Below are 71,800 nucleotides of genomic sequence, written 5' to 3'. Positions count from 1 at the left end.
TCACCAGGCTGGCGCGCGAGGGGCGAAGAGATCAAGGCAAGGGGCATCTCGCGAGGTTCCTGTGACGCAAGCCATGACGACGAAGGCCAGGCGGGCACCTGGCGGGCGCCAGCGCACACGGTGTCCTTGTTTCCTCTTTGGTGCTAAAGAGGCAAGCGCAGGCGCGGAGTCCTGAGGCATCAAGCAAAGGTTTCCATATCGGTGCAACGAGACCAAGACCAGTAGGACGACAGGACGGAGGTCACCATGGAGCCTAGGACAGCATCACCACCAGAGCCTTTGGCAGGAGAAGACCATCTTTTGTCAGGATAGCTTGTACTAGCTGTGCCCCTTCAAATTGGCCATTGTGGGATCCCTTCCCGCATAATATTTGGGAAGAGGACCAGGGCCTCTATAAATAGGAGTAGCCACCACCTTAGAAGGGGGGGCGGTCCTCTACCGCATCAACTCACCAAGTAGAAAAGCACCTCTCCTCACGAGGTTGTTCTTCCCTTGTAACTGTTCATCCTTATCCCAAGAGGCAATCCACCACACCACACTGGAGTAGGGTATTACACCACATCAGTGGACTGAACCAGTATAAATCTTGTGTCCCTTTGTGCTCTGAGTTTGACGCACTAAGCCTAGAGATTGCGGTGAGGGCGTGGGCTAGAGGGAGGAGAGATCTCTGTGCGCACCCCAGTGTTCGAACCTCAAGGGTTTTGCCGGAACCCGAAATCCGACATTTGGTGCGCCAGGTAGGGGTACGCTGAAGTTTTCCTTCTGTTGATCTGCATTCCACCGCTCCACCACATCCATGTCGGACGCGCGCTGAGCCTGCGCCGAGCGCCGGGCCGCCCTCGCCACCCGTGTCGCTCAGACAGCCGCTGTCGGTGGGCCTCCCCGTCGTTCTCCGACTCCTGTTGCCAACACCGCTACCGGCCCGGCAGAAAACAAGCGGCAGGCGTCGTCACTGCACCCCTCCGTGCGGCGGGACGGCCACACCGCCACACCGTCGCTGACTCTGGTCGGCTCATCGTCTCACGCTCGCCGCCCACCCACGGACACGCAGGCTGCGCTACTCATGGCATGCGAGCTCCTGCGTTACCGCCCGGTCGACGACCTCTACAAGGACTGGTTGGACCACATCGCCGAGCTCGTCAGCGCCGCTGGGGGCTCTCCTGCACCATCCCTCTCGCTGCCTCGCCCACCTCCATCCGCGGGCGATGTAGCTCACGGAGCGCCTCCGCCGCCTCTGCATCAAGACGGCGCCCTCGTGCCAAGGCGCGCAGCTCATGGAGCACCGCCGCCTCCTCCGTGTCAAAATGGTGTCCTCGCCCCAAGACGCATGGTCCCGCAGCGTGATCCACCGCGCCGTGTGCCCGCGCACGCAGAAGGAAGTTGTCAGGAGGTTCCTCGGCCACAAGAAAATGCCCCAGTGCTCCCGGCGCCTGATAACCCACAAGTATAGGGGATCAATTGTAGCCTCTTTTGATAAGTAAGAGTGTCAAACCCAATGAGGAGCTAAAGGTAGAACAAATATTCCCTCAAGTTCTATCGACCACCAATACAACTCTACGCACACTTGACATTTGCTTTACCGGAAACAAGTATGAAACTAGAAGTACTTTGTAGGTGTTTTCTCGGATAGGTATCCAAGATAATAAAGAGCAAGTAAATATAAAGTAGGGGCTGTTTAGATGAAGATACAACTAAATTAGTTTTAGTAAAGAGATTTTGTTAACAAGAAGGTTATTTGTCCCTAGGCAATCGATAACTAGACCGGTAATCATTATTGCAATTTTATTTGAGGGAGAGGCATAAGCTAACATACTTTCTCTACTTGGATCATATGCACTTATGATTGGAACTCTAGCAAGCATCCGCAACTACTAAAGATTCATTAAGGTAAAACCCAACCATAGCATTAAAGCATCAAGTCCCCTTTATCCCATACGCAAACAACCTACTTACTCGGGTTTGTGCTTCTGTCACTCACGCCACCCACCATAAGCAAATCATAAACATATTGCAAACCCTACAACGGGAATCCCTCACACTTGCGCGACACGGAGAGCACCATAGGACAGCACCAATAATAAAACATACAACTCAAACCAATCACGATCATCAAATAGCCATTAGGACAAAACAGATCTACTCAAACATCATAGGATAGCCATACATCAGTGGGAAATAATATATAGCATTGAGCACCATGTTTAAGTAGAGATTACAGCGGGTAAGAGAGAGATTACACCGCTGCATAGAGGGGGGAAGAGTTGCTGATGATGGCGGTGAAGTTGTTGGTGAAGATCGCGGTGATGATGATGGCCCCCGGTGGCACTCCGGTGCCACCGGAAGCGAGGGGGAGAGAGCCCCCCTCCTTCTTCTTCTTCCTTGACCTCCTCCCTAGATGGGAGAAGGGTTTCCCCTCTGGTCCATGGCCTCCATGGTGTGGGAGGGGAGAGAGCCCCTCCGAGATTGGATCTATCTCTCTGTCTCTCTCTGGTTCTGCGTTTCGTTCTGGCTCTGTTTCACCGTTTCGTATATATATGGAGATCCGTAACTCCGATTGGCCTGAAACCTTCGTCGTGATTTTTTGAAGAAAGAGGGGATGCCTCCCCAGCATACCCAAGCTTAGATGCTTGAGTCTCCTTGAATATTTACTTGGGGTGCCTCGGGCATCCCCAAGCTTGAGCTCTTGCCTCTCTTCCTATGCATCGGCATGTCATAAAAGAATAGTTCATGCACACATAGTAAAGGCCAATGCATAGTATAAACAGTTTCTTGCAATTTTATCGTATTGTAAACATAGAGAGGTGGAGATATAGTTCCTCTCTCATAATAATTGCAAGTTGGAGCAGCAAGCACATGCATATTATATTCATCAAAATCATCATGTGTAACGGTAAAAGGCAACCCATCAATGTCATCCTTAATAAGTGCAAACTTCTCTGATATAGTGTAATCAGGAGAATTCAAAAAGATAATAGGACTATCATGCGTGGGTGCAATAGCAACAATTTCATGTTTAACATAAGGAACTATAGCAAGTTCAAATCCATTAGCATCATTCATATTGGCATCTTGGCCACAAGAATAGCAAGCATCATCAAAAAGGGATATTTCAAGAGAATCAATGGGATCATAACAGTCATCACAGCAATCATCCTTCGGTAAGCACGAAGGGGAATTAAACAATGTATGAGTTGAAGAGTTACTCTCATTAGAAGGTGGGAACGGGTGATCAATCCGCTCTTCCTCCTTTTGTTCTTCGCTCTCCTCCTCATCTTTTTCATCCAATGAGCTCACAATTTCATCAATTTCTTCTTCCATAGACTCCTGCAAAATATTAGTCTCTTCATGGACAGCGGCGTATTCCTCAATATATTGTTTAACATAGGTATTAGAAGCATAATTCTCATAACAATATTCAAGTATAGCAAAATTTTCAGATTTGTAAAGAGTAGCATCATACTTTTCAATCAAAGAAGCAATTTCAAAAGCACCCTTAAAAGCAACAAATTCTTCAATTTTTTGAACATCATAGTAACTATAAGCACCTTTAGCATACGAAGATACGATTCCATTATCACTAAACTCACATTGGTAGGGAAGGTGTTTCTTAGGGTTTTCAGAACAACAAGTAAATCATATATTTCACATAAATTCCAAGCATAGCATTGCAAACGTTGAATTTGGCCCCATAATAGTTTCCCTTTTTCAGATATACGGTATCGCACATAACAAGCATGCTCATCTAAGGATTTGCCCTCAACTAAACTAGTTGGGGTTTCAGCACGAGCACATAGGGATCGAAGATGATCCAAGTAATAAGCTTCAGCAATGTGATAGATTTTGATTGGTTCTTCAACCATTGGTTCGGTAGGTACAACTAATTTTTTTGGTATTTTGCGTTTCCTACCCATAACTAAAGATAGGAAACAACTAGTAACAGCAAATAAAAATTACTTAGTGATAAAGCAAACAAGCACACATGAGAATATTCACCCCACGCTATTGCTCCCCGGCAACGGCGCCAGAAAAAAGTCTTGATAACCCACAAGTATAGGGGATCAATTGTAGCCTCTTTCGATAAGTAAGAGTGTCGAACCCAACGAGGAGCTAAAGGTAGAACAAATGTTCCCTCAAGTTCTATCGACCACCGATACAACTCTACGCACACTTGACGTTCGCTTTACCGGAAACAAGTATGAAACTAGAAGTACTTTGTAGGTGTTGTTGGATAGGTATGCAAGATAATAAAGAGCAAGTAAATATAAAGTAGGGTCTGTTTAGATGAAGACACAACTAAATTAGTTTTAGTAAAGAGCTTTTGTCAACAACAAGGTTATTTGTCCCTAGGCAATCGATAACTAGACCAGTAATCATTATTGCAATTTTATTTGAGGGAGAGGCATAAGCTAACATACTTTCTCTACTTGGATCATATGCACTTATGATTGGAACTCTAGCAAGCATCCGCAACTACTAAAGATTCATTAAGGTAAAACCCAACCATAGCATTAAAGCATCAAGTCCCCTTTATCCCATACGCAAACAACCTACTTACTCGGGTCTGTGCTTCTGTCACTCACGCCACCCACCATAAGAAAATCATAAACATATTGCAAACCCTACAGCGGGAATCCCTCACGCTTGCGCGACACGGAGAGCACCATAGGACAGCACCAATAATAAAACATACAACTCAAACCAATCACGATCATCAAATAGCCATTAGGACAAAACAGATCTACTCAAACATCATAGGATAGCCACACATCATTGGGAAATAATATATAGCGTTGAGCACCATGTTTAAGTAGAGATTACAGCGGGTAAGAGAGAGGTTACACCGCTGCATAGAGGGGGGAAGAGTTGGTGATGATGGAGGTGAAGTTGTTGGTGAAGATCGCGGTGATGATGATGGCCCCCGATGGCACTCCGATGCCACCGGAAGCGAGGGGGAGAGAGCCCCCCTCCTTCTTCTTCTTCTTCCTTGACCTCCTCCCTGGATGGGAGAAGGGTTTCCCCTCTGGTCCATGGCCTCCATGGCGTGGGAGGGGCGAGAACCCCTCCGAGATTGGATCTATCTCTTTGTCTCTCTCTGGTTCTACGTTCCGTTCTGGCTCTATTTCACCGTTTCGTATATATATGGAGATCCGTAACTCTGATTGGCCTAAAACCTTCGCCGTGATTTTTTTTCTGAATATTAGCTTTCTTGCGGCAAAATAAGAGCGTCAACCGCCTTACGGTGGCTTCACGAGGGTAGGGGCGCGCCCTAGGGGGGCGCCCCCTGCCTCGTGACCACCTCGGGCACTGGTTCGCATTGATTTTCCTTCCTAATTTTCCATATTTTCCAAAAATAAGCTCCGTCCGTTTTTATCCCGTTTGGACTCCGTTTGGTATGGGTTTTCTGCGAAACAAAAAACATGCAACAAACAGGAACTGACACTGGGCACTGGATCAATATGTTAGTCCCAAAAATAATATAAAAAGTTGCCAAAAAGTATATGAAAGTTGAATAATATTGGCATGGAACAATCAAAAATTATAGATACGACGGAGACGTATCAGCATCCCCAAGCTTAATTCCTGCTCGTCCTCGAGTAGGTAAATGATAAAAAAGATAATTTTTGATGTGAAATGCTACCTAGCATAATCTTGATCATACGTCTAATCATGGGATGAATATTAAGACACGAGTGATTCAAAACAATAATCTATCCTTTGACATAAAGACAATAATATTTCAAGCATACCAACCAAGCAATTATGTCTTATTGAAATAACATAGCCAAAGAAAGCTCATCCCTGCAAAATCATATAGTCTGGCTATGCTCCATCTTCACCACACAAAGCATTCACATCATGCACAACCCCGATGACAAGCCAAGCAATTGTTTCGTACTTTTGACATTCTCAAACCTTTTCAACTTTCACGCAATACATGAGCGTGAGCCATGGACATAGCACTAGAGTTATAAGTGCATTAATAGATATGGAGAAGACAAAAAAGGAGAAACTCTCACATCAACTAGGCGTATCAACGGGATATGGAGAAGCCCATTAATAGATATCAATGTGAGGAGTAGGGATTGCCACGCAACGGATGCACTAGAGTTATAAGTATATGAAAGCTCAAACTGAAACTAAGTGGGCGTGCATCCAACTTGCTTGCTCATGAAGACCTAGGGCATTTGAGGAAGCCCATCGTTGGAATATACAAGCCAAGTTCTATAATGAAAATTCCCACTAGTGTATGAAAGTGATAACTCAAGAGACTCTCTATATGAAGAACATGGTGCTACTTTGAAGCACAAGTGTGGGTAAAGGATAGTAACCCCCTTTTTTTGCGGGCTTCTTTGGCCCCCCTTTTTTTATTTAGGCTTCTTTAGCCTCTCCTTTTCTTGGGCAATGCTCTAATAATGATGATCATCACACTTTTATTTACTTACAACTCAATATTACAACTCGATACTAGAATAAAGATATGACTCTATATGAGTGCCTCCGGTGGTGTACCGGGATGTGCAATGATCTAGCATAGCAATGACATCAAAAACGGACAAGCCATGAAAACATCATGCTAGCTATCTTACGATCATGCAAAGCAATATGAAGATAAATGCTCAAGTCATGTATATGATGATGATGGAAGTTGCATGGCAATATATCTCGGAATGGCTATGGAAATGCCATGATAGGTAGGTATGGTGGCTGTTTTGAGGAAGGTATATGGTGGGTTTATGGTACCGGCGAAAGTTGCGCAGTACTAGAGAGGCTAGCAATGATGGAAGGGTGAGAGTGCGTATAATCCAGGACTCAACATTAGTCATAAAGAACTCACATACTTATTGCAAAAATCTATTAGTCATCGAAACAAAGTACTATGTGCATGCTCCTAGGGGGATAGATTGGTAGGGAAAGAACATCGCTCGTCCCCGACCGCCACTCATAAGGAAGACAATCAATAAACACCTCATGCTCCAACTTCGTTACATAATGGTTCACCATACGTGCATGCTACGGGACTTGCAAACCTCAACACAAGTATTTCTCAATTTCACAATTACACAACTAGCATGACTCTAATATCACCATCTTTATATCGCAAAACTATTGCAAGGAATCAAACATATCATATTCAGTGATCTACAAGTTTTATGTAGGATTTTATGACTAACCATGTGAATGACCAATTCCTGTCATCTCTCTAAATAGGTATAAGTGAATCAAGAGAGTTTAATTCTTTCTACAAAAGATATGCTCACTCTCTAACAAATATAAGTGAAGCAAAAGAGCATTCTACAAATGGCGGTTTTCTATGTAAAGAGAAACAGGCAATCCAAACTTCAAATAATATAAGTGAAGCACATGAAGCATTCTATAAAGCCATACTCAAAAGATATAGGTGAAGTGCAAAGAGCATTCTATAAATCAACCAAGGAATATCTCATACCAGCATGGTGCATAAAAGAGAAATGAAAACTAAATGCAAAAGACGCTCCAAGATTGCACATATCGCATGAACGAAACGAATCTGAAAACATACCGATACTTGTTGAAGAAAGAGGGGATGCCTCCCCAGCATCCCCAAGCTTAGACGCTTGAGTCTCCTTGAATATTTACTTGGGGTTCCACGGGAATCCCCAAGCTTGAGCTCTTGCCTCTCTTCCTTCTTCTCACATCGAGACCTTCTCAATCATCGAACACTTCATCCACACAAAACTTCAACAGAAAACTCGGTAAGATCTGTTAGTATAATAAAGCAAACAAGCACACACGAGAATATTCACCCCACGCTATTGCTCCCCTGCAACGGCGCCAGAAAAAGGTCTTGATAACCCACAATTATAGGGGATCAATTGTAGCCTCTTTAGATAAGTAAGAGTGTCAAACCCAACGAGGAGCTAAAGGTAGAACAAATATTCCCTCAAGTTCTATCGACCACCGATACAACTCTACGCACACTTGACGTTCGCTTTACCGGAAACAAGTATGAAACTAGAAGTACTTTGTAGGTGTTGTTGGATAGGTATGCAAGATAATAAAGAGCAAGTAAATATAAAGTAGGGGCTGTTTAGCTGAAGGCACAACTAAATTAGTTTTAGTAAAGAGCTTTTGTCAACAACAAGGTTATTTGTCCCTAGGCAATCGATAATTGACCAGTAATCATTATTGCAATTTTATTTGAGGGAGAGGCATAAGCTAATATACTTTCTCTACTTGGATCATATGCACTTATGATTGGAACTCTAGCAAGCATCCGCAACTACTAAAGATTCATTAAGGTAAAACCCAACCATAGCATTAAAGCATCAAGTCCCCTTTATCCCATACGCAAACAACCTACTTACTCGGGTCTGTGCTTCTGTCACTCACGTCACCCACCATAAGAAAATCATAAACATATTGCAAACCCTACAGCGGGAATCCCTCACGCTTGCGCGACACGGAGAGCACCATAGGACAGCACCAATAATAAAACATACTCCCTCCGTAAACTAATATAAGAGTGTTTAGATTACTATTTTAGTGATCTAAACGCTCTTATATTAGTTTACAGAGGGAGTACAACTCAAACCAATCACGATCATCAAATAGCCATTAGGACAAAACAGATCTACTCAAACATCATAGAATAGCCATACATCATTGGGAAATAATATATAGCGCTGAGCACCATGTTTAAGTAGAGATTACAGTGGGTAAGAGAGAGCTTACACCGCTGCATAGAGGGGGGAAGAGTTGGTGATGATGGCGGTGAAGTTGTTGGTGAAGATCGCGGTGATGATGATGGCCCCCGGTGGCACTCCGATGCCACCGGAAGCGAGGGGGAGAGAGCCCCCCTCCTTCTTCTTCTTCTTCCTTGACCTCCTCCCTGGATGGGAGAAGGGTTTCCCCTCTGGTCCATGGCCTCCATGGCGTGGGAGGGGCGAGAACCCCTCCGAGATTGGATCTATCTCTCTGTCTCTCTCTGGTTCTGCATTCCGTTATGGCTCTGTTTCACCGTTTCGTATATATATGGAGATCCGTAACTCCGATTGGCCTGAAACCTTCGCCGTGATTTTTTTCCGAATATTAGCTTTCTTGCGGCAAAAGAAGAGCGTCAACCGCCTTACGGTGGGATCACGAGGGTAGGGGCGCGCCCTAGGGGGGCGCGCCCTAGGGGGGCGCCCCCTGCCTCATGACCACCTCGGGCACTAGTTCGCGTTGATTTTCCTTCCGAATTTTCCATATTTTCCAAAAATAAGCTGCGTCCATTTTTATCCCGTTTGAACTCCGTTTGGTATGGGTTTTCTGCAAAACAAAAAACATGCAACAAACAGAAACTAGCACTAGGCACTGGATCAATATGTTAGTCCCAAAAATAATATAAAAAGTTGCCAAAAAGTATATGAAAGTTGAATAATATTGGCATGGAACAATCAAAAAGTATAGATATGACGGAGACGTATCAGCGCCACGACTAGACCGTGTGCCGCCTGTGGCGGCGGTGTGCGGGCATCAAGGGCAGGCTCCGCCCGTACAGAGGGCCCCGGTGGCCACCGCAGGCTGCCGCGCCCTCGTTCCCGAGCTGCGTAGCGTCGTCTGGCCAGGCAAGTTCAAGCCGGACCTGCCTCCTCGCTACGACGGCACCCATGACCCCGCGGAGTTCCTGCAGCTTTAGGAGCTAAGCATCAAGGCGGCCAATGGCGACGAGAAGGTCATGGCGAACTGTTTTCCCTTGGCTCTCAAGGATGGCGCTTGCTCGTGGCTCCTGAACCTGCCTCCAGGCTCGATCTCCTCCTGGGGTGAGATGCGCGACCGCTTCGTCGCCAACTTCCAGGGCACTCGTGACCGCCCTCCGGCCGCGGGTGACCTGCACCGCATCAAGCAACAGCCGGGAGAGACCCTGCAGAAGTACATCTAGCGCTTCAACAGCATGCGTCTCAAGATCCCCAAGGTGACGGACGAGGCCATCATCTCAGTATTTTCTGATGGCGTCTGCAACATCAAGATGAAGGAGGAGCTCACCATCCACGAGGAGCTATGCACGACTCTGGAGCTGTTCAACATAGCAAACAAGTGTGCAAGAGCTGAGGAGGGGCGTCTCTCCCTCCATGAGCTCCCTGCTACAGATCCAGAGGAGAAGAAGGCCAAGGTCAAGGACGTGAAGCACAAGGGAGTAGCCATACTCGCGGAAGAGCCAGACACAGAGCACGGCCGGGACCTCCCCGAGTCGTCCAAGGGCAGTCGTACGTTCTGCGCCTTCCACAACGTGCGCAGCCACAACACCAATGATTGTCAAGAGCTCAGAGCCATTCGAGATGGATGCTTCGGTCGACGCCCCGAACGCAACGACCGGGGCTACGACCGAGGAGGCGGATGAGGCAGAGGAAGATGGGACAATCGCGGCCCCCGCCAGGAGTGGTGCGACCAGCCTCGCAAAGACCGCTGGCAGGACCAGCCTCGTGAGGGCGCCTGGAGGGACCAACCTCGCAAGGACCGTCCTCAGGGCAATCCTGGTCTCCCTCCGCTGCGGCCACCACCAAGGAGGAACGACGACCACCATTAGGACGACGGGGCCGGGGGCTTCCAGGAGCCGCGCGCCATCGCTTGCATCTTGGGTGGTGCTTAGGCCCTGGCTTCCTAGCGCATCTTCAAGTAGTTCTCTCGCAAGGTGAATGTAGCCCTCCCCAAGCTCAAGGCCACGCGACCGCTCAGATGGTCCAAGTACGCCATCACCTTCAGCTCGGCGGACCATCTCAAGTGCACGGCGACCGCCACCGTCCTCCCGATGCTCTGTTCACCTGTCATCAGCAATGTCCAAGTCACCAAGACCCTCACCAACGGCGGTGCAGGGCTCAGTGTCCTGTCCGTCGAGACGTTCGATAGCCTCCAAGTGCCATACGATCAGCTTCAGCCCACCAGGACTTTCTCAGGAGTGACTAATGGCTCCACCACCCCGATAGGGCAAGTTCGTCTCCCTGTCACCTTTGGTCAGCGCGACAACTACCACACCAAGCTCGTCGACTTCGATGTCGCCCACATTCGTCTGATGTACAATGTCATCCTCGGGTACCCGGCGTTAGCCAAATTCATGGCAGTCACCCACCATGGCTACAACGTCCTTAAGATGCCGGAAAGTGGTGGAATCATCACAGTCCCCTATGAAGAAAGATATGTGGTGTGCTCCCTCAAGCACGCCTTCCAAGCCGCAGCAATCGAAGACCCCGACAGCGCGGGTGCACAGTACCCTCCTGAGGCCAACCCCAAGAAGAAGAAGCAGCTACTCCGCACAGGGCCTCAGGGGAGTGGCACCTCTAGCGGTGCCACCTCAGGACCGGCGCCCGCACCTGGGGCGCCTCCCTCCCTCGCATAGGAAGGCACCCTAGCGCCCTCCTCGGGCAGGACTCGGGGGATCTCTTCTGGAGGACCTCAGACCTGGCCAACATCACGAGGGAGGCGCTCGGGCACCACGTGGAGGCATGCTTCACGGCATGTTTCCCTCAGGATGGCACCGGGCGAGGAGCGCCCGGCGCTCAGGAGTTCATCATCAAGACCACTCAGAAGCTTCAGGAAGCAAGGGCGATACGCGGCGACCGCCACCCACCTGGTGTAGCTCCCCACACAGGCGAGGGTGGTGAGATACGCGTCTGCATCGACATCCCAGGGCTCAACAGGGCCGCATCTCAGGAGCGCTTCTGGCCTTCGCATGCTGGCTGGTGTGAGGGTCCACCTCACAGCTATGTGTGCATGCCGTTCGGCCTGCCGAGCATGGCAGCCGCCTTCCAGCGTAATCTACGGAGAATCCTGGCGACCCAGGAGGCCAGGCATCACGCGGTCCTGGCGGAGATGGAGACGGTCCTCAAGAGGACACCTGAGCCCCCTGAGCCTCCCGAGGCTCAGGGTCTTGACGACTCGTGAGGAGTGACTTCTTTAGCGTGCACCTTCCGTTACCCCAACGCTCATTCGACAACAAAACCAGGTGACATTTTCCAAGTTCATTAAGCTGGGAGCGCCCCTCGAGCTGCATTATTCCTAGGTCACGTGAGCCTGTCCCTACGGCGTGTATCCTCTTGCATCTTTAGTTTACCCTGCTGGGGGCACCCCTCGGGCTGCATCATCCCAGGCCGCTCGGGTCCGACCCAGTGGCATGTATCGTTCTTGTATTTACCTAACCTAGTTTGCTCTCCATGCATGAGTTATTTACGGTCATTACCTGCTTGATTGCCACCTACCGCTGCAGCCATTTATGCCAGCACGGCGCTTGTGCTCGGGTCCGTCCCTACAACGCTGATAAATCTGAGCGGTCGAGCTCTGGCTCACGGCACGCCCTCGCACGTCACCTCACCGGACCCTCAGTGCCTTCACCTTCTTGCGGAGCAACCAGTGGCAGACCGGCAATCCTAGTGGCAATTTGTGTCCCTCCTCACACTAACCTGCACGAACCTCCTCGGGACAACAGCGGGCGGTACCGCGAGCTCCCTCTTCTCCCATGCAATTCTCTTGCACGTTAAAAGGGGGGCTCCTGAGCATCGTGACTCAGGAGCTCTTACTGGCTCTCCAGCCCTCACCCCCTGGCCTTGACCATGGCATCGCGACCTGGCATACCAGCGGCGGCTCAGCTCGCTCGAGGGCCGGGACCTGAGGACGTAGAGCACATTGAAGAGCGCAGATAAGAGGGGAAGGCTCGCACGGGCCTAACCTGGCTACACTACGGCTGTTGGCATATGAGTCTGGCACAGCACGAGGAAACAACTCCGGACTACCAAGATAAGTTTCGCACCCGGGTCGGCCGAGCGCTACGGCATAGGATTCTCACCTCTCGTTGCCCTGCTGCGGCGACATTGCCTCCCTTTCCCACCCTTAGGTAGCTGCTTTCACGTTAAAGGGGACCTCTTGAGCATCGCGCTGCAGGAGCTCTTACTGGACCTCAGGCCGCTCACCTCATGGCCTTGACCACGGCATCGCGACCTGGCATACCAGCGACGGCTGCAGCCTGCCTGGGACTGAGACCTATCGGCGTAGAGCACCAAGCTACTGCGGGGTTGGAAAGGGGAGACCGAGCCGAAGCAGGACATGTGTTCGCGAATTTTCATAATAAGGACAATATCAACAAAAGACATTATAGACCCTTTACATGCCCCCATGGGGTCCGCCTTGATTCCTCGCAGGGAACAAAAGAAGGGAGTTTTTAGGGGCCCTATCTACACGCGCCAAACGCCGCCGACGCCATCATCAACAATGGGCCATGGAAGGTCGGCGCCAACCCCATCCAGATTAGCGACGTCGGCAGCTGGTCGATGCGGCCTTACTCCCAGCGCGGCGAGAGCTCGGAGGCACGAAGCTGTCATCGCTCATCTCCGGAGTCTCGTCGATCTCGGGAGGATCGCTGGGCCACCAGGAGCAGCCGTTGCTGCTGGAGGAGTTGATGGCGAAGCCCGCGACCGGCTCGGCGTTGGTCGCTGTGCCATCCTGATAGCCCCCTTCAGGGAAGCACTCCAAGCAGCAGCCTTCCTTGTCGAAGACCTTGAAGAACATCGTGGAGGCGCCGTCGTACTCAAAGTGGGTGGCGAGGGCGCCTTGCGCACGACAGACTCGAGCGACCTCGCCCCAGCCGCGGGTCATGAAGATCTTCTCGGGGGAGACGACTTCAACCTCCGCCCCAGTCGTTAGGGTGTCGTAGTCGGTGTGGTGCAGCCAAAGCTCGAGGGGACCCTTGGCGACATCTCTGCGGCGAAGAACTGCGGGAAGTGAATCCAAGTGCGTGGAGACATCGCCGCCCACATCACAAGTTCGCGCGAGGAGTCCACGGCGTGGGCTCCTGGGGCAGTGATAACCCACAAGTATAGGGGATCAATTGTAGCCTCTTTCGATAAGTAAGAGTGTCGAACCCAACGAGGAGCTAAAGGTAGAACAAATATTCCCTCAAGTTCTATCGACCACCTATACAACTCTACGCACGCTTAATGTTCGCTTTACCTAGAACAAGTATGAAACTAGAAGTACTTTGTAGGTGTTTTTGGATAGGTTTGCAAGAATATAAAGTGCACGTAAATAAAAAGTAGGGGCTGTTTAGGTAAAGAAGCAATATAGTTAGTATAGTGAGTGTGGAAAAGTGGTGGTAGGAGTTCTGAAATTGTCCCTAAGCAATTGACTATGTTACTAGACCGATAGCAAGTTTTATGTGGGAGAGGCCACTACTAGCATGTCATCCCTGAACTGGAAATCTATGCACTTATGATTGGAACTGTTAGCAAGCATCCGCAACTACTAACATTCATTAAGGAAAAACCCAACCATAGCATTAAGATATATTGGTCCCCCTTCAATCTCGTATGCATCAATTTCTATGCTAGGTTGAAGTTTCTGTCACTCTTGCCTTCCAATACATAGTCCTATCAACATACAACTAACCCTATGGTGTGATCCACGCGCACGCTCATATGATGGGCACCAAAGGGCAGCAACATAACCACAAGCAAATTAAACCAATCATATCAATTCATCAACCACCGATAGGACAACGAAAATCTACTCAGACATCATAGGATGGCAACACAGCATTGGATAATAATATGAAGCATAAAGCACCATGTTCAAGTAGAGGGTATAGCGGGTTGCGGCAGAGTGGACCGCTGTAGATAGAGGAGGAAGGTGATGGAGATGTTGGTGAAGATGGCTAATGTGTTGGTGAAGATCGCGGTGATGATGATGGCCCCCGGCGGCGTTCCGGCGCCACCAGAAGCGAGGGGGAGAGAGCCCCCCTCCTTCTTCCTCTTCCTTGACCTTCTCCCTAGATGGGAGAAGGGTTTCCCCTTTTGTCCATGGCCTCCATGGCATGGGAGGGGCGAGAGCCCCTCCGAGATTGGATTTGTCTCTCTGTCTCTCTCTCTGTTTCTGCGTTCTCAGATTCTGCCCTTTCACTGTTACTTATATTCCCGGAGATCCGTAACTCCGATTGGGCTGAAATTTTAACACGATCTCTATCCAAATATTAGCTTTCTTTCGGCGAAAGAAGGGCATCAACCGCCTTACGGGGTGGCCATGAGGGCCTAGGGCACGCTTGCCCCCTGGGGCGCGCCCCCCTACCTCGTGGCCGCCTCGGGCATCGTCTCGCGTTGATTTTTCTTCCCAAAAATCACATATATTCCAAAAAAATCTCCATCAGTTTTTATCCCGTTTGGACTCTGTTTGATATGGATTTACTACGAAACAAAAAACATGCAACAAACAGGAACTGGCACTAGGCACTGGATCAATATGTTAGTCCCAAAAATAGTATAAAAAGTTGCCAAAAGTATATGAAAGTTGTAGAATATTGGCATGGAACAATCAAAAATTATAGATACGACGGGACGTATCAGCATCCCCGAGCTTAATTCCTGCTCGTCCTCGAGTAGGTAAATGATAAAAAAGATAATTTTTGATGTGGAATGCTACCTAGCATAATCTTGATCATGTAATCTAATCATGGCATGAATATTAAGACATGAGTGATTCAAAGCAATAGTCTATCATTTGACATTAATATAATAATACTTCAAGCATACTGTAACGCCCTCGATGCGGCTATATCTCCCACGTGTCGAAGCACGACTTAGAGGCATAACCGCATTGAAAGCAATGTCGCAAGTGAGGTAATCTTCACACAACCCAAGTAATACAATAGGGGAAAAAGATACATAGTTGGCTTACAATCGCCACGTCACAGAATTACATGAATAAAGCATTACAACAACCAGATACAATCAAGATCCGACTACGGAACCAAATTAAAAGAAGAACCCCAAATGCGACAAGGTCCCCGATCGACCCCAACTGGGCTCCACTACTGATCAACTAGAACGAAACAACACAAAAGACAAGATCTTCATCGAGCTCCTCCTGAGCTTGGTTGCGTCGTCTGCATGGACTCATCGGCACCTGCAGGCTGGTTTTGGAAGTATCTGTGAGCCACGGGGACTCAGCAATCTCGCACCCTCGCGATCAAGACTATTTAAGCTTATGGGTAAGGAAAAAAGGTATGAGGTGGAGCTGCAGCAAGCGACTAGCATATATGGTAGCTAACATACGCAAATGAGAGTGAGAAGAGAAGGCAAAGCACGGTCAATAAAAGTATGATCAAGAAGTGATCCTAAAACAACCTACGTCAAGCATAACTCCAACACCGTGTTCACTTCCCGGACTCCGCCGGAAAGAGACCATCACGGTTACACACGCGGTTGATGCATTTTAACTAAAGTCAACTTCAGGTTTTCTACAACCAGACGTTAACAAATTCCCATCTTCCCATAACCGCGGGCACGGCTTTCGAAAGTTCAAATCCCTGCAGGGTAGTCCCAACTTAGCCCATGACAAGCTCTCACGGTCAACGAAGGAATAGACCTCCTCCCGAGACATTCCGATCAGACTCGGTATCCCGGTTCTACAAGACACTTCGACAAGTTAAAACAAATCCAGCAACACCGCCCGAATGTGCCGACAAATCCCGATAGGAGCTGCACATATCTCGTTCTCAGGGCACACTCAGATGAGCGCTCCATACAACTAAAACGAAACCTCGAGTTTCCCCGAGGGGGCGCTGCACAGGACTCTAGTTTGGACCAACACTCAGAGGAGCACTGGCCCGGGGGGGTTAAAATAATGATGACCCTCAGGAGCGCGACTCCCAAGGGAAAACAAAAGGCTAGGTGGCAAATGGTAAAACCAATGTTGGGCATTGCTAGAAGAGCTTTACTCAAGGCGAACTGTCAAGGGGTTCCCATTATTACCCAACCGCGTAAGGACGCAAAATCCGGGAACATAACACTGATATGACGGAAACTAGGGCGGCAAGAGTGGAACAAAAGACCAGGCATAAGGCCGAGCCTTCCACCCTTTACCAAGTATATAGATGCATTAATTAAATAAGAGATATTGTGATATCCCAATAAGTAAACATCTTCCAACGAGGAAAAACATCTCCATGTTCCAACAAGGAACAAACCTCAATCTTCACCTGCAACTAACAACGCTATAAGAGGGGCTGAGCAAAGCGGTAACATAGCCAATCAACGGTTTGCTAGGACAAGGTGGGTTAGAGGCTTGGTTCAACAATATAGGAGGTATGATAAGCAAGTGGTAGGTATCGCAGCATAGGCATAGCTAAAGAGCGAGCATCTAGCAAGCAAAGATAGAAGTGATTTCAAGGGTATGGTCATCTTGCCTGAAATCCCGCAAGGAAGAAGAACGAGTCCATGAAGAAGACAAATGGGCGTAGACGAACGGTTCCTCACAAACGCGACGTTATCGAAACCAACCGACGAAGCAACACCGGAAAGGAGCAAACAACAAAGTAAACAACCAACACACGAACATGGCACGATGCACAATCGAGTATGATGCATGTCCGGTTTAATGAAGCATGGCATGGCAAAATGCACAAGCAACCCTACAAATTAAGTGGAGCTCAATATGCAACGAGTTGCATATTGACGGAACACCACATCAATTATTTAGTTCAATCTCGTTTATGTACCCAACAATATTAAATGTTGTTAAACATGGCAAGAGGGTGAAGCAAATGAAAACTACCTATCTAGTCAAGTTTAAATGAGGCCGGAAACAACAAACAACAATTCCGGTAAATCCCCATATGCATATTATAAATTTGGTACTGTTCTGCCCTAAACACACTTTTAGGGTTGTTAAACATGCAAAACAAGTACACCATGTTAAACAAGACATTTTTCTACCCCATTTGCATATAAAGTTTATTAGAAACCGAGCTACGGTTATTTAGTTATGAAATAAAGCATTTTAGCATGGCATAGGATCAAATTTAAACAAACAACATTTTAAACATTTTAAACATAGATGAAAGTTGCATATTATTAAACTAGACAAAATTCTAAGCAACTTTCATATATAATTCATTTTAATCCGATGCACCAATTGTGAGTTATTATATGCATGATCCACAAGGGCTTTTCTGCAAAACTGTTGCCTCTGGAATAAAAGAGAAATTCGCTGTAGAGGAAAAAAGACAATCGGGCTGAATCTGGGATCTGGGCTGGGGAGCTGCTCACATTGGGCCTGCAGGCGCGCGTGGAGCTGGGTCTCGTGGGCGAAGGGAGCTGGGACTGCGCCTTGGTGCTGGGCCGGACTTGCTGGAGGAAGCTTTGAGCCGGGGCAAGGGAAGATGGGGCCCACGCGCGGTCGCTGTGTCATCATGCCCGGTCAACGCGAGGGCGACCCGAGCAAACAGAGGCAGAGGCGTTCTCCTCCCTGTTCGAGCAAAGCAGAGGTGAGGCCTGGTCAACGGCGGCGCAATGGAAGGGACTTGGGCGGAGGACGGGGAGCATGGCGTATCCAGTCGAGGACGTGGGCGGCGGATCTGGCGATGCAGCCAATGGCACGGCGTTGCTCGTCCTTCTCTGGAGCAGGGACAAGGCGGATGCAGGCGAGCGAGGCAGAGGAGCTTGGCGCGCGGCTTCGATGGCCGGCCGGCAATGCTTGGCATAGAGGAAGGAGGTCCGATGGGGCCCGAGGGCATAGGGCGTCGGGGTGGCCGGGTCCGGTCACGGGAGATCGCCGGGGTCCCTTTCCCTGCCAGATCGAAGCGGAGGCGAGCCGGTGGACATGGAGCTCCATGACGCGGGTGCTGAAGATGGCGGGGTTGAGGAGGAACCCGGGCGCCATGGACACCATGTGAGGGAGCTCGAGGAAGCAGCTGCAACAGGAGGCGGTGACGCGAGGTGGATGAGAAGGCTGGCGTTGGGGAAGAACTCGAGGCCATCCATGGAGTCGGGTGCTCTCTTGTTCATACCTGGTACAGAGACGGAAAGGGAGTTGAGAGAGAGGAGGAGAAGGAAACGGGAAGGAGGAAGGGGAGCAGAAGAGGTTGGTCCTGGCAGGGGTGGTCTCCGACGAAGCCGGCCGGCGACGAGGTAAGGCGGAGGCACTCGGGAGGAGCTCGTCTCCCTGGTCGATGAAGGAGAGCGAGGAGGGAGAGGATCGATGGGCTTGGGTGGATCGAGGGGAAGCAGAGGCTGGCGCTGGTTGGCTGGATTGGATCGGGGAAAAGAAACTGGTTGGTGGAAGGATCCCGAGGAGGATTTGGTGGAATGGCGGCGGCTGGGAGGATGGGACATCTCTCCTCAATTTTAGGGTTGGACTATATATATATATTAAGTGGATTAGTTTAGGGGCTACCTCATCCCTACGATCGTAATAGGACGGTCGCGAATAAAATAGTTAGGGAGCCCAATTAACAAAACGGAGATGTTTTGTAGATGTTTGGGGATGTTCCGGACACAACGGTAGCGACAGCCCGAGTCGGGTCCGAGACAGCTTTCGGGCGCGCGCGAGGAGGGTCGCGGGCTGACGAGAGAGGTTAGGTAGGGCCTGGCAGTGAGTAGCGGACTGTGTAGACGGACTAGAGAGGAAAGAGAGGGAAAGCCCGGCAACAGTTTTCGGAGACCGAAAACGTCCGACGTTGACCGACTATAATGTCGCTATAGTTATCCGTTGGGCTATCAAACAAACTCCAAACGCAATGAAACTTGGCAGGCGGCCTACCGACAACAAAACAACACCACACGCCAACTCTCATCCCATTCCGAGAACATTTTCTGGCCACTTATGAAATATTATTTCGGACATGCCGCGGGCGCGTGCAAGTGTGGTTGGGCTCAGAACGGACAACGGAAGGAACTAGGGAAAACCCGGACGGATGCAAGTTTTGAGAACATGATGATGCAATGCACATGATGACATGATAAAATGCAACACGCAAGCAAATGACAAGGCAACAATAGCGAATAACTGGACGACATCTGGCGCAACAGTCTCGGGGCATCACAACACTCCACCACTGCGAGAGGATCTCGTCCCGGGATCTAGAATGGCACCGGAGGGAAAACGGAAGAGATAAAGAAGAGGTAAAACTAAGTTGCTTCTTTGACAAACGAGTGAAACCAAGAAACCTTGAAAAGTTGAACAAATTGAAAGAAAGAATACAACGGAGATGAACGAAGTTGAAAACACCCGGTTAGAAAAGAAGAACAAGGAAGAACAATTCCTTATAGCACTCCGATTGAAAAGAGATACAAGACCTAATAGGATGAAAAAGGATTTGAGCAAAGGGGCACAACACTCCGGTTAAGCAAGATAGAGAAGGAAAAAGACTGATATAATTTGGACAGCACTTTGACTGAAAAGAAAAGGAATTGAATAAGAACTTGATTAAGTGAAAGAACTTGAAAAGAGGGCACGACACTCCGGTTAAATGGATAAGCACGACAAGAGCATGGTCCTGACACATTCGAGATGATGGGTTGAAAAGATGAGCATCACAATGCCTCCGGAACAAAAGTAAGAATGGAATGAAGTGAACAAAGGGAAACAAGGTCTTGAGGGAGCATGTTTACAACAAAAGCTAGAACGGAGTTGTTGGAAAACCAACAACGAAAGGAATAAGCTTGATATGGTCTTATGGAATACATCTCAAATTATGAGGTGACAACCTGCCACTCATAGGAAAAAGAATTGGATTGGTAAGAATGAGGAGACGAGAAACTATTTCACCGGGAGGATAGATGAAGAACTTGGGTCATTTATGAGCACCATAAATAGCAACAATCCTCAGGGAAGGCTTTAGGTGAAATATAACCCAAGATAATTCCAATGAATAGGTTGATGGATTTAAAATATCTCATTCTCAACAACATGTGAATCATGAAACATGAACTCAAATTATCAAGAATGGCATAATACCACCTTCAATAATACGGAAGAAAGAATTGCACTCCGGATAGCAAGATGAAGAATGCTTGAGCTCCTTAGAAACGACTGTCGATGAACACTTCGAGAAGGAATTAAATCCTTGATGAATCCATCATGTAGAACCTTCATGAAGAACTCCGGTAACAAAAGGATGATCAAACGGAAGGAAAGAGAAGTTGAAAACACAAGGTGAAACCTTGTAATGATTTAGATGAATCTCCATGGTGATATAATTGCGAGAGCTTGGGACTCCGGGAAAGAAAAATGAATCAAGTGAAATCGAGAATTTGATGAGCCTCCAGAATAAAGAATTAATCACTTGGATGAAACAAGAATAAGAATTACATTATGCTTATCCTTCACCAATTAAATTGGTGACAAACAATGGATTTGGCATACTACTTATTCTCGTAGAAAGGATTAAAAGAGATATATCAAAACTTAAGAACGTCTTCAACGAACCACCGTAAGAATTGCAAAAGAACGATTAAAACATGAAGAAACACCGGGAAGGATTAGCAATTAAACGAAGATGCTTGAGAGAATTTAGATCCAAAAGAACGAAGAGATTATGAGCTGATTAGAGAATCCTTGATTTAGACACCGGTATGATTTAGAGTGTGAGAGCTGAAGGATGGAATGAATAAATCTTAGATGATGGGCTCCGAATAATCAAACTGAACATAATCCTGAATTGCTCTGGATAGGATGAAAAGAATTCTGACAATCGAAAACAATTATGAGAGGATGCCCTTGAACTAGAACCACGAATCTTGAAGAGAATGGAGCAAGATATGGAGGAAAAGCTCTTCTTCGGTCTTCAAATGTTGAGAATGACGACGAGAAACACCACCAAGAATTATTTATACACTCCGGAAGAATCAAAACGAAGAGGTTGCGCCAACGATGAAAAGAATTTGACAGATCTTGGAGAAATACATCTGACTGATGATAATTCATTCTTACGTCAAACTTTGACAAGAAATTTGAGGATAACGTCGGGAAAATAAGAAGAGTCAGGCAAGCTCCTGGGAAAAGACCTGTGGGTTAGGGCCCACTCAAAAGAAACACCGTAGAACAATTTGAAGGAGATATTACACTGGTTGAATTAAATGACTTAAATGATATAACATCCTCAAAAGAGTTTGAACGAAAGCAGAGTGGTAACATGAATCTTCGAAATATCTTGAGCACTCCGGAACAAATGAATAGGGAGAAATGAATGGCTATGAGGTGCACCGGCACGAGAAAAGCATTTGAAACAATGAAAAAGGATATGATCAACACCAAAGCTTGATTTGAATCCACCGGAGAAGAAAACGAGTGAAGAGAGACGAACTTGAAGCTTCGTTAGCATCTTCTGAGAATCAACGGATAAGAACATTGACGGAAAAGAATGGAGAGATTTCCCATCAATAAAAAGGATACTTGAATAAGAAAGTTGAGTCCTTGAAGAAAAAGGGTGGGAGGGAGGGAAAAATAAAGGCAACTTGGAGACGGATGAAACAAACACCGTTGAGAAGAACTGATAATTGATCTAGCTGATGTTGAAATGATCGGAACCACTTGAAGAGAAAACACGCCGGTTGAAAAGGATTGACATGACAATCTCGATGATCAAGAAGGATTAGTATCCACATAGAAATATGAGAACACCATTTAGGAAAGGTATGGAATCAACATTTGACTTCGAAACAACTCGAATACCACAACTGAAAAACAAAACAAAGGATTGGCTTGCAGAATAAGCTGGAACAAACATATGATAGAGATTTCGTCCGATGTTTTCGTGGTGGGGCCTACACGGGCTCGATCGTACAGCACCATCATGTACAAGGTAGTGCACATGACATACGAAGCGTCCCCGAGTCGGCATAGCCAAGGACTCTTTAAGACACAACGAGACTACTGTAAAACCAACCGTGAATAGGCGGACCACTAGACGTCGAACCCCAATTTCATATCATACATCTGTTGGAAAGATATCCTAAGAGCTACTTGAATTCCCACCTATGGAACTCCCGAACCTTTTCAGTTATGCAATCAGGTGTTGGGGATACAGGGGAAGCATAATATCTCACCCAAACTAGCAAATCCTACATCCAGCTGTATCCATCCTTCAACACATAACCAAGAAACCTTCGGAAATCGTCTACCTCAACCTTCGAAAAGCATCCGTTATACGAGTTATGGCAATACTCCCAAACTCCCGCCCCAGTACTGGGTGGCGTCGAGGTTATCTCACCAACGAACTGCATAAAAGAGATTTTCGATGTCGGCGTACTAAACTCAGGTATTCCAGAACTGCAATGATAAAATTGTGACGACAACACCTCGGAGCTCAACTCCCCGGGACACTGCCACAAAACCCCTGACAGGAGGCACCAAGACAATGTTCTCATCACAAAACCATCGGAACGATTCCAAGATACCCGCGTGATCCTAAAAAAATTTAGTGAAATTTGAGAAGAGAAGAGTCAAAACTCTACGTCAGGATGCCTTACCAGAGCGATGAGGAGACTGGGGAGTAAAAAGAATTCCTAAACTCTCCGATATATAATTCCTAAATTACTCAAAACATTTTTCTAGACTCAACTCGTCTGCTAATTCGATCAAGCAATGGGGCTCCTAAGGTCGGGGAAGGCTCTGATACCAACTTATAACGCCCTCGATGCGGCTATATCTCCCACGTGTTGAAGCACGACTTAGAGGCATAACCGCATTGAAAGCAATGTGGCAAGTTAGGTAATCTTCACACAACCCAAGTAATACAATAGGGGAAAAAGATACATAGTTGGATTACAATCGCCACTTCACACAATTACATGAATAAAGCATTACGACAACCAGATACAATCAAGGTCCAACTACGGAACCAAATTAAAAGAAGAACCCCAAATGCGACAAGGTCACCGATCGACCCCAACTGGGCTCCACTACTGATCAACTAGAATGAAACAACACAAAGGACAAGATCTTCATCGAGCTCCTCCTGAGCTTGGTTGCGTCGTCTGCACGGACTCATCGGCACCTGCAAGCTGGTTTTGGAAGTATCTGTGAGCCACGGGGACTCAGCAATCTCACACCCTCGCGATCAAGACTATTTAAGCTTATGGGTAAGGAAAAAAGGTATGAGGTGGAGCTGCAGCAAGCGACTAGCATATATGGTGGCTAACATACGCAAATGAGAGCGAGAAGAGAAGGCAAAGCACGGTCGATAAAAGTATGATCAAGAAGTGATCCTAAAACAACCTACGTCAAGCATAACTCCAACACCGTGTTCACTTCCCGGACACCGCTGGAAAGAGACCATCACGGTTACACATGCGGTTGATGCATTTTAATTAAAGTCAACTTCAGGTTTTCTACAACCAGACGTTAACAAATTCCCATCTGCCCATAACCGCGGGCACGGCTTTCGAAAGTTCAAATCCCTGCAGGGGAGTCCCAACTTAGCCCATGACAAGCTCTCATGGTCAACGAAGGAATAGACCTCCTCCCGAGACATTCCGATCAGACTCGGTATCACGGTTCTACAAGACACTTCGACAAGTTAAAACAAATCCAGCAACACCGCCCGAATGTGCCGACAAATCCCGATAGGAGCTGCACATATCTCGTTCTCAGGGCACACTCAGATGAGCGCTCCATACAACTAAAACGAAACCTCGAGTTTCCCCGAGGGGGCGCTGCACAGGACTCTAGTTTGGACCAACACTCAGAGGAGCACTGGCCCGGGGGGGTTAAAATAATGATGACCCTCAGGAGCGCGACTCCCAAGGGAAAACAAAAGGCTAGGTGGCAAATGGTAAAACCAATGTTGGGCATTGCTGGAAGAGCTTTACTCAAGGCGAACTGTCAAGGGGTTCCCATTATTACCCAACCGCGTAAGGACGCAAAATCCGGGAACATAACACCGATATGACGGAAACTAGGGCGGCAAGAGTGGAACAAAACACCAGGCATATGGCCGAGCCTTCCACCCTTTACCAAGTATATAGATGCATTAATTAAATAAGAGATATTGTGATATCCCAATAAGCAAACATCTTCCAACGAGGAAAAACATCTCCATGTTCCAACAAGGAACAAACCTCAATCTTCACCTGCAACTAACAACGCTATAAGAGGGGTTGAGCCAAGCGGTAACATAGCCAATCAACAGTTTGCTAGGACAAGGTGGGTTAGAGGCTTGGTTCAACAATATAGGAGGCATGATAAGCAAGTGGTAGGTATCGCAGCATAGGCATAGCTAAAGAGCGAGCATCTAGAAAGCAAAGATAGAAGTGATTTCGAGGGTATGGTCATCTTGCCTGAAATCCCGCAAGGAAGAAGAACGAGTCCATGAAGAAGACAAACGGGCGTAGATGAACGGTTCCTCACAAACGCGACGTTATCGGAACCAACCCGACGAAGCAACACCGGAAAGGAGCAAACAACAAAGTAAACAACCAACACACGAACATGGCACGATGCACAATCGAGTATGATGCATGTCCGGTTTAATGAAGCATGGCATGGCAAAATGCACAAGCAACCCTACAAATTAAGTGGAGCTCAATATGCAACGAGTTGCATATTGACGGAACACCACATCAATTATTTAGTTCGATCTCGTTTATGTACCCAACAATATTAAATGTTGTTAAACATGGCAAGAGGGTGAAGCAAATGAAAACTACCTATCTAGTCAAGTTTAAATGAGGCCGGAAACAACAAACAACAATTCCGGTAAATCCCCATATGCATATTATAAATTTGGTACTGTTCTGCCCTAATCACACTTTTAGGGTTGTTAAACATGCAAAACAAGTACACCATGTTAAACAAGACATTTTTCTACCCCATTTGCATATAAAGTTTATTAGAAACCGAGCTACGGTTATTTAGTTATGAAATAAAGCATTTTAGCATGGCATAGGATCAAATTTAAACAAACAACATTTTAAACATTTTAAACATAGATGAAAGTTGCATATTATTAAACTAGACAAAATTCTAAGCAACTTTCATATATAATTCATTTTAATCCGATGCACCAATTGTGAGTTATTATATGCATGATCCACAAGGGCTTTTCTGCAAAACTGTTGCCTCTGGAATAAAAGAGAAATTCGCTGTAGAGGAAAAAACACAATCGGGCTACATCTGGGATCTGGGCTGGGGAGCTTCTCACATTGGGCCTGCAGGCGCGCACGGAGCTGGGCCTCGCGGGCGAAGGGAGCTGGGACTGCGCCTTGGTGCTGGGCCGGACTTGCTGGAGGAAGCTTTGAGCCGGGGCGAGGGAAGATGAGGCCCACGCGCGGTCGCTGTGGCATCGTGCCCGGTCAACGCGAGGGCGGCCCGAGCAAACAGAGGCAGAGGCGTTCTCCTCCCTGTTCGAGCAAAGCAGAGGTGAGGCCTGGTCAATGGCGGCACAACGGCAGGGACTTGGGCGGAGGACGGGGAGCATGGCGTATCCAGTCGAGGACGTGGGCGGCGGATCTGGCGATGCAGCCAACGGCACGGCGCTGCTCGTCCTTCTCTGGAGCAGGGACGAGGCGGATGCAGGCGAGCGAGGCATAGGAGCTTGGCGCGCGGCTTCGATGGCCGGCCGGCAATGCTTGGCACAGAGGAAGGAGGTCCGATGGGGCCCGAGGGCATAGGGCGTCGGGGTGGCCGGGTCCGGTCGCGGGAGATCGCCGGGGTCCCTTTCCCTGCCGGATCGAAGTGGAGGCGAGCCGGTGGACATGGAGCTCCATGGCGTGGGTGCTGAAGATGGCGGGGTTGAGGAGGAACCCGGGCGCCATGGACGCCATGTGAGGGAGCTCGAGGAAGCAGCTGCAACAGGAGGCGGTGACGCGAGGTGGTTGAGAAGGCTGGCATTAGGGAAGAACTCGAGGCCATCCATGGAGTCGGGTGCTCTCCTGTTCATACCTGGTACAGAGACGGAGAGGGAGTTGAGAGAGAGGAGGAGAAGGAAACGGGAAGGAGGAATGGGAGCAGAAGAGGTTGGTCCTGGCAGGGGTGGTCTCCGACGAAGCCGGCCGGCGACGAGGTAAGGCGGAGGCGCTCGGGAGGAGCTCGTCTCCTGGTCGATGAAGGAGAGCGAGGAGGGAGAGGATCGATGGGCTTGGGTGGATCGAGGGGAAGCAGAGGCTGGCGCAGGTTGGCTGGATTGGATCGGGGAAAAGAAGCTGGTTGGTGGAAGGATCCCGAGGAGGATTTGGTGGAATGGCGGCGGCCGCTGGGAGGATGGGACATCTCTCCTCAATTTTAGGGTTGGACTATATATATACATTAAGTGTATTAGTTTAGGGGCTACCTCATCCCTACGATCGTAATCGGACGGTCGCGAATAAAATAGTTAGGGAGCCCAATTAACAAAACGGAGATGTTTTGTAGATGTTTGGGGATGTTCCGAACACAACGGTAGCGACAGCCCGAGTCGGGTCCGGGACAGCTTTCGGGCACGCGCGAGGAGGGTCGCGGGCTGACGAGAGAGGTTAGGTAGGTCCTGGCAGTGAGTAGCGGACTGTGTAGACGGACTAGAGAGGAAAGAGAGGGAAAGCCCGGCAACAGTTTTCGGAGACCGAAAACGTCCGACGTTAGACCGACTATAATGTCGCTATAGTTATCTGTTGGGCTATCAAACGAACTCCGAACGCGATGAAACTTGGCAGGCGGCCTACCGACAACAAAACAACACCACACGCCAACTCTCATCCCATTCCGAGAACATTTTCCGGCCACTTATGAAATATTATTTCGGACATGCCGTGGGCGCGTGCAAGTGTGGTTGGGCTCGGAACGGACAACGGACGGAACTGGGGAAAACCTGGACGGATGCAAGTTTTGAGAACATGATGATGCAATGCACATGATGACATGATAAAATGCAACATGCAAGCAAATGACAAGGCAACAATAGCGAATAACTCGACGACACCTGGCGCAACGGTCTCGGGGCGTCACACATACTAATAAAGCAATCATGTCTTTTCAAAATAACATGGCCAAAGAAAGTTATCCCTATAAAATCATATAGTCTGGCTATGCTCCATCTTCACCACACAAAATATTCAGATCATGCACAACCCCGATGACAAGCCAAGCAAATGTTTCATACTTTTGATGTTCTCAAACCTTTTCAATTTTCACGCAATATATGAGCGTGAGCCATGGATATAGCACTATAGGTGGAATAGAATATGATGGTGGAGGTTGTGTGGAGAAGACAAAAAGGGAGAAAGTCTCACATCGACATGGCTAATCAATGGGCTATGGAGATGTCCATCAACTGATGTCAATGTGAGGAGTAGAGATTGCCATGCAACAGTTGCACTAAGAGCTATAAGTGTATGAAAGCTCAAACTGGAAACTAAGTGGGTGTGCATCCAACTTGCTTGCTCATGAAGACCTCGGGCATTTGAGGAAGCCCATCATCAGAATATACAAGCCAAGTTCTATAATGAAAATTCCCACTAGTATATGAAAGTGATAACTCAAGAGACTCTCTATATGAAGAACATGGTGCTATTCTGAAGCACAAGTGTGGTAAAAGGATAGTAACATTGTCCCTTCTCTCTTTTCTCTCATTTTTTTATTTTTTTCTCTTTTTTCTCATTTTTGGTGGGCTTATTTGGCCTCTTTTATTTTTTTGTGGGCTTCTTTGACCTCTTTTATTTTTTCTGTAAAGTCCGAAGACTCATCCCAACTTGTGAGGGAATCATAGCTTCCATCATCCTTTCCTCACATGGAACAATGCTCTAATAATGATGATCATCACACTTTTATTTACTTACAACTCAATATTACAACTCGATACTAGAACAAAATATGACTCTATATGAATGCCTCCGGCGGTGTACCGGGATGTGCAATGATCTAGCGTAGCAATGACATCAAAAAATGGACAAGCCATGAAAACATCATGCTAGATATCTTACGATCATGCAATGCAATATGACAATAAATGCTCAAGTCATGTATATGATGATGATGGAAGTTGCATGGCAATATATCTCGGAATGGCTATGGAAATGCCATGATAGGTAGGTATGGTGGCTGTTTTGAGGAAGATATAAGGAGGTTTATGTGTGATAGAGCGTATCGTATCACAGGGTTTGGATGCACTGGCGAAGTTTGCACCAACTCTCGAGGCGAGAAAGGGTAATGCACGGTACCGAAGAGGCTAGCAATGATGGAAGGGTGAGAGTGCGTATAATCCATGGAGTCAACATTAGTCATAAAGAACTCACATACTTATTGCAAAAGTCTATTAGCTATCGAAACAAAGTACTATGCGCATGCTCCTAGGGGGATATATTGGTAGGAAAAGACCATCGCTCGTCCCCGACCGCCACTCATAAGGAAGATAATCAATAAATAAGTCATGCTCCGACTTCTTCACATAACGGTTCACCGTACGTGCATGTTATGGGAATCACAGACTTCAACACAAGTATTTCTACAATCCACAACTACCCACTAGAATGACTCTAATATCACCATCTTTATATCGCAAAACTATTGCAAGGAATCAAACATATCATATTCACTGATCTACAAGTTTTATGTAGGATTTTATGACTAACCATGTGAATGACCAGTTCCTGTCATCTCTCTAAATAGATATAAGTGAAGCAACAGAGTTTAGTTCTTTCTACAAAAGATATGCCCACACTCTAACAAATATAAGTGAAGTAGAAGAGCATTCTACAAATGGCGGTTTTCTATGTGAAGAGAAACGGGCAATCCAAACTTCACATGATATAAGCGAAGCACATGAAGCATTCTATAAAGCCATACTCAAAAGATTTAAGTGAAGTGCAATGAGAATTCTATAAATCAACCATGGACTATCTCATACCAGCATGGTGCATAAAATAAAAGTAAAACTAAATGCAAAATACGCTTCAAGATTTATGCATATCATGTGACCAATAAAAATATAGCTCCAGGTGAAATTACCGATGATCGTTAAAGAAAGAGGGGATGCCTTCTGGGGCATCCCCAAGCTTGGTTGCTTGGGAGTCCTTGAATATTTCCTTGGGGTGCCTCGGGCATCCCCAATCTTGGGCTCTTGCCACTCCTTATTCCTTCATCCAATGTGATCTCTCCCAAAACTTGAAAACTTCAATCACACAAAACTCAACAGAAAGCTCAGTAAGATCCGTTAGAATAATAAAGAAAATCACTACTCTAAGTACTGTTGAAAACCAATTCATATTTTGTTTTTACATTGTACATACTGTAATATAACTTTTACATGGCTTAATCCACTGATATAAATCGATAGTTTCATCAAAACAAGCAAACTATGCATCAAGAACAGAATCTGTCTAAAACAGAACAGTCTATAATGATATGAACATTCACCATACCTATGATACTCCAAAAATTCTACCAAAATTAGGAAAAATAAACAATTTGTATATAAAGACAGTGCAAAAAGTTTCAGAACCGTTTGATGTTCCAGTAAAAAAATGTAAAATCGCGTACTACAGCCAAAGTTTATGTCCTGCACCGTACAAACCAACAAGCATCTAAAACATCCTAAAGGCAAACCTTGGCACATTATTTTTATTTTTAAACCTTATAAAAGCACACAACAGAAATAAATGACTGTCTAAAACTTCCGGATTGTCTCCCTGGCAGCGCTTTCTTTAAAGCCATTAAGCTAGGCATATAGTGCTCAAGTAATGGATCCACCCAGATCCCAAGGTATATCAAAGCCAATTTTAATTAACAATGATTTGTAATTTAGTAGTGAGCACAAAGTAACATTTATCATGTAACGACGAAGTCTAACTCTCTTCCTATGCATCGGCATGTCATAAAAGAACAATTCATGCACACATAGTAAAGGCCAATGCATAGTATAAACAGTTTCTTGCAATTTTTTCGTGTTGGAAACATAAAGAGGCAGAGATTTAGTTCCTCTCTCATAATAATTGCAAGTAGGATCAGCAAGCACATGCATATTATATCTATCAAAATCATCATGTGTAATAGTAAAACGCAACCCATCAATATAATCCTTAATAAGGGTAAACTTCTCCGATATAGTGTAGTTGGGAGAATTCAAAAAGATAATAGGACTATCATGCGTGGGTGCAATAGCAACAATTTCATGTTTAACATAAGGAACTATAGCAAGTTCATCTCCATAAGCATAATTCATATTGGCATCTTGGCCACAAGCATAGCAAACATCATCAAAAAGGGATATTTCAAGAGAATCAACGGGATCATAATAGTCATCATAGCAATCATCTTTCGGTAAGCACGAAGGGAAATTAAACAATGTATGAGTTGAAGAGTTACTCTCATTAGAAGGTGGGCACGGGCGATCAATCCGCTCTTCCTCCTTTTGTTCTTCGCGCTCCTCCTCATCTTTTTCATCCAATGAGCTCACAATGTCATTAATTTCTTCTTCCATAGACTCCTGCAAAATATTAGTCTCTTCTTGGACAGCGGAGACTTTCTCAATAAACGCATCAATATCGGCATTGTATTCATAATTCTCATAGCAATATTTAAGGATAGCTAAATTTTCAGGTCTATAAACCGAATCATCAAAATTTTCACACTCTTTAAACAAAGATTCAATTTCATAAGCACCCATAAAAGAAACAAATTCTTCTATTTGTTCCACATCATAGTAATCATATATACCATTAGCATAAGAAGCCAAGGTTTTATCATCATTAAATTTGCATGAAAAAGGAAGGTGTGGAGCCTTCATCCTAGAGCAACAAGTATAGTCATATCTCAAGCATAGTTCCCAAGCATACCAATGCAACATATGAATTTGATCCCATAATAGTTTCCTTTTTTGAGTCAAGCGATAATCCCTAAAGTATTCACGTTGATCCAACGTGTCTCCCATAACATAATTGAATGGGGTTTTCTCAGGATTATCAAAGTAGTACATAATCTCTTTCACATAACCAACATCGAGAGTTTTAGGAGGTTCCCCATCTCCATGAGTAGCAGGTACACCTAATTTTTTGGTATTTCGTGTTCCATATCCATAACTAAAGATAGAGAACAACTTATAATAGCAAATAAAAATTACTTAGTGATAAAGCAAACAAGCACACACGATAATATTCACCCCACGTTATTGCTCCCCGGCAACGGCGCCAGAAAAAGGTCTTGATAACCCATAAGTATAGGGGATCAATTGTAGCCTCTTTTGATAAGTAAGAGTGTCGAACCCAACGAGGAGCTAAAGGTAGAACAAATATTCCCTCAAGTTCTATCGACCACCGATACAACTCTACGCATGCTTAACGTTTGCTTTACCTAGAACAAGTATGAAACTAGAAGTACTCTGTAGGTGTTTTTGGATAGGTTTGCAAGAATATAAAGTGCACGTAAATAAAAAGTAGGGGATGTTTAGGTAAAGAAGCAATAAAGTTAGTATAGCAAGTGTGGAAAAGTGGTGGTAGGAGTTCTGAAATTGTCCCTAAGCAATTGACTATATTACTAGACCGATAGCAAGTTTTATGTGGGAGAGACCACTGCTAGCATGTCATCCCTGACTTGGAATTCTATGCACTTATGATTGGAACTATTAGCAAGCATCCGCACTACTAACGTTCATTAAGGTAAAACACAACCATAGCATTAAGATATATTGGTCCCCCTTTAATTCCGTATGCATCAATTTCTATGCTAGGTTGAAGCTTCTGTCACTCTTGCCCTCCAATACATAGTCCTATCAACATACAACTAACCCTATGGTGTGATCCACGCGCGCGCTTATATGATGGGCACCAAAGGACAGCAACATAACCACAAGCAAATTAAATCAATCATAGCAATTCATCAACCACCGATAGGACAACGAAAATCTACTCAAACATCATAGGATGGCAACACATCATTGGATAATAATATGAAGCATAAAGCACCATGTTCAAGTAGAGGGTACAACGGGTTGCGGGAGAGTGGACCGCTGTATATAGAGGGGGGAAGGTGATGGAGATGTTGGTGAAGATGGCGAAGGTGTTGGTGAAGATCGCGGTGATGATGATGGCCCCCGGCGGCGTTCTAGCGCCACCGGGAGCGAGGGGGAGAGAGCCCCCCTCCTTCTTCTTCTTCCTTGACCTTCTCCCTAGATGGGAGAAGGGTTTCCCCTCTGGTCCATGGCCTCCATGGCATGGGAGGGGCGAGAGCCCCTCCGAGATTGGATATGTCTCTCTGTCTCTCTTTGTTTTTGTGTTCTCAGATTCTGCCCTTTCACCGTTTCTTATATTTTCAGAGATCCGTAACTCCGATTGGGCTGAAATTTTAACACGATCTCTATCCAGATATTAGCTTTCTTTCGGCGAAAGAAGGGCATCAACCGCCTTACGGGGTGGCCACGAGGGCCCAGGGCGCGCCTGCCCCCCTGGGGCGCGCCCCCTGCCTCGTGGCCCCCTCGGGCATCGTCTCGCGTTGATTTTTCTTCCCAAAAATCACATATATTCCAAAAAGAAATCTCCGTCAGTTTTTATCCCGTTTGGACTCCGCTTTATATGGATTTACTGCCAAACAAAAACGTGCAACAAACAGGAACTGACATTGGGCACTGGATCAATATGTTAGTCCCAAAAATAGTATAAAAAGTTGCTAAAAGTATATATGAAAGTTGTAGAATATTGGCATGGAACAATCAAAAGTTATAGATACGACGGAGACATATCAGGCGGCAGCGTGTGTCACCACGACGCGGCGACCACGGCCACGGCGTGGGCGGCGCCGCTCACTGCCTCTCCCCCGGAGCCCTCGGCTCGGGCGTACAAGGGCAGCGGATACCCGGGAGGTGGCCGCTCGCACCAGGGCCTCGACACATCCGGCCTCACGACTATGTCGCGATGATGGGACAGCCTCTTCTTTGGCGGAAGTGGCTCAGGCTTGTCGAGGGGGGTCTTTCCCTTCTTCGCGGCCGAGAACCTCCGTAGCGGTACCATGGTCGATGCAGCAAGCGATGAAGCAAGGAAGAAGAATGAGCAGGAGGAGCGAAGGAAGAGATGGGTGACAGGGGCTCCGCTCCCCTCTTCCCATTTATAGCCAAGGGGAGGCCAGCCGCCGGCCCCCATGATCTAAGGTAATAATGATCTTTTTCTGCATGCAGTAAGGACTCGTCAAGTCGGGCAGTTGCCGAGACACCATGGGGAAGCGGGGACGCCCACAACCAATCAACCGCCACGCGTCAACCGAGGCCGCGGGCTGTTAGGGCCCGCGGCGCTCCGCACTTTCCCATTGGCTTCGCCTCGAAGCCAAGCCCGAGCGCGCCTTGGGCCTGGGGCTACTGTCGGCGTCCTGGGAACGGGGGTCCCCAGACTTTCCTGCCTGCGGCCCACGGCGTGGCTCCACCAGCAGCCCTGTACGACCCATCTTCACCAGGAAACACTCAAGACCCTCGCGAGGGGTCAAGCCTCGCGAGGCGGACGACGCAAGACCTTCTCGGGGGCGGCCCCACCAGGCTGACTCGCGAGGGGTGGAGAGATCAAGGCAAGGGGCATGTCGCGAGGTTCCTGTGATGCAAGTCATGACGACCAAGGCCAGGTGAGCATCAGGCGGGCGCCAGCGCGCGCAGTGTCCTCTTTTCCTCTTTGGTGCTAAAGAGGCAAGCGCAGGCGCGGAGTCCCAAGGTATCAAGCAAAGGTTTTCATATCGGTGCAACGAGACCAAGACCAGCAGGACGACAGGACGGAGATCATCATGGAGCCCAGAACGGCGTCACCACCAGAGTCTTTGGCAGGCGAAGACCATCTTTTGTCAGGATAGCTTGTACTAGTTGTCCCCTCTTTAAATTGGTCGTTGTGGGATCCCTTCCGGCCTAATATTTGGAAAGAGGAGCAGGGCCTCTATAAATAGGACTAGCCACCACCTTAGAAGGGAGGACGGTCCTCTACCGCATCAACTCATCAAGCACAAGAGCACCTTTCCTCAGAAGGCTATTCTTCCCTTGTAACTGTTCATCCTCAGTCCAAGAGGCAATCCACCACACCACATCGGAGTAGGATATTACACCACATCGGTGGCCCGAACCAGTATAAATTTTGTGTCCCTTTGTTCTCTGAGTTCAACGCACTAAGCCTAGAGATTGCGGTGAGGGCGTAGGCTAGAGAGAGGAGAGATGTTCGTGCGCACCCCAATGTTCGAACCTTAAGGGTTTTGCCGAAACCCGAAATCCGACAGAAAAGACTTCAAAATTCACCCGCAAAAAAGAAAGACTTCAAAGTTTCATGGTTAGGGGAAATTGAAATTCAAACCGTTTCGTCATGTCACTCATACCCGGAGGGATCACTTCCATACGTACATCGGTATCTCAGTTTTAGATATATTTTTTTTGTTTTGACACTTCAATATATATATTTTTCCCGCAAAAAAAATATTTTTTTTTCAAAAACCCGCGCTCACTCCGAGCCGATGTTCAAGGAGGCATTGTCGCATGTGAAGGGGGAATAATGGACGAAAGATGCTCATGACGTACAACGAATGGTGCCAGCTCTCGAGAAACAAACTCAGCTCTACCAAAACGATCGAAAGCAGCCAGACACGGTCATCATCTGAAAATCGCACACGCAACCACGGAGCAGCTTAATTGGCCCGGCCGATGGGAGTCGGTGTGGCGCCGCGTTTCCTATCATCCGCGCCGGCCGGCCGGCCGCGGTGGCGTCGTGCGCGGGGTCTCCGCAAAGTGGCGTGCGTGTAGATGCAACATAGAAGCCGTGACCGCGGCGAGCCACCAACCACCACCGGAACAATATCGCCGAGCGATCGCGATCTCGATGCAACACCGTGACGTGACTCATGGCGTGCACTGGAGAGAGGGTGTCGTTGGCTCCGAAGTTCGTCTTGTTCCCTCTGTTAGTTGGTAATAGGGCCCCGTAGCATCGGGAGTGGTGGCTCGGAAGCGACGATAGAATGTGGTTCGGCCCTGTCGGATCAAAGATTGTCATGCGTGAGCACGTGGCTAATGGCCACGATCGCTAGCTGCACATCCTATGATGTACTCCTAGTCTCAAAAGGCTCTTATATGATTGGACAGAGGGAGTGCGTAATCGAATTGTATTTCATCATGTATTTCATCAATGGTATTCTAACTGCAAGGGGGGCAAACAAGCAGCAAAAATGGACTATATATCCAGTGCAGCTGATCGATTCACTTGGGTACCAGAATGACCGTTGATTACATGAAGCAAATCTTATCACAAGAAGCTAGACTATCCAAGAAATTTCCAAATATTTTCCATTTAGTGTTTTAGGTTTCTTGAAAGTAGAATGACCAACTTACACATGAATTTCCAAGCGGATGAGATCACTGTTTTTTCTTGTGTAGAAGTCCATTGAATTCCTGAAACTGTGCAGGCAGAGTTCTGCAGCAAGCGGATTCAGTCACGGTTGATATGTTTCTGACATTATTACTTGCGCATTTCCTCGTGATCCGTTTAATAATCCTTTGAGATATATCTACCTGATGTAGATAGCCACCAACCGGAGTTGGACAAATCAGAGAGAGCCGTCAGCATCCAAGAGTACGAGAGGACCGGTCGATTACGGGAACGTATCGCCGAGTCGCCGTACGCGCGTGCGTGCGTGCGTGCTCGCTAACTGAATACAGGACCGGATCGCGAGATTTTGTGAACGTCGTGCAACTTCAGCGACACGGTAAACACAGCACTGACAGCAGGGTCCTCACTCACGTTACTGACATGGATCCGACGTGTGTTGCTTTGGAGCGATTGCGTTGCTCTGCTCCTGTTCTGTCGTAGGAACATTATGCATGTAGACACACGCACGGCACGGCACGGCGGCAATGTTCTTCAGTCAAAGTCGATCGAGCTGGTCCTGTTTTCTGCAGTTTAATTGTAACCGGTGTTCTCAGGCTTCTGTCATCGGATATTTGTGACCATCCGGTCTACATATGCACGTGAGGTAAGCTATGATATTTTCACATAAAGACCACAGCCAGTCTACTGGATTGCAGAAAACCCATTCGTCTCTTCAAACAAGTTCACCCTCCCCTCATCCAGACAAATGAGAAGAACATAAATTTTCGGTCAAAGCTAACATATTTTAAAAATAAATAATATAAATGGTACATTTTCAAGTTTGTGAATATGTGACTAATCTATTTGATCTGTTGCAAGGCATGGGCACTTTGCTAGCCAAAGAGAAAATAGAAAAAGGAAGAAAAATAAGTTTTATTTTTTGAGGGAAACAAGCGTCTACGTTCGTGTGTCTTCGGATTGGATCTTTCTGATCTATGTTATTCTTCATCTGTGATGGTTGCTGTTCTGGTGCGCTGGTCCTACGTGGCCTTAGCACGACGACTTCCCAACTATCTACTCCAACAAATTGTGCCCGACTCCGGCGATGGAGGGGCGATGACAGTGGCGCGCCTTCGGCTCGCTTCAGTGATGATAGTCGTCGCTAGGTGGTCTACGGATCTGGATGTTATTATTTTTGGTATTCGTTGTACTTCCATAATTAAGGATGAATAGATCGGAAATTTTCTCGCAAAAAGAAAAAAGAAAAAAATGTTTTGCTCATAGCCACTAGCCTGAACTTTCTTCATGGGCCTGGTTCATTTACATGCCATCGGGCAAATGGTCCTTATAGGCCCAGCCTTCTTATTACAGGCCATTGGGAAAATGTTCACAAATTGGGCCGCCGGCGCCAACTGCAAATGCTCCTTCAATAGCTGGCCAAATGGGCCGTTTTTTGGGGGCCGGCCTGTGAGCACGCCGGCACGGCCCACCTTGGGTCAGGCACGGCACGGGCTAAACGGGCCGGGTCCGGCACACGGCACACCCTGGGCGTGCCTGGGCTTGGAGGCTGGGTACGCGGGCCGACACGGCATGGCCCGATTACTTTTTTAATTTTTTTTTATACATCTATATATGGCCTAACATGTAAAAAATAGACTAAAACGCTCAGTGCGTCAAATAACAGGCTGAAAATATACGGCCCATCATGCTAAACGCGCCAATGTGCCGGCCCGTTTATTAACTGGGCCGTGCCTGGGCCTGGGGGCGCAGCACGTGGGCTGGCACGGCACGGTCCGTATAGTAATTATACCCTGGCGGGCCATGCCGGGCCAGGCACGATTACGATGAGCCGGGCCGGCCTGAGGTAATGTACCGCACCGGCGCGCCTGAAATATCAACGGCCGAAGCCGAGAGATATCCAGTGGCCACTGGCCAGAGGCCACCGCCAATCTCCTCACTGAGCTCCACGCCACTACCCTTCGCCCCCAGCCATGATCATCACCACCGCCGCCTTCCCGTCCGTCTCCTCCTTCCACCGCCCGCGCCTCAGGCCCTGCCCGCGCCGCGCCGTCCTCCACCTCGTCCGGTCGGCCGCCTCCTCCTCCCCCTCGTCGTCGTCCTCGTGGGAGGAGCGCGAGGAAGCGCGGTGGCTCCGCGAGGAGCAGCGCTGGCTGCGGGAGGAGCAGCGGTGGCTCCGCGAGGAGTCGCGCTGGCGCACCGAGCGCGAGGCCCTCCTCTCCGAGATCACGGCGCTCCGCCTGCGCCTCCGCGCGCTCGAGCCTGCCGCCGCGCCCGTGCCTCCTCCCGCACCGGCGGCTGCGCGCGTCGCTCCGCCTCCGCCTCCGCCTCCCCCCGCACCGGCTGCGCGCGTCTCTCCGCCTCCGCCTCCCCCCGCACCGGCTGCGCGCGTTGCTCCACCTCCGCCTCCTCCCGCGCCTGCGGCACGCGTGGCGCCACCTCCGCCGCCCGTGCCGGCGCCGGTGAAGGAGGTCGAGGTGAGGAAGGAGGTGGTGGTGGTCGAGGAGAAGGCCAAGGCGAAGCCGAAGCCGAAGGCGGGGGCCAGCAGCGGCAAGAAGCGGGCGCTGAGGGTCGGGAGCGAAGGGGAGGAAGTGCGGGCGATGCAGGTGAGCGTAGCCGCGGTCGCGCACCTCTCGTTTTGGCTAGGATTCGCCATGCACGACCTGTTGCTGGGCTTGGGCCGAACATGACAGCGGTTCGAGACACTACAGAGATGCTCTGTTCTGTTGGCAATGCTATGTTCCCCTAAACAAAATGTTGGCAGTGCTCTGTTTCTTTCTAGCTAGATATACTCACTGCAAGTTCTGCAATCTGCTGTTGCTCTACGCTACATTGTCAAGAACGTGGCTGTGAACTACTATGGACTTACGGGATACAGTAGTACCGATTTGTATCTATGAGCCAGAACCTACTAATTAAGTACAAAGATACATTGGCCGTATATAAATCCAAGTGTACCGTACATCATGCAGGAAGCCTTGGAAAAGCTTGGATTTTACTCCGGCGAAGAGGACACGGAGTTCTCCAGCTTCTCGACCGGCACCGAACGAGCCATCAAGACATGGCAGGTCAATAAAATCCTCGCCCATCTTACATTCGCTAATATATCCGTGCCAGTGCTGTATAACATGTGTCATGTACTAGTAATTGCGCTTCCTGTTTGCAGGCATCGATAGGGGCTACAGAGGATGGGCTGATGACGTCGGAGCTACTCGAGATGCTATTCACAGGACGGACCCAGGACGATCTCAAAAAGGCAAGCTTAGAAACTCCAACTCCAAGCCACAGTCAGTATTTCAGTGATGTGGCCATGGCGTCGCACTGAGATCCTGATGCACAAATCTGAGATCATACATCTGTTCTACTTGCAGGAAGGCGTAAACGGAGCGCTTGTTCCACCTGTAACAGAAACCGCAGAGCTTCAGCAACCTGTGGAGGAAAAAATTGACTACAACAAGCACAGAGTGTACCTTCTCGGCGAAAACAGGTGGGAAGATCCGTCCAGGCTGACCAAGAAGGATAAGCCGATCAGCGGTTCTACTGCCGCGTCGACAAAGCAGTGCATCACCTGCCGGGGCGAAGGCCGCCTCCTGTGCCTAGGTACTCAAGTCACTGCTTCTTTACTCCACACTCGTATCCAGTGAATCCCAGCCACGGTGTACCATAAGCCACTGCCATTGGCTTGACTTCTGTACTATTACTGTTAATCTTGTGCTATGTTGTGACTATTGATGCGATCCTTCTTCGTTCCTGCAGAATGCGATGGAACAGGTGAGCCCAACATTGAACCACAGGTGCGCTAGAGTTCGGGTTGCAGAAATGCACCACGTTGTTTATTAATTAAGCCTTGCTATTTCTTCTGTGATATGCACTTAATCGTTAACTTTTTTTAAAATGCAGTTCTTGGAGTGGGTTGGCGAAGACACAAAGTGCCCATACTGTGAAGGCCTTGGCTACACAATATGTGATGTTTGTCAAGGGATTAAAACAGCACACAGTTGAGCAAAAGACTTATGAGCAACATTCAGCCTTAGTTGAACGTCTATAGCAGCTTATATATATGTTAACTAACTATTCCAGTTTTGTCGCAATATGTTTTCAGTAATATAATCACATTGTCATACTACATTATGAAAATAGATGCATAGAGACATAGGTAATACCTTTTGTTATGTACAACAGAAGATGGGGAAAATAACGAATGAAGCGATTGCTTTGTCAATCAAGCTTATACAATTGTCATGCCTCAGAATATTTTCAGCATTCAACATATTTCCAGGAAAACGCATTTATATCTGTCAGCAAGTATTTGATCTTCAGCAAGGAGGGTGGACTGGTGGTATTTCCAACTTGGTTGATTTTGCCATGCAGTTTACATGGGAAGCATGCATTAAACACACTAGCTGCTATGCTTGTACAGGTCATCAAGTTGCTACCATGAGAGATTGAGTTCTACCTCATAGAATAGAACTTCCGAAATGTGGCACTTGGCAGACTTGTAATCCTTTGCTGCCAGCACAGCACAAGGATGAACATTGCCTGCAAAGTATGTCCAACAATGAGAAAACTACTGAGAACAGATGCTGATTTCCTGATGATAATTCTGGTAACAGGAGATGGAACATACAACACATCGATGGAGTTAACCAACCTATTACTGCTAAAGAAAAACGCTGGCTGCTTCTCACAAATGTTCTTCTGAATTTTCTTTTTTAAATAATACATTGTTTGACTATACTAGGTAAAAATATATAATCTGCTGTCTCTGACTTTAAAGCAGAGAAGGAACAGAAATTGAGACAACAGCAATACCTTGTTCTAACAAGAGGCCGGGATGTCCCAAAAAAGAGAGGCAGGGAGATACCCCTACCAAATACTCCCTCCGTTCCAAATTACTCGTCGTAGAAATGGATGTATCTAGAACTAAAATACATCTAGATACATCCATACTCGTGACAAGTAATTCGGAACGGAGGGAGTAAGAAATAGCAGGCCTGTTGTAGTGTTTACCTCTGCAACTGGAACTAGATCATTTGCCAATCCAAATGCCTTTCCCTTTCAGATGCACTTCACATGCCATCTTAGATTCTGAATGCTGTGGGCAATGAAGGGCTCATAGGCAAAGTACAAAATAAATTATCGAGAAAAAGAATCTACAAAAGGTACCTCTATAAACTAGAAATGTTGAAGCCATTTTTTACTTCAAATATAATCCAGTCAGTGAAACATTTCGCCTGATCTCATCAAATCAGTCGATCCCTATATTGTAACAAAGTGGTGCATCCCATGCCATATGCTTGATGTTCATGCCAGATCTAAGGTTTGGCTCAAATCTTAAGAAGGGTAATGATTCTATGTAACTGGGTTAATAATGACCCTGAAACTTGTTTATGAAGAGATTGCACAAGTGATAAGACACAAGGTCACAGACCCTTATTGACTGTGATTTAAATAAACAAATCGTATTACATGAATGCAATATCAGCAAATTGCAGAGTATACCATGTACACGAATGTAGTTCTAACAATGTATAGAAGCTACGCCGTCACATATACAAATTTTAAACAATTTAAGAGACAGAACTAAGCCACCTGCATGCCATACAAAAGCCATTGAAATTGGGGCTCTGTCAGATTGGAATGAAGTACTTGCTGTTCAGACATGCCACCTCCTCCTTATTTTCCCACTGCAGTTTCTCCCACCATTCAACTGAACCACATATCTGCTTCAGTTTCCCATAGTTATGCGTGCAGCTTAGCGGGATGCTCCTCAGATTTGGGCAATCCTCCACCCGAAGGGTCTCAAGGCATGGGAATTCTCTTGCTTTACAAATACTTCTCAGCTTCTTAAGTCCCGTCAATACGATCAATCTCAACTTTGGGAAGTCACTCTGCCCTGTGTCATTCCGTGAAGTTTCTATCATAGCATGATCTTCTTGTTCATCTGAAGCATGATCCTGCATTTTCATTTGTTCTCCACACTGCTCCTCATCTTCAACAATTTCGAGCACCCCATCACAATGAGATATGACAAGCCTCTCAAGAAGCTGAAGTCCTCGGACCCATGTTATGTTCAACAGCTTGGGGCAGTGTGAAATGATCAATTTGCGAATGTACTGAAAATTATGGGACATTGGTGCAACAAGGACACTTTCCAACGAGGGAAGAACTGACAGGGTCAGGAACTGCAACTGTGAAGTTGTAAGCTCAGCATCAGCAACCACTGTGTTCAGGTCATAGCATGATTCAACATACAGCTCCTCAAGGTGCTCCATGTGGCTGAGGTCAGAGATTTTGATTGATTGCATATCTGCACAATACTTCAAGTTTAAGCGATGTGTTGACTTCGCCAAAGGACGAGGCATGTTCAATTTCTTTAGCACATCCTCTGCATAAATAGTGATTCCAAGGAACAGTAGTTCCTTCAGAGAATCCAAATTCAGGTTGTCAACATCACGGATACCATAGTGGCTGCGGAAGAGATTGAGCACTTTCAACTTGTGCAACTTTGAGCAGTTGTTCATGGTATCTTCAAGTGCAACAGTCACACTCAGATCCAAATGCCTCAACTCTTTCAGTAACCATAGGCGCTCAGGTAATCTCATAATGTGTGTGTGAGACAAATTCAGATGCTCCAATGCAACCAATGCATCACATTCTGGAAGTGATGTTATTGCAGTATGAGAAAGATCCAGAACTTTCAAGGATGACATAGTTCTGAAAAATCCATAGCTCATCTTGTTCAAATTTGGGTTGTTCTGCATCAACAGAGTGGTAACATTTTTGCACTTTGGTGAGAAAGAAAGCTCGGTGATGTTATTAGACATGATGGAGATCCTTGTAGCTTCATTCCATTCTCCAGCTGATGGAGCATTATCCAAGGCCATCCCTGGTTGAACAAGAAACTTTGTATCTGACTTGTTGACCAACCAAAGACCCAGTTGCCTGATTACATGGTGCATTTTTACCTTTGAAGACATTGAGCCACTGGCCTGCAACAAGCAGGCTGAAACGAGACTGCGGAATATCAGATAACCATTCTCACGATCATGTAATAGCAAACCTTCAGCTAACCAATAATCAACAAGTTGCTCTTTACTGATAGATCCATATTCTGGGAAAAGAGTGCAGTATAAGAAACACTGTTGTTGAGTGGTTGTGAGCCTGTCGTAGCTGTATTTCAACCGACCAAACATTTCATCCACACCATCAATATTCTCCATATTAGTATCAATTGCATCCACAGCTGATTTCCACTCACCCTCTTCCAAGCCTGCCACAGCGGTCCCAATGACATTGAGTGCAAGTGGCAGTCCTCCACAACTTCGGGCTATTGCCATAGCATGCTCTCTAGAAGTATTCTGGGAACCAAGCGATTCAACTGCTGCACTAGCCTCCTTGCTAAGCTTGCTCAAGAACAGTTCCCATGAAGCATCGTTACCCAAAATCTGCATCTTAATCAAGCTTCTTTGTGCATTCATCTGGAAGCATACTTCTTGGTAACGTGATGTGAGGATCAGCTTGCTCTGACTTTTGGTATCTGGAGTTGGGATACCAACATCCTCCAGTCGGAATTTCTTCCTTACATCATCAAGCAGGATTACAAATCTTTTCCTAGCAAGTGCCTTTATCAAGAATCTGGCCCGTTTGGCAATTGGCTCTGCATCATTCCATGGCAAGTTGAGCCTTTCGGAGATAGTCTGTTGTATCTCCACTATGTTCAGCGTCTCTGAATTGGATACTTCAATAAAGATAACAACCTGGCACAAGCAAATTAAGGAAAATGGGGCCATCAATAGCTAGAAGGTAATTTTAAAATATGAATAGAAATATAACCTGAAAATTACAAATGATGAGATAGCGTCAGGGAAGGATGTGCCAAAAAAGAGATGCATGTATGTGCCCGGCAATAATTCCAATTTACACAGCTGCATTTTATGCACATTTACTTGGTTTATGTAAAATATGCTTAAAAGAGCAAACCTTTTAAGGATTATGTGGAAAACAGCAAATTGACACACACTAATTGCATCAAATAACAATGCATTTTTCATGTCCATATCTACTAGATAATGTGTACCTACAATATCTATGAACTAGTCAAATTCTCATGCTGAATGGTTACTGTCTCTCCGTGTGAAAACCATGTTAAATTTCTTATGCCTGTACAAGAAGATCAACATTACTTCAGACTTAACTACTTCAGTGCACTGTGTAGCTGTTCTACAATGAAATTTTCTGCCTTCTCTAAAATGCATGGCAGCACAAATTTTCTCTTCAATGTTTGTAAATTAACTTTCTTTGAGTATCGTTACAAATATAAGCATGGTCACTGAAATAAGTATTATCTTAAATTAAATAGAAATATTAATGTACAGATAAACACGTACTCTAAGGGATAAATTGCAGTCTTGGAGAAAGCCACATACCTGATAGTCATGGGCCTTCTTTTCAAGATCATTGTTGAAAACATGTAGAAGCGTCGTCTTGCCAACACCTCCTTGACCCCACACACCAATTATATTCGAGTCGCCCTTCTCAAACAGATCATGGAGCTGACTCAGCATGGTCTCCAAACCAAACGTCTCGATTTGAGGCAATGGATCAACAATCTTGGGAAGGGGCTTGAATCCAAATTTCTTGAACCGCCTCCCTTCTTCAATAAGTTTATTTGCCTCATCTAGAGCCTCAAGAACATGCCTGCCGATCGAGGCACGCCGGTGAGCATGGATGGTGCACTGGCCGAGGCAAGAATACTTCCTCAACTGGCTGTAGTCCTCGTCGATGGCATCCAGTTGTAGCTCTTCGATACGCCTCAGCCAGACCTGCACCTGAGGGTCACAGATGTTCAGCTTGTCCACCTCTGCGGTGACTCGCGCCCTCACTGTCGTCTCGACAGCAAGCAGTAGCTTCTTGGCCTTGTCGAGATCGGCCCAGTTGGATTTGAGGTGAAGGAACGAGGCGACCTCCCGGGCCGCCGCGTCCAGCATGCCTGTGCCATCCAAGCATTCGCAGAGGGGCTGCAGGCAAGAACCGGCGGCGCTGATCGCGTCAGCCATTGGGATCAACGATTTTCAAGTGGCAGCCAGGCTGGGTAGGCATGGAAGATGCCAATAGGGGGGAAAAGGTAAAGCTTATAAAGAACAACCCAATGCAACAGCGAGACGCCACACGGTCCCCTGGTCAAACCGGCCAGCACGGCGAGAATGTACAGCGAAGGCACGGCGACAGTTCTGCCGATGGCGACTGACATGTCTAGAGAAAATGTCCACGCGCAGCTGGGTAGTGGGAGGCACGAAGAAGTCATCATTCGAGAAGGAAACTTGTGGATGGCATACTCTTCCAAGCCGAAACCGAGTGCGGGGGGCGAAAACCACTCCCCGCGGTCCTGTTTCCTCGTTGTTTCGGGAAGAGGAGCGCCGCGATGGCAAGCCAAGCAACGGCTGCGTTCGCGGTGAAACTGCGTGTGGAAGAGTCAATCCGTCGAACACGTTGCGTGCGGCGACGAGCTGGGGAGCGCCCGTCCGGGGAGTTTACCTTGGCTTCTCCAGCCGCGGGGCTCTGGAAGGCCTGGTAGTAGTCCATATGGGAGTTTCCGCCGGCGGGCGGCGGTGAAGCTGGTTTTTATCTGGTCGCTGGCCGTCGGAGTTGCGGTTAGAAACTCGGAGGTGGGCGATGGATGGATGACAAAAGTCGCCGTCGGCAGGGAACTAGCCGCGGATAAAATTCCCCAACGGCTGCGGTATTTTCTTTTCAGCCCGACCGGTAGTTGGGCTGACTTCGGCCCTCCGCTGCCTACACGGGCTGCTAGGATTCAGCCCACAACTTTCCTCGTGAGTCCGGCTAGTTTTTTGCGGTTTTTCCCCTAGGCGATCTAGGGTTCCACTTTTCCTCCGGCGGCGACGCTCAGAGTCCATGTTTAATCGAGGCGGCGGGTTCTATCCGGTGACCAAGATCGTAACCTTGTTCCGCCATTGAAGATCCATCTGCATGGCGAGTCTACCAGAAGCATCGGGAGTCAGGAGGGAGTTAGGGAAGGGGGAAGTAGACCAGACGGGAGTAGCGGGGTAGGAATTACAGATGGACGACCTGGGGGATCGCAGGACGTGAGGAGGGAGACGGATCACAGGAGGGCTGCTGGTGCTTCGGGAGAGGAGGAGGAGAATCTCGGGGAGGAGGAAGCTTGGGAGTCGTATGGCCCGGAGGCGGATCTGGAAGACCAGTTTGCGGGGTTGCAGCTTCATGGGGAAGAGGAAGATGACTCGGACCTGTCTGACGAGGTCGAGGAACTAATCAAAGGAGTCCGTTGGCTTGGGCTCTTCAGGGTTTACACAACCAAGCCGTTTAGCCACGCTGCGCTCCTGAAGCAGATGAGGAACACGTGGTCGTCAGCACAAGGAGTGACTTTTAACATTAAGGGCCGAAACCTTTTCTTGGTGCAGTGTCACTGTCTCGGCGATTGGAAGAGAATCATGGAAGGAGGCCCGTGGCTGTTTCGCAACGCTGCGCCAATCATCATACAGGAGTACAATGGTTTCACCGATGTGAATGAGTACAAGTTAAACAAAATCCCGTTATGGGCAAGGGTGCAGGGTTTGCCGGATGGGCTTACAGCGAAGAAAGAACTTGCAGAGAAGGTGGCAGCTAAGGTGGGGGAACCACCGTTTACTGTGGTTGTGAACGAGGGCAAGATCAATCCAGCGAGCACTTTAAGGGTCAGAGTCTATGTGGATATCAATAAGCATTTAGTGTGTTTCGTGCCAATCACAATCAAAAAGAGCAAGAGGTATCTCGTGTTTTATGACAAGCTTCCAGTGTTCTGCTATTTTTGTGGTCTGATTGGGCATACGGTGGAGGAGTGTGGCGACGGTATTCACGAGCTGGAGTCATGTGAATGGGGGGACTGGCTGTTGTGGAGCAATGAAGGAGTGAGGGCTAGCATGGATGGTAGAGCAGGAAGGGAGGGAGGAGGTTTGAGAGGCAGTTCAGGAGGAAGAGGAGCTAGAGGGGGTCGTCAAGGGAGAGGAGGAGGTGCGGCTGTAGGGAGGGGAGCCCCTGTTGATGCTTTTTTATGCAGAAGAAACTGAGTATAGTCAGAACCCCGCGGAAAATTACAAGTCTGCACGTAAGAGGTTGGTCTCAGCTGATGGCACGATTAGCGTCCGTGGGCAGGATCTACCAAACTTGTCGGGCAAGGTAGCTGATACAGTTTTGCTGTTGGAGAACGGGGCTGGGAGCACAAGTGGGGTGGTGGCATCTACCCCGGAAAAGGATCCTATTGTAAAAAGGAGAAGGCAGGACGGAGAGAATGTGGTGGAAGATATGGACACCTCTGGTCAGGTGACCTCCCTAGTGGAGAGCCGTCGAGTTCAATGAGGACTCTATGCTGGAGCTGTCACGGAATTGACGACCCCGCAACAGTCAGTGAGCTCCGCGATCTCGTGGAGGCTTGTGCGCCGGTCGTGCTTTGTATTGTGGAAACTCAAATTGCAAAGTACCGGGTGGAAGGTCTGGCTGGTAGTTTAGGTTTTGATTGGAGGTCTTTGCTTGTATTGGAAGAACACTATCAATCTTGAAATAAAAACTTTTTCTCAGTATCATATAGACTCAGTGGTGAATGAACCAGGCAAGGGGCTGTGGAGGCTCTCATGTTTTTACGGGGCTGCAAGTAGGAGTATGAGGTACAAAACGTGGGATACGATGAAGATATTGAAGGGAGAAAATACTTTACCATGGGTGTGCATAGGTGATTTTAATGAGATCCTTAGGCCTGAGGAGCAAATGGGTCCGAACGAGCGAGACAGCTCTCAAATAGCTGGATTTCGGGAAGCAGTTGATGTGTGTGAACTGGCGGATATTGGCTACAAGGGCCTAGATTGGACGTTTGAAAAAAGGATAGTTGGAGGGGAGTATTGTAGGGTCCGGCTGGACCGAGCTTTAGCTACTCCAAGCTGGTCCTCGATGTTTCCCTTTGCGTCGTTGGAACACCTCACTGCAGCGAAATCAGATCACAACCCCATCCTCCTTCTCAATGAGTTAGAAGTGGGTAATCTGAGAGTAGCTTTGAAAAAACCTTTCCACTATGAATGTATGTGGGAGCAGGAGGAAACCTTTATGAGTACGGTTGACCAGGCTTGGCAGAAGGATCAGCCGGCGACTACAGTGGCCGAACTAGCAGCAAAGATGACTACAGTAGCTGCGGCATTGAAACATTGGGGACGCACAACCTTTGGCTCGGTCCGCAAGGAGCTGCGGGAGCTGCGTCAACAATTAGCTAAGCTTAGAGCTGACCCTTTGAGGGTTGGACCGGGTGCAGAAGAGAAAAGAGTCCAGGATAGGATTGTAGAGCTCTCGTACAGAGAAGAAATCATGATGAGGCAACGATCTCGAGTCAAGTGGCTTTCTGAAGGAGACAACAACACCCGATATTTCCAGAAAAAAGCAAGTGTGAGAAGAGCAAAAAATGCAATAACAGAATTACATCGTCAAGATGGTACAGTTTGCAACGATCCCAGAGAGTTGGCTAGTATGGCTAGCAACTTTTATGAAAACTTGTACACTTCAGAGGGAACTATTGGGATGGAAGAGGTTCTCTCTCACATACCGGCTCGAGTTGACGCGGATATGAATGTTCGTCTTAATGCTCCTTACACCAATGAAGAAGTTAAAAATGCTTTATTTCAAATGTTCCCAACAAAAGCACCGGGGCCGGATGGTTTTCCTACACACTTTTTTCAGAGGCATTGGGAGCTTTGTGGAGAGGAGGTGACAGGTATGATCATTAGATTGCTTAATGGAGATGACTCACCGGAGGATATAAACCGCACGTTCATCGTTCTTATTCCCAAGATAGCAAGTCCAAAATTGTTAGGACAGTTTCGGCCTATAAGCCTTTGCAATGTGGTCTACAAGATAGCATCGAAGGTCTTAGCGAACAAGCTGAAATCCATTCTCCCCGAGGTAATTTCTGTGGAGCAGTCTGCGTTTGTCCCTGGTCGGCTAATCACGGATAACTTCATTACGGCGTATGAGTGCTTGCACTATATGAAAACAAGGAGGGTTAAGGGCAATAGATATTGTGCACTTAAGTTAGACATGATGAAGGCATATGACAGATTAGAGTGGGCTTATTTGAAGGAAGTGATGCTCAAGTTGGGAATCAGCCCTCGCTTTACTGACACTGTTATGAGGTGCGTCTCTTCTATTTCATTTTCAGTTCTCTTTAATGGAGGCAGTATGGAGGAGTTTACACCATCTAGAGGACTACGACAAGGAGATCCGATCTCTCCCTATTTATTTCTACTTGCAATAGAAGAGCTTTCTTGTTTACTTAAAGCGTAGGACAGTGGAGTGGGAGGCATCCAGGTTGCTCCCATGGCTCCTTCTGTAAATCACCTACTGTTCGCGGATGATAGTCTCTTGTTATTTGATGCCACGAGTGACACAGCTGGAAGGGTAAGGGACATTCTGAAAATTTATTGTGATGCGTCCGGACAACGCATAAACACTGACAAGTCCTCTATTTATTTTAGCAAAGGGGTCCCGGAGCAAGTTAGATTGGAACTTAAAAATCTACTTGATGTGCACAATGAGGCTTCGTCGGAAAAATATTTGGGTCTACCAACTGATGTTGGGAAAGCAAAAGAGGGATGTTTTAGATACTTGAAATATAGAATTTGGAAGCATATCCAGGGTTGGATGGAAAAGTGTCTGTCTGCGGGTGGGAAGGAGGTACTGATAAAATCAGTTGCTCAGTCCATTCCAACCTATTCTATGGCATGTTTCAAACTGCCTCGCGGGCTATGTGAACATATCAATGGGCTACTCCAAAAATTTTGGTGGGGTAGCAAGGGAGGCCAGAGGAAGTCGGCCTGGGTATCCTGAAGAACTATGTGCAAGCCAAAGCACATGGGGGGGATGGGTTCCGGGACATTGAACTTTTTAATCTTGCTTTGCTGGCAAGGCAAGTGTGGAGATTGCTTCAGGAGCCGGACACCCTAAGTGCAAGGGTTTTAAAGGCCAGATACTATCCTAACACGGACATTCTGCAAGCAACTCTAGGGGCTCACCCGTCCCAAGTTTGGAGGTCTTTACCGGAAGGGAGAGATATTCTGGAACTAGGAATAATAAGGAGAATTGGGACAGGTGCAGAAACACATATTTGGAACGACAATTGGCTACCACGGGCCAATCTGCCCTATCACACCAAACCCACCACAAATGGTCTCCGAGCTGATTGATCCTGTGACACGGTCATGGAACAGACAAGTAATTAATGAGCACTTCATTGTGCCTGATTGGGACGTGATCTTAAACATTCCTTTGAGTACAAGGGTGCAACCAGACTTTTGGGCATGGCACTATGAGCTGAGGGGCTCCTTCTCCGTTCGATCGGCATACAGGATGATTAGTGGTATAAAACACCAAAGAGAGGACTGGTTGGAGCATAGGGCGGGACACTCTAACTTGATACGGGAGAAGAAGTCTTGGTCGCTCCTTTGGAAGACAAAGGTCCCGTTCAAGGTAAGTGTTTTTGTTTGGCGACTTTCACATATGTCCTTACCTATAGGAGCAATGCGGCACCAGCGGAATATGGCAACCACTCCGGCGTGCTCCTTACGCGGTGCGGAGTCTGACTCTTGGAGGCACTCCCTTTTCGAGTGCCGAATGGCGCGGTGCGTGTGGGCTTTGGAAGACGAGGAGATTGTCGAGGTCTTGCTATCCAATCGGTCGGAAGACGCAAGGTTGTGGCTTTTCTGGTTGTTTGAAACAATGAACCAGAATGATCTAGCGAAGGTTCTTATATCAATATGGGCTATTTGGTGGGCGAGGAGAAGAGCCATACATGATGATGAATATCAAAGCCCTCTGTCCACTATGTGTTTTATAAATCGCTATCTGGAGGATCTGAATATAGCCACAGCTTTGAAGCCAGCATCCAATACTAGAGCTCCTGTGCAGCGAGTTCATAAGTGGATCGCACCGGGCGCCGATGCAGTAAAAATTAATGTTGATGGGGCCATATCCCGCAACGGCAAGACAGGGGCGGCTGCAGCGATATGCAGGGACGGAGATGGCAAATATTTGGGCACATCAGCAGTCACGTTTGTAGGCCTGGTTGATCCAACAAGTCTTGAAGCACATGCATGCAGCCAGACTCTTGCTCTGGCGCGAGACTTAAACGTCACACATGCGATCATAGCTTCAGATTGCATGCAGGTAGTGACGAATATCCATGGGAGGACACTATCTTCGTATTCATTGGTTATAGATGAAATAAAGGAGTCTATGAATGACTTTGTAAACATTAGTTTTCGTTATGAGTGTAGGGAAGCAAACTTGAAAGCTCACGCCATTGCTAAGGCAGCTTCAGCGTTTCCCTCTGGTCGTCGTTTGTGGCCAGGGACCTTGCCAAACATTGCTTGTATCGCTCCGGCTTTGAACCTTGAATAAATTCCCTAGTTACCCTCAAAAAAAAGGTTGGGGAGTGACCTTCCCTCCTTTGCCTCCTTACGGGAGGCCGGAGGTGCAGAAGCGCGAGCAAAGACCCGGAGGCACACCATCGCAGGCTCGACGTGAGTGTCATCCATTGCCTTTCGGCACACGGAGTGAGCTAGTAATACTCACGATTCACCAAGGTTCGACGTGCTTCAACTTCAATGGCTGCCTCCCCGCAGGCGTACCCGGAGCAGCAATGCACTTTGCCTGGCCGGCAGGTAGCTGCCCAGTGCAAGCCCAAGGAGAGAGCGACCTTTGGTCAGATGGGGCCTGCAGGAGTATTCAGGGTTTCTGGGCTGTACCCGCGGAGGGTTTCCACGAGAAAGAACTGATCTCCGCCATGTCTACGGGTGCAAGGTGTTCGATGAAATGCGTGAGTGGACACTTAATGTTCTCAACGGCAGGGAGTCATCCATCGTGTTTGTGATCTTTGTACCGTTGCACGCTTTGACCGGTTTTGCTACGCATATAGCAATCATCTTCTTGAAGCCGGGTTAGCTTTGAGCCTTGTGACTTTTTGTTCAAAAGAATATATGGTGAATCTGGAGACTGATATTTCGTTGCTTCTTTGGGAGGTGTTGCGTGGCAAACTAAGCAAGTGCAGCTGCAGAGTTGGGTCCCTCTGGTATGCTATAAGCATGACCATGGAAGGAAAGTCAATCAGGTATGAGCTAACTGTACTGCTATTTGGGCGTAGGCATTTAAAGGATATGCTCTGTGAAAAACTGAAAATACAATCTATGCACAATATATAGCTTTATACAGTTTGGTTTGTATGTACAGAATACAGATAGGCTTGTACAACAGTCACTTGTTTGTGAATCTGAACATTGTATAAGTGTAATTAACAGATGGAACTAATAGATTGGTATTTACATCATGAACATAATATAATACAGATAGGCTAATACAAAGCCACTTATTTACGAACCTGAACGTATAAATGTAATTAATATATACATAGATTGACCTATTGCAGGGGATCTTCACAGGCCTAGGAGGGATCCTAGGCCGCCCAAGAGGTTGATTGAGGAAGCGAATATTGTTGCTTATGCTTGAGTGTGGCAGATGAAATTGAAGCTAATGCAGAACATTCATCATACTCTGAGGTAAACATAATATATCAGCAATGCGTATTGTTTCATCATGTTGCAGTGATTGTGCTAGTCTTTGTCTTGGATGGGAATGAAATACTTGCTCTCCATTATGTCCTTGCAACCCCATTCTAGCTTTTCCCACCAGGCATATGATCCACAAATCCTATTTAGTCTCTGGCAATCATATGTCTGACCCAATGGAATTGTTTTCAGATTCGGGCAGTTCTCCACCCTAATACTTTCAAGACATGGAAAGTCTCTTGGGATGCATACCCTTCTCAGCTTTGGTAGGTCAGTTAGTACCAATGATCTCAGTTTTGGGAAGTCTGCATGGTGCTCTGTTCCATTGATCCGCCCACTCCTGGTCATATTCTGGTAATATTTGGCATATTCATTCCATGCGTCATCTACCATACCATGTATCTCTTGTTCTTCAGAGAAACCATTTTTTCTCCTGCATCTCTGAGTACTACCCTGTTCAATTCCCGAACTCTTGCTTTCCACCTCGTCGGTTGTTTCTTCAACAACTTGCTCTAATTCATGACAGTGATAGATAGAAAGCTTCTCAAGTGACTCCAGCTTCAGAACCCAGGTAACATCGTGCAATTTTTGGCAGTGGGAGATTGTAATTTCTAGGAGGTTCCGAAAGTGATGAGGCGAAGATCCAATAAGAACTGTTTCTAGAGCAGGAAGTTCAGCAAGGGTAAGCACTTGCAGACAAGATCTTCGCTTGTCAGAGTCAGCAATAAGCTGTTTCAAGTCAGGACATGATTCAACATAGAGCTCTCCAAGTTGCACCATATGTGTGAAGTCTGATATTTGGATCGACTGCATTTGATCGCAGTGTTTGAGGCTAAGGCGCTGTGTCGACTATGCCAGCGGATGTGTCTTGGTCAACTTCTTTAACACATCCTCGGCATAAATTGTGATACCAAGGAACTCAAGTTCTTTTAGGGAATCAATGTTCAGATCATTGACATCACGAATCCCATAGTTGCTTCGGAAGAGGTTTAGGACCCTTAGCTTGTGTAGCTTGGAACAATTGTCAAATGTCTCTTTAAGGGCCTTGGTAACACTTAAATCTAAATGGGTTAGTTCTTTGAGCACCCAAAACTCCTCAGGAAGCCTCTCAATGCATGTGTGGGACAAATTGAGATACTTAAGCTTGGACAATGTTTCACAGGGTGGAAGAGTTGTGATGCTGGTGTGTGAAAGATCAAGGACCCTCAAGGAAGGCATGAATTTGAAGATTGTTGGACTGAGCCTTTCCAAATTAGGATTATGCTGAACTAGCAAAGTTACTAGATTCCTGCACTCATGTGAGATACAAAGGTCCCTTATGTCATTAAACATGAGTGATATCCTTCTTGCTGCTTGCCACTCCCTCTCTGATGGAGCCCTCTCCAAACTCATTCCAGCCTTCACAATAATATTTTCCCGCACTGCAAGGGAAATCCCCAGATGGCGAATAATGTGGTGCATTTTGACCTTCGAAGAGTCAGATTTGCAACTCTCTAACAAGCATGCTGACAACAGGCTACGGATTATATGATGGCCTTTCTTGGGGTCCTGAGGTATCAACCCATCTGCCATCCAGTACTCCACAAGCTTATCTTTTCTGATTGAACCATATTCTGGAAAAAGGGTGCAGTACAGGAAACACCGTTGTTGTTGCTTGATCAACTTATCGTAACTGTATTTCAATTTATGGAACATTTCTGGTACTCCATGCAAGTCCTTTATGTCATCCTTGGTTGCTTGCACCGCCAGGCTCCAATCCTCGGGTTCTGTTAGTCCAGCAACGGCCCTCCCTATTACCTTGAGTGCAAGTGGCAAACCACCACAGCTCTGGACAATTGCTTCAGCATGCTCTCGTACAACATTAGGGGCAGGAGACTCAATGGCTGCAATGGCATTAGTGCTCAAATTGTTTTGGAAGAGCTCCCACGCTGACTCCTTCTCTAGGTACTCCATCTTGATCAAACTCTGGTGTGCTCCCATTTGATAGCAAACATCCTCATCACGTGAGGTAAGAATCAACTTGCTTTTGATTTCAGAATCTGGGGCTGGGATCCCGACATCTTCTAATTTGAATTTGTTCCGGACATCATCCAGTAAAATGATAAATTTCTTTCTTCCCAGTGCTTTTGCCAAGAATCTGGCACGAGTTTGCACTGTCTCTGTGTCATTCCAAGGCAAGCCAAGGCGGTCTGTAATCATGCGCTGGATGGCTGCTATATTTAGATTTCCAGAGTTGGACACTTCAATCATGATTACCACCTAACGAAGTCAATTTGAATCAGTAGAAATATAATGATCCAGTAAACATGTATGAAAAAAAATAAGTTGTGGATCCGCATGCAGTCAATCTTCTGACTTGTGAATAATTTATCAAGTGTAGGTAAAAAAAAATTGTTTCAGTGGGAGTATAGGTAAGTTAATCATTCTATGACTGCTAAACTGGTAGAACCAGGGGTCCTACCGGACCTGCTCCGGAGGTTGTAGGGGAAGCATGGAGCGGGACGGGGCGATGATCGGGCGCGCCGGCGGCTGGGCGCCGTCGCGTCGGAGGGAGATGGCGGCGGCTAGGGTTCCGGCTCCCAGAATAGGGATAATAATATTCTTATTGCTTAATTCAAAAAAGAGTCTTACAGCCTATATTTATAACCTAGATAACTTGCATAAGAATTAACCTAAGATAACTTGCATAAGAATTAACCTAAGATAACTTGTGGGCTAAGATTGCCCGGTGGGCCTAGCTAAACCGGCCATAACACTTCTCCCCGTCTGCACAAACAGCTCGTCCTCGAGCTGTAAGGTGGGGAAGCGCTTTCGGAACTCCTCGAGGCGATCAACTAGCGTCAAACACCTTCTCGACAGCTGGGGCGGCCAGGTCGGCGGCAACGGCGTCCTCCGGAATGTAGTCTGCAACCTCTAGGTAGAAGAGTCGCGGGCAGGCATGGCCGGGCGTGTAGGGCTCGTCGCAGTTGAAGCACAACCCTTGGCGGCGACGCTCGAGTAGCTCGGCTGAGGTGAGCCGGCGGAACGGGCGCACCGCGGTCGCGGCGAGGGGTGCCGCAGAAGCTTGCGCAGGCCGACCCTACGCGGAATCCGACCCGGGTAGCGACCCAGCGGTCCGGGATGGTGATTCCTGTTGGATGGCCACCATGCGGTGCTCGAACGCGCGGGCGTAGCACATGGCCGACTGGAGATCCTGGGGTCCCCGGAGCTCCTCGTCCACGCGGATGTGATCCGGAAGTCCACCGACAAAGAGGTCGGCCCACTGCTGCGCCGTCACACCCGACGCATGGCATGCCAGGGCCTGGAAACGGTCGGCGTAGTCCTGCACCATGGAGGTGAAGGGAAGGCGGACGAGCTCCGCCAGGCGGCTCCCGCGAACCAGAGGCCCAAAGCGAAGGAGGCAGAGCTTGCGGAAGCGCTCCCACGGGGGCATGGCACCCTCGTCCTGCTCGAGGGCGTAATACCAGGTGTGTGCCGCACCGCGGAGGTGGTACGAGGCGAGCCAGGTACGCTCCAATGCGAGGGTGCGCTGCCCGCGAAAGAACTGGTCGCACTGGTTGAGCCAGTTGAGGGGGTCCTCCGTGCCGTCATAGGTGGCGAAGTCGATCTTGACGAACCGCGGCGGTGTCTGAGTCGGAGCGACGTGTCGAGCTAGCTCAGAGGAGCGGAGCAGCGAGGCGGGTGGCGCCTGGTCGGAGTACTCCGGGTAGGGACTGGCGGAACCGGATGGCCCACCGAACTGCGGGAACGGAGTCGGCTGTTCGGGGGCCGTGGTGTAGACCGGCGATGGTGAAGACCCATCCGCCCACGCTGGGAGTGGCGACGGGGAGGGCGGTAATCGGACCTGATGGATCGGGAGGCCGGTTGGCGAGGGTGCCCCCGAGCTGGGCAGGGGCGGCGCCGGTGGTTGCAGCGGCAGCAGCGGGGGCTGGACGGGGGCAGCGGCTGCCGGGAACGGCAACTGCTGCAGGTGCCAGAGGGGCGCCATCGATGGTGGCGGCGGCAGATGCCACAGGCCCGCGGCGGCTGGTGGTGGCCCACTGGAGTTCCCCGTCTGGAACGGCAATAGCGGGGGCCCGCCGCCTGCGGGTGCGCCCGGGAACAGCCACGGCGCAGGGTGGCCGTAGGTGGTGATCGGCGCAGCCGGCGGAAGGCCGTACGCTCCTGCCATGTACTGGTGGTACTGGTTCATGTGGAGCCCTTGGACGGCCGTCACGAGCTGTTGCAGCGTGCTGGTCATCTGTTCCGGCGTGAAGACGGCGGCTGGTGGCGGCGCGGAAGTGATGGGGGCCGGCGGTGGTGAGGAGCCCACGGCGGTGACTGGGCCCGACAGCGTGGAGGCCCCGGCGGTGGTCATTGGGGTGGACGTCATCGGCACGGTGGTCATCGGCACGGAGGTGGAGACGGGCAGCGGCGGCGATGGTGTTGATGAAGACATGATCGAACCCAAGTCTCTGGATACCAAATTGGTAGAACCAGGGGTCCTACCGGACCTGCTCCGGAGGTTGTAGGGGAAGGATGGAGCGGGACGGGGCGATGATCGGGCGCGCCGGCGGCTGGGCGCCGTCGCGTCGGAGGGAGATGGCGGTGGCGGCTAGGGTTCCGGCTCCTCTGGGAGCCGGGCAATAGGGATAATAATATTCTTATTGCTTAATTCCAAAAGAGTCTTACAGCCTATATTTATAACCTAAATAACTTGCATAAGAATTAACCTAAGATAACTTGCATAATAATTAACCTAAGATAACTTGTGGGCTAAGATTGTCCGGTGGGCCTAGCTAAACCGGCCATAACATAAACGTGCTTATGCTCTCACTCCTGTTCGCATTGTGAGAGAATGTTCACTCATATTTTTCTTGTTCATTGCCGGACTGATTTAAAAGCCCACTTATTAACAAAATAACTGGGACATACTAATATGAGCAAGGGAGATGTTCTGCTTGTGTTGATTCCAATCTATCTGAGCAAGGGAAGCAGTTCTATTCTTTATTCAATTAACTATAGTAACTTCAGAAATATGCACGCGAGAAATGCAGTCAGGCAAGGTAAAACATTGTGAATTTTTGACTCTGTGATATCAGAGAATGTACACTAATCCAAATTTCTGGGAAAGAAGAACATAGTTAAATATGTGGGGTTCTGGAAAAAGGGTGTTTTTTTTTCACTTCGTATTTTTTGCTGTATACATTCAATATTTTCAGAACACGTGTTTAAATTCAAATTACTCTGAAAATTTTCTTCCTTTTATCTAATTAATGCCACTGTAAACAAAGGATCGATACTACCTTTTATTTCTATGAAAACCATAAAAATTATAATTAATGCATATATAGAGAAATGAAAATAAGTTATTTATCTTGGTTGCGAAATATTTGGAGAAATATATAATATCCATCAGATGAAACTGCAGTGTATCTTTAAGTGGTTAGATGTATGCACATAATTAGTGAACTGAGAAATTTGATGTTGTAGGATTTTATAGCAAATGCATACGCACTTCTGGACAAAAGCTCGATTTGTACACTTTTACTTGAAGTTTAGTTGAAAACGTTTTAAATGGAAGGTTTTATATTAATTCCAATCTACTGTAAAGAAATAGACTCAAAGGCGTACATTAACTTTTGTTACTGTGTTCATTTTAAGTTTGTCTGGAAGCATATAACAAATCTCATCTAAATGTTCATCTAGGCAATGTATCATAGTTATGTACCTGGTAATCGGTGCCCCACTCCTTGAGTTCATTGTTGAAGGTGTTGAGGAGGGTTGTTTTCCCAACCCCTCCTGGACCCCAAATTCCAATGATGCCCACATTGCTGCTGTTGAAAAATTCCCAGAGATTCTTCAGCACAGGCTTGATGCCAAGGGCTTCTATCCTTGGTTGATCCTCAACCAAAGCTGGCAAAGGCTTGCTTCCGAATACCTTGAATTGATTCCCTTCCTCAATTAGCCCACGAAGATCCTCCAGAATCTCAAGAACACGCTTGCGAAGACGATAGCGTTTCCCAAGGCTTAGGGAAGAGCTACAGAAGCAAGAGTATTGCATGAGTTGGTCACACTCTTGTTCGATGGCATCAATTGGGACGAGGACTCCATCGACCCTGCTCAGCCATAATTCGACTCGAGGATCGCACTTGTTGAGCTGGTTGGTTTCAACGCTAACTTGTTCTTGAACCACCTTCTCTACAGCTTGTAGGTCTTCAATGGCTTTCGTAAGGGCTCTCCGGTTGCGCTTGATGCAAACGGAAGATGAGAAACGTCTTGCAGTAGCTGCTGGTGCCCCTGTGTTATTGATGAAGCCACACACAGGCTGCAGGGCTGCACAAATCATCATGCTAGGATCAGCCATGTAAATGGGGGTGTTCTGTGAGGAATTGTATGGATATTAGGATCCAGCTCAATAGTTCAAGAAAGGAAAAAAAATGCTATGGAACATATAGTACAAAACTCTCTTTCTCTCTCTTGTACTTCCATAAACTTCCTATTTTCTCTCTATCTCAATCCAGTTTGGACACTTCCTATTTAAGAGGGCTAATCTATTAGCTATGACGGGGCATAATGTAGAAAAGACCGCCCCGTGCAGCTTCCTGGAATCTACATAGTGGCTTGGATTAGAACGGAGCACAGGGGCTAGTTTCTTTTAATTAAGGTACATGATGGCCCCTTCGTCAACTAATAGCAGCCTGTAAGCTTCCAATTTTCTGTTTTTTATGTATTACCTTTGAAGAAATGCTTTAAAACGTTTCTAGAGTATCAATACCTTAGGTCAACAGAAGATGCTACTTCTCACATCAGACAGAGATGGCATGTACACGCATCATGCCTGCTGCTTTATTGATAAAAATTTGATGGTTAGGTTAGAGCGTAGACAACGATTTGACTTTTCCAACAATGAACATTACTAAATACTACTATTTCCTTTATCAGAGGGTATATGCTCATGTGATTCGACTATTCCTTTAGTGAATCTAGTCATGTACTTGCTTGTGGCTTATCATGTATCTTGGCCACAGCTAAGACACGCCGACAATAGGATCAGTCAGACCTGACTCGATCGCCCTTGTAAGTTGAAGATTGCAAGATAACAAGTGTTATCAGGAAATTTTCTCCACCTTAATCAGTTGATATTATTCCTAATCCTTGCTGAGTAGATGTATTTACTTCGTGTGCAAGTTACACCATTTTTTTCTTTTTTTCTTTTCCTAATCCTAGCCGACATAAGGTTTGGCATATCGCCCGTTACAACTCCAGCTAGGCGGGCTGGTACTTCGTGAGCAAGTCACACATTTCTTTTCTGTAATAGTTAGGGTACGCTTAGTTGACTTGCCTACAACAGTATTAGGTGATAACGACTAGATCGATAACCAATTGGGTTCCTACACGCTACCTTTTAGTGAAAACTGTTGCTGACTTTCCATATGAGTTTCCGAGAACAACCCACCAGCAGATTGGGATATAGATCACGAGGTTTATCCACTAGTCCATTCAGATACGTGTCAGTGTATCATCACACATTTATGATTTATCTCCCTGGTTAGCTTCCAAAAGGCTCGAACCATTCAGATACACATAATCTTGATTATATTTATTGAATACCTTCTGTAGAGGATAGCCCAACCAAAGTTAGAATGCAATTTCTTGTCGCAGAGTTTTTTCTTTTAATTTCCATCTGAGATCACTTGGTAATAGTAGTTTCTGTATATTTTTGTCCTGGACACAGCTCACATGAACGAGATGAAGAGAAGAGAAGACCAAGTCCCGTATCTGCTACGTTGTTCAATAGTACTGCTGGTAAGATACCATGACAAGCTACATAGTGTTTTGGGCACTCACGGCTCAAATGGGATTTTCAATAGTGCTGATATAATCTGGTGATTGGGACTCATGGCTCACCTCAATATGGGATATTCAGCCGCGCTGAAGCTTTTTTGTACGTGAAGAGAATGACCGAGTAAGACAATATGATCCAGTGGCAACTCGCGACCAGATGAAATATTTCTTGAATTTGCTAATCCTTAATTGCTTCAAAATTCAAATTGTGTCCGTCGATTTCATGAGCAGAGAGAGCAGTGTTCGAGGGATGGGGATGGTGTGGTTGCCCACGGTGTTCCGCTACTTTGGCAGTGGCAGCAATGTACAGTACGCTTGAAGATCACAACAAATTGGGGAAAATGTTTACAATTTTTTTAGACAAGTCCTTTTTTTTCAAAAAAATGTTCATGGAAGTTTTTTAAAACATTCACGGATTTTTTTTAAAAAAATCAAAGAATATTCATGAATTTGGATTTTTCTAATGAATTTAGATTTTTGCACGAATTTTAAAATGTTCATGGATTTACAAATATTCACAAATGTATTTTTAAAAACAATATTTTAAAATGGAAAATAAAAAGGGAAAAAGATACAAGAAAAAAAAATAGAAAAATGAAACCGAACAAAACAAGTCGAAAAACCAGGAGATACCCGACCCAAAAACCTAGGGCTCGCTGAGTTTGTTTCTATCTACACAGTAGCTAGTTAGGATGTAAACAAGTAGGATTGTCAAAAATATATTGGTTCAAGATTTTGAGAGAAGAAGAGAGAAGTTGTGCGGAGGTTCAATTTTTAGGATTATGGTGCGAACCAACCTCTGTTTGAGATGGTTAGGTGGACAGTGGTATCCCCAATCCATCAGGGTTCAAATCCTGATGCTCGCATTTATCCTGGATTTATTTCAGAAATTCCGGCGATACGCTTTTAGTGGGAGGAGACGTTCCCGTCGACTACGAGGCGCTTACGGTGACTTCGTAAAATCTCAAGATGATATGCCGGCTCAGTCTCTCGGAGGTGCTCATAGGGGTAGGGTGTGCGTGTGTGCATTTATAGGGGTGAGTGTATGCACGTTTATATGAGCGCTTGCGTCTATACTGTGTTCAAAAAAAATTCTTAGGATTATGGAAGAATCGGCCAAAAGAACGAGGCCTAATTCCTATCCAGTACAAACTCCGGCAAAGTTATTTTTGTAGGAGAGTAATTCATATCCAGAACAAACTCCGGCAAAGTTATGTATACGAGACCTGACGCGCGTGAATGAATACGTCCAGCATACGATTCAAAACAAGTAAACTTCCCCACGCCCCGAAATCTTCCAGGGAGAACATCATCTTGTAAGGCGCAGGGACCGAATCAGCCATGGAGAAGAGCGACTTGGAAGCAGGCACGATGCAGCAGCATCCCGCCGTCGCATCGCGCAACGGCGGCAAAGTCTTCGTCTACGTTGTCATGATCGCATTATCCGTACCCATGCTCCTGGCGTTCATAGTTCACGTTAATTAGCACCACTCCGAAGCAGATCCTCCTCCCGACTTTCCCCGTCAGCCTAGATGGTTACGACCGGCTGCAGACGCCCGCTCCCGCGATATCATCGACGTTCAACCTCACGCTCCACGCCGTGAGCAGCGTGAGCCCGCAGTCGCAGAGGCTCTGCCTGGAGGGTGGGTCGGTGGCCGTCTCCTACGCCGGCGCGGTGCTCGCGTGGGGCCGCGTGCCTGGGTTCTGCGTGGAGCGGCACGAGCAGAAGCATGTGAAGATGGTCGCGCTCGGAACTGAGGTGGCGCTGACCGACAAGCTATGCCGACGGATGTCGTTGGAGCGGCGCGAGGTCGAGGTGGACATGATGCTGCGTGGCTCGGCGGTCCTGGGCAGAGAGCGGAGGCTACTGTCGTGCCGAGTGGATATGGAACGTGCATCGTCACGGCCATCTATGTGCAAGGTCTATGTATATTTTGTATCGCACTAATATCTTTCTCTGGGGGTGTATTGCACTTATATCGACCCGTCATTGTTTTTCTCTTCACGTGATCATTGATTTTCTCTTTTTTTGCAGGGAGATCATAGACTTTCTCAAAATCAAGCATCAGGAGAATCATGTTGAGTTTGTGTACGATTTCTTGAAGAGCTACGGGACCTTCTAGAATATACCGCCCTGTGAACCACGGGTAAGCTTTAGCACAGATCTTAAAAGGAACGGTTATAAGAGCAATGAGTCGGAAGAGTTTGATAGAATCAACCCCTTGGAATAAGAGAGATCAACCCATAACTAGCGCAAAACCATTGAAAATAACAAACATTGCATCCTTTAGATGGGCCAAAATTTATGAAAGAAAACAATAGGCCAACTGTCCGGACCCGAGTGTATTTTCATAGACCACAATGTCAAGCACATTAAAACCATTCAGCTGTGCATCATAGGCGAGCAATGAACGTGTCCACGTGGGCATTAGTGCTACTGTTTTACCGATCGATATTTTTTTATGGTCATAGTAAAAAGGCCTCACACATGTGGCCCAGTCCCGCACTCCACGCAACCTCTCCTCCTCTTCTCGTCTCTCCTCTCCCTCGCCGCCGCCGCGGCCACTGCTTCTCCATACCCTGCCTCCTGTTCGCTCCGCCGGTGCGATGCTAGCCACACCGCAGCCACTCGTAAAACGGCGACGATGAGGAGGCTCGGCCCTTGGCGCAGACCCACGCTCCCGAGCAGCGGCAGCGTCGGATTTCTCTGTCTCGCGGCGCCAAGCCTCCCGTCTGCGTCGCGATGCCGCCGGCATGGAGGCCCAGGCTCTCGCAGCCTCTGCGGTGTCCGGTGCTCCGGCGAGGTCTCTGGGGACCACATGGCGGGGAACTGGCGCGGCTTCCGGTCGTGGGTTCCGGTGGCTCAAAGCCGTACATCTGAGCCGCCGCCTCCAGCTCGTTTATTCCATATTCCGCCTAGGGCTTCACCGCCATCGCAGATCCCGCGTTCGTCTGCTACGGGTCCTCCGTGTTCGTGGCTGCTGTGTCGACACCGAGAGAATTTCTTCATCCGTCAGGTATTACTCCCAACACATGCTTCTTTTGTTTTGGGGGTCGATCGAGTTTCCGTTGTTGGCTGCCAATTTCACGAGCGTTATCACCATGCTGGTGCTACTTTCGTGTTGGTTATGCTAGTGGTGGGGCTTTAAGCTGGGTTGAATTTCAGCACGGACGCTGTTATTTTGTAAGCAAGAACCGATGAGCCTAATTGAAATACTAGATCGTTGGAGCAAGCTACATCCGTTAGGTTCCTTCAAGGAATTAATCAGCTGGTGACGCAGTGTTTAGCGCCGGGCTATGGTGCAAAATTTGTTAGATTTGGTTCCTGTATAATTTTTATTTATCCAGTAAAAATCAGGTTAGTGTTGCCCCGAGAGGAAAATAAACCACCCACAAAGATTAATGACATGGCCGTGGTGTTACCCAATTTGGTGCATGCCAAGGAAGGAAGTCCTGTTTTTAGACCTGATCTTGTAATTACTTTGGTGCCTGCCCAGAATAACAGTGTGCACATGTGGTAGGTACAGTAAGACAACTAGGTACTGGAAAAGGAATAAGTAGGTTATGAAATTCCTAATAGCTCTTTCTGTGTTGATCAAATTGGTGATATGTGCTAGCTGGGTAGTTAACAAAGATTCTCTGGTACTCTTTATGTGAAGTGCGTGTTTCTCAGCGTTATTGCCTCGTGTGTTTCCGGTCTCTTCGGCTTTACAAATGAGATGGCCGGCAACTCCAGTTCAGGTTGGCCGCTTGGTCATGTGCGGCAGTATAGATGGTTGTTCTTGTTGTGATGATGTTCATGGATTTGTTGTTGATGTTAACCCGCTTATAGCCTGTTCGTTGTTATGTCGCGTCAAGGTGTGCTCTCATTGTCATGTTTTATTCAATTATTGTGCTGATCTGTGTGGTCCCTTGGTGTGTTCTAAGGCCAACCTGCAGCAGGTTGTCTCACGAGCTCACTGTTGCATGGTTTGATCTGATTTTGTATGGTTCTAGCCGGTGCTTAAATTTTGTCCACATATTTATGGCTGAAGCCCACACATACATACTCATGGATTTGATTTTGCGCTATGCCCTTGTGAACAATCAAGCTATCAGGTGAGAATTGATTTGTGGCTCTTTCTTTTCTTGAATTGGCTGTTATGTGGTTCTTGGGGACTCAAACTCTGCTCTGTTTCTTTCTTTACCTCCTATTTATGGACTCACTTTTGTTAGGGAGTCGATTGAGGACCAAATGGGTATCTTGTCACTCATCTCCGGCAAGTCAGGCGTCAGTCTGTCCATGGTGGAGCAGAGAATGTTGCCGGGCTCACCGTCCTCGTCATAGGTGACCACAACCCTCCCAACCGACCGTAATCCTTTGTTCTTGCATTGCATTGCAACCTCATGCTTGACTGCACATCTTGGTTGTGTGATGTGATGGGAACATATATTGGGTATTTGTTTTGTCATATGATGATGATCTCTTTCCAACAAGTAGTCACACTAATTAAATTCAGAAATCTGTTGGACGGCTCTCAACTTTGCAGCTTCATGGTGTATGATTAAAATTTGGCATTAGACAAAACAAAGTGTGATCTGCCTCTCTAAATTTCTTCGAATTCTGAAGTAGTACCGGATTGAGACGGAGCTAATGTGAAATTAGCTTTTCTTGAAAAGTGTGCAGCGAAGATTGTGTTAATGCATGAGGTAGGATGCGGCACATGTATGGATCCTGAGACAACATACCCTCTTCTATGTGTTGTTTCGGGATGCTTATATGCATACTTGCTAAAAGAACTATACATGTTCTTTTCTTATAAAGTTCAGATCTGACAACCAAGGGAACAGTACCCATCAGGTAAAGATGCAGTACAAAGATAACCCAGTAAAAAGTACTCGGTTCTTCATGCCGATTTAAAAAAACAATTAACCACTCCCTCCTTTTAAATTGGTTGCTTTGCTATACTGCTAGGTTTGAAGGCGGGCTAGGTTCAATTTTTTAAGATGAGCTAGGTTTGATGATGCACCTTAAGCAATAGTTTATGAATCTGCCAATTACTGTGGCTGGTTGTGACATTCTTAAATGAGAAGTAGACAGGCTTTGTATAAGATGCATTATACAGTTCTAATCAAGTAATTATGGACATGTTCAATTACAGGCCAAGCCCTTTGGTGTGCTAAATGATTAAATGTTGTTATCTAACCGAAGCACTTGGAACTTCTGTGCAGAGGGTTATTTTCCCTTTAAACAAATGAATGTCAGCTCATAACATATGACGATGCTATCCTAACTGGCTAACTAATTTGGCCGTATGAGGTTGTATATTTGAGCTACAGGTGTTTGTTGTAGTGCATGGAGTTTATCGTGATGGCCCTTTTGAGTTTCCCCTATCTGTTCGAACTTCAACAGAAAACTAACCAAAGATTAACAGGCATGATATGGTAAATTTAAATTGTCAATTTTAAACTTCATACTATAATATTTTACAACTGATTGGTGCTCATGTCTATGTATTCTAACATTTTATTTGCTTGACACCCTTCAAGTTCAAAATAAACTATGAGTCATTGATGACATTACTGACTGACTGTGTTGTATTATAGGACTAACTATAAGTAAACCTTTTCAGGTCAGCGTATTGTGATGTTAGCATGCCCCCTGAAGGACTGCGGGAGTGCTTGCCACGCTTAATACAAGTATATGATTTTCCTTGTCCAAGCTAATGTTGCTTAATCTTTCCCCTGTTTACAGTTTTAACATCTGCCTTTTGTATTTATTTCCTAGACTTTGGTGTCAAACATGGTCTACACTGACGATGATGAATCACTTGTTGATGCTGAGGTGTGGTAAATTTCTTTATATCCTACATGTCTCAGCTGGTTATTGTCTGACAGTGGCATGCTCTGATAAATATTATGTGTTAGCCGCACACCACTGAGATTCCATGCTCTTTCTTACAGATGTAAAAGATAGGAATCAACAAAAATGTCCATTTTGGCTTACTACTATATTTCCATGGCATATGCCCGATGTCAGACCTCTTATTAAGTGCTTTCGACTTACTTGACTGTATTTTAGTTGCTCGTGATTCTGCCTTGTCCTAGAAAGCAAACAGTGAAAATTATACGGATTTTATGATTCAGTTCATGTTCATCACTTGTCCATCCTTGGTACAACATTACATGCAAATATACTCAGTTGCTGTGTGTAAAGAAGTTCATTCCAAATTCGAGAAAAATTAAGGGGTATCTCACCACGAAGGATTGCTTTATGATCCTTTGTTCTATTTTCTGTTCTTTGTCTAACTGATAACCTGGTCTGTGTCTAACCGATAACCTGGTCTGCATCTAACTATTTGATAGCTAGCTCTTTCTCTTGCTGCCAATTTCTTTGCTTTACATTGTCATTTTTTAAATACTAATTATACATGTCAAGAGACTATGCATTATAGAAGTTTTAATGCAGATCTTCTTGATTTTATATCATGCGTTTATGTGCTTTGGTTTACGTTTCCACACAGAAGAAGAAATATTCAGTTCTCCGCGTGAAGTTTAAAAAATACAATTAACCAGTCCCTCATTCTAAATTTGTTGCTTTGGTCTTCTGCTAGGTTTGAAGACGGGCTAGGTTCAAAGTTTTAAGATGGGCTAGGTTTCACTAGCGTGTGCCATCGACTTGGTCTCAACCATCTTAGGGCAACCCGTCGCTTTAGGGAGATGGCGGTCCCTTTGTCGTCCTCCGGGCTCGGCTCAATGATTGGGATCGGTCATCGTTGGTGGCGGCGAAGGTGGTATGGAGTTTTAACCATGGAAGAGCCGGTACAACTCAGAAGGCAAAGTTGGAAAGCTCTTACAAAGGTAAATGCTTTGGTACATGCATATAGATGCTTGATCATTTATTGTGAATTATTGAGAAATAAAGAAATAATACGCTCTTGAGATTTGTTTGTTGTGAAAGGTAAATTATTGTTCTAGATTTGCACAAATACCATCCATTATATACCAATGTGTTCAATTTTGGACTGCTGCAGGCTATGGCATTAGGCCATTAGTATTACATGTTGTGTGGTCTGACTATTACAATGCATATCTAGAAGTATCTGTGACGAGGTAGCTAGCCTGAAAGTGGATCTACCGCGTGCTGCTCCTGTCCCCTTTCCCTCAATTCATCCTCATGGATCTGACAAGGTGACTGTCTCCTTCTCTGCTCTCAACGCCTCTAAATTTGTTACTTAAAATTCAACTATTTCTCTGTTTCTACCTATTGCCTCTGTCAATGCAATGGCTTAAGCCCCCAGGTAGCTGCATAATTCATTCATGTCATGCGTTAAACAAATCGATTCTACTCAATACCTCTTACCCACTAATTGAACATCAATATAGACTGATTATTACTACTTAAATAAATCACTAAATGTATCAGCATGATTGCCTGTGCTCAGACAATAATATTTATTTCATGTTAATCTACAAATGTTCTTTACCACATGAAGATTTCACAATGGATTGCTTACTAGCTTGGTTTTGTTCTGTAACATAAGTTACGTGACACTGAAACATGCATATCCCACATAGTTTCTTTTCATGTATAATTGTTTCTTTTGTTCACTGGATGCTTCATTACTAAATCTCTACATTTGTGCATACCTTCTGTCTGACCTAACACACGTGTACTACATATTGCCATGAGTTTCAAAAATTAGATGTTCCTGGAGATATTCCAAATTTGATTATCTATGCCTATTTGATGACCAACTTCCTTCTAAGAAAAAAACCCAGCATCTATCTCAGTTACTTTCCTTTTATGTATAATAGGTACTTTCATTAAGTGCATGCTTGATTAGTAAAACTTTACATTTACACATATGTATCTTACCTAAGACATGTCTACTACAATCCTGATTTTTCGATGGGCATTGAATAGTGAGCGACGGAGGCTGTATATCATGAGGTCGTTCGGCATGGATAGGGCTTGTCATGCGGCGCCGTCCTCCCGACCTCCTTCCCATCATAGCCTTATGGGAATTGGCTTACAACGTGATTCTATACTTTACATTATATCCTTTCTTAATATATGTGCTTGTCCATTCAGGTTTATCTTAGCTTGGAATTGGTGGAAGCGATTTTATCCCCCATTTTCTTTCTCTATGTTCTGTTTTCTAAGCAACATAAGTGGTGTCAATAATATATGATACTTGTCCATTTCTATCTTTAGGCAGGACATCCTTTTCACAACAAGAGATGAAAATGCTCCTATTATACCTTCGCTTTTATGTTGCGTGTGCTGCTTTTGAAAAATTGTCTTTTATGTCGCCATTCATGTAAACTACAAGGACATATTAATATCTATGACTCCTAAGGCTGATTCATGGTATGAGTGTGTTGCATTTCCACCGTTCTCCTATTGCTGACCATGTAATAACATTGTGAACTACACCCAACAACGTGAAAGGGGCACCTCCTACCTGGCACCGCCCAGCTTCGTCTGGGACGGCGCCACCAGGTGGCGCCCCAACCACTAGTGGTTTTCATGTTGCGATACTCTGCTTGCTTGATCTCACAAATTATGACACACACTCAACAGCTTGGGCTCAGCTATGCCCATCAGGTTAATATAAAATTCGTAAATGTGATCAACGACATAATCCTGGCATATCAGGAGCTCTTGCTCCAATTGTAACCGCAAAATAGAGCACTTACACCTATGCCCGTTCGTGTAAGCATGAAAGTAGGTTGTATTCATGTCGCCTTGTGAAAGGATCGATATGGTTGACTAGAGGGGGGTGAATAGGCAACTAACAATTTTTAGCTTTTCTTTAAAAATTTAAACTTTGCATCAAAGTAGGTTGTCTAGATATGCAACTAGATGAGCAACCTATATGATGCAACACAAATAGGAACACAAGCAAGCAAGATATATGAAACAAATAAGCTACACAAGTAATGGCATGAGATAACCAAGAGTGGAGACGGTGGAGACAAGGATGTGTTGCCGAAGTTCCTTCCCTTTGAGAGGAAGTACGTCTCTGTTGGAGCGGTGTGGAGGCACAATGCTCCCCAAGAAGCCACTAGGGCCACCGTAATCTCCTCACGCCCTCACACAATGCGAGATGCCGTGATTCCACTATTGGTGCCTTTGTAGGCGGCGACCGAACCTTTACAAATGAGGTTGGGGCAATCTCCACAACTCAATTGGAGGCTCCCAATGACACCACGAAGCTTCACCACAATGGACTATGGCTTCACAGTGACCTCAACCGTCTAGGATGCTCAAACACCCAAGAGTAACAAGATCCGCAAGGGATTATTAGGGGGAATCAAATATCTCTTGGTGGAAGTGTAGATCGGGGCCTTCTCAACCACTCCGGAGCAAATCAACAAGTTTGGTTAGCTAGGGAGTGAGATCAGGCGAAAATGGAGCTTGGAGCAATAATGGAGCTTTAATGGTGGAAGAGGTAAGTCAACGGGGAAGAAGGAGACCCCTTATATAGTGTGTGGAAAAGATCCAACCGTTACCCACCAACCAGCCCGCGGCCAGCAGTACTACCGCGCCTGTCCAGCGGTACTACCGCAAGGCCGTGCGGTACTACTGCTTGCAACCAAGCGGTACTACCGCACGGCAGTGCGGTACTACCGTACCGACCCACGGTACTGCCGCGACCCCAGCACAGAAACAGACGCACAGAAGCTGGGGGCGGTACTTCCGCACGCGCGGTACTACCGCGCCCCGCATGCGGTACTACCGCGCCCCGCATGCGGTACTACCGCAAGGCAAAAGTCCCAGCCAGGGGGAAGGGAAACTTCCGTGCCTACTTCCGCAAAAAAACAGAAGTAGCAAAAACCCGACACAGTAGTACTGCCGAGGGGCGGTACTACTGCCTGACCACATAGCACGGTACTACCGCACGGCGAAAGCGGTACTACCGCGGAAGGTACGGATGTAAAATATTACATCCGCTCCTACTACCGCAAAGGGGCGGCACTAGCCTGGTGAGCAGCGGTAGTGCGGCTCCAGGGGAGCGGTACTACCATGGGCACCAGCGGTACTACCGCGCCACCGCGCGGTACTACCGTGGATGCCTACGGTACTACCGTTGATCCAGGAGCAGTACTACCACAACCACAACAGCAGCCAGTCACAGGAGGCGGAAAAACGGAGGAAGCTCCAAGGAAGAAGGAGGGGATAAAAGGAGACGTGTACGTGATGATTCCACCCAAACCTTTCCAACGCGGACCCCCTCTTAATAGTACGGCTTTCCTATGACTCAAATCCACCAAAAAGAAATGTAGAAAAGACGCCGTCTTTGTCAGTCTTCGAGGGGCACCCAATCGTCTTGTGCCTAGCAAAGAAGTGTCTGGAATACTCATGGCACACGATTAGTCCGCAAATGCGTTGTCATCAATCACCAAAACACTTAGGGATAAATATGTCCTTACAATCTCCCCCTTTTTAGTGGATTGATGACAAAACGGGATTTGCACAAAGAAAATACTATTAAGTAAATGCAAACCCCTCCTCTCTATAATATAGACGGGCTCCCCCTAAATGTGTGCCACCTAGATGAGCACGAATACTTAGGAACAGAGCTCCCCCTATATTATAGAGACAAGGCATATCTATCACTAGACAAGATAGTACAAACATAAGATAATTAAGATAGATAGAGTGCATATGTCTTACACCATATGGAGGATAGGTCTCGAAGGCACAAGCCAAACAAAAGCAAACGAGGCAAACGAGGTCCAAACGACAAAGCAAACAAACACACCAAGCACGACACAACGCAAATCCCTACACTCTCTCCACCTTTGGCATCGAGACGCCAAAAAGGCAGAGAGGACACCTACACACACGGGGTGGCTCAGGCAGAGAAGTCGTCCCACTGCTCCTCGTGCTCCTCGTCAGACTCAGCGGCGGGGATAGTCTCCTCGATGTCATCCTCTAAACTGTTCCACTTGTAGCCCTGCTTTGACATCCAGGCAGCCTCAGGTGTGATGACATCCTCAGACCCGCCAGACACATCCTCTCCAAAGAGCCTCATCACCTTCTTGTCACGGCGGCGACTCTCCTTGTCAGCCACGTGAGCCCTGTACTGTCCCTTCGCCTGCATGCAGAAGAGAGTCTTCATCTTGTCCTTCAGCTTCTTGGCCCATGACGGCTCAGAGGAAGAAGTGGTAGACCGAGCAGCACGGTCCTCAGCAACAGTCTCAGCAGAAGCAGCCTCCCCCTCACCAGCAGCCCTCCTAGCAGAAGATGCCTCAACACGGGTAGTGGTGTTGGCCCAGTTGGTCTTGACGCGGAGGCTGATGGACTCATGGAAAATCCAGTCTGGAGCAAGGAACTCATCACCTGGATACGTC

The 71,800-nt window shown here is 47.0% G+C and overlaps 2 protein-coding genes and 1 long non-coding RNA gene across 13 annotated transcripts; 2 read left to right on the top strand and 1 right to left on the bottom strand.

The window, feature by feature from the left end:
* The first annotated feature begins 37,905 nt into the window (after nt 1-37,905).
* LOC123189897 (protein disulfide isomerase pTAC5, chloroplastic) lies at nt 37,906-40,250 on the top strand. The gene is made up of 6 exons (XM_044602414.1): nt 37,906-38,620; nt 38,987-39,082; nt 39,181-39,270; nt 39,386-39,614; nt 39,771-39,808; nt 39,915-40,250. Exons 1-6 carry the CDS (start codon nt 37,988-37,990, stop codon nt 40,014-40,016), a joined length of 1,188 nt encoding a protein of 395 aa, XP_044458349.1. The 5' UTR covers nt 37,906-37,987; the 3' UTR covers nt 40,017-40,250.
* On the bottom strand, nt 39,608-46,100 carry LOC123189896 (disease resistance protein RPS2). Of its 3 annotated transcripts, XR_006496039.1 has the most exons (4): nt 44,444-46,100; nt 41,607-43,774; nt 40,471-40,553; nt 39,608-39,764 (listed from the first exon to the last, which is right to left on the bottom strand). XR_006496039.1 is itself a non-coding variant. In XM_044602411.1 (3 exons), exons 1-2 carry the CDS (start codon nt 45,071-45,073, stop codon nt 41,645-41,647), a joined length of 2,760 nt encoding a protein of 919 aa, XP_044458346.1. In that variant the 5' UTR covers nt 45,074-46,100; the 3' UTR covers nt 40,284-40,553; nt 41,607-41,644. The 3 variants fall into 3 exon arrangements, 2 of the variants coding, with proteins under 2 accessions (XP_044458346.1, XP_044458347.1); XM_044602411.1 differs by lacking the exon at nt 39,608-39,764 and having other exon boundaries at nt 40,284-40,553; XM_044602412.1 differs by lacking the exons at nt 39,608-39,764; nt 40,471-40,553 and having other exon boundaries at nt 41,426-43,774.
* A 16,528-nt stretch (nt 46,101-62,628) lies between these two features.
* LOC123189894 (uncharacterized) lies at nt 62,629-68,804 on the top strand. Of its 9 annotated transcripts, XR_006496037.1 has the most exons (8): nt 62,633-64,555; nt 64,673-64,784; nt 65,599-65,881; nt 66,044-66,136; nt 66,225-66,281; nt 67,051-67,297; nt 67,534-67,627; nt 68,364-68,804. It is a non-coding gene; the product is annotated as an uncharacterized lncRNA (long non-coding RNA). The 9 variants fall into 9 exon arrangements; XR_006496031.1 differs by having other exon boundaries at nt 62,632-64,555; nt 64,673-65,881; XR_006496034.1 differs by lacking the exon at nt 65,599-65,881 and having other exon boundaries at nt 62,634-64,555.
* The last annotated feature ends 2,996 nt before the right edge of the window (nt 68,805-71,800 follow it).

This window comes from Triticum aestivum, chromosome 2A (assembly GCF_018294505.1).
Source record: "Triticum aestivum cultivar Chinese Spring chromosome 2A, IWGSC CS RefSeq v2.1, whole genome shotgun sequence".
Taxonomy (NCBI): Eukaryota; Viridiplantae; Streptophyta; class Magnoliopsida; order Poales; family Poaceae; genus Triticum; species Triticum aestivum.
Note: the sequence above shows the minus strand (reverse complement) of the source record. Positions and strands in the feature narration are given on the sequence as shown.

What these genes read in the sequence shown, in the direction of transcription:
- LOC123189897 (XM_044602414.1), top strand. Translation starts at nt 37,988, where the DNA reads ATGATCATCACCACCGCCGCCTTCCCGTCCGTCTCCTCCTTCCACCGC. An exon ending in GAGCCATCAAGACATGGCAG is followed by an intron (nt 39,083 to 39,180) that starts GTCAATAAAATC and finishes TCCTGTTTGCAG; the next exon opens with GCATCGATAGGGGCTACAGA. An exon ending in AGCCCAACATTGAACCACAG is followed by an intron (nt 39,809 to 39,914) that starts GTGCGCTAGAGT and finishes TTTAAAATGCAG; the next exon opens with TTCTTGGAGTGGGTTGGCGA.
- LOC123189896 (XM_044602411.1), bottom strand. Translation starts at nt 45,073, where the DNA reads ATGGCTGACGCGATCAGCGCCGCCGGTTCTTGCCTGCAGCCCCTCTGC. An exon ending in AGAAGGCCCATGACTATCAG is followed by an intron (nt 43,775 to 44,443) that starts GTATGTGGCTTT and finishes TGCTTGTGCCAG; the next exon opens with GTTGTTATCTTTATTGAAGT.